The sequence below is a fragment of the Loxodonta africana genome, chromosome 7 (genome assembly GCF_030014295.1).
Source record: "Loxodonta africana isolate mLoxAfr1 chromosome 7, mLoxAfr1.hap2, whole genome shotgun sequence".
Classification (NCBI taxonomy): Eukaryota; Metazoa; Chordata; class Mammalia; order Proboscidea; family Elephantidae; genus Loxodonta; species Loxodonta africana.
The window spans coordinates 23,898,066-23,970,154 of record NC_087348.1 but is presented as its reverse complement, the minus strand read 5'-3'; the positions used below and the strand labels follow the sequence as shown (position 1 = coordinate 23,970,154).

Below are 72,089 nucleotides of genomic sequence, written 5' to 3'. Positions count from 1 at the left end.
TGGAAGATAAAAACATTTAGTTATTGGTTAAAATCATGTCATTCCAAATTAATTGGGCTAACTGGTTTATTTATTAAACGACCTTTGTTAAAATCATGTCATTTCTTAAATAAGTGGGTGAACTAGGTTATTGATTAAAGAGAGTTATGTATTCAAAGAAATTTCCTTCTCACATGCAAACACTTGAGATAGTGTATCAATGGACAGAGCATCAGAGTAGAACATCAGAGTTCTAGCTCTTTGAGCAATTGTGTGAAATTATTTGCTACAATCTTCTCACTTATAGAATGAGGATATTAGTGTTTATCTCTCAAGATTGAGATAGACATTGAAAGAGAAAAATAACTTAATGAAATGTAATCTTTAAAATAATTCAAAATGTAAAATGTGTTGAATCAAGCTGGTCTTGTAGAGTAGCACTTGCTGGTATTGTGATATTTCATGAGTTACTCTCTGAATATTCTGCAGTTCCATCAGTCATTCTTGGGTTTTGCAGAACAGACTTTAGCAAGTAGCTTTTTGGGGAAAGATTCTCTATGACTGAATTAAAAAAGTGTATGACAGCTTATATTTCATTCAAACATCTTTCTTAAATTCAATATATTGTGTTTTCCTTTTTGGATCCATATTTGTATTTTTGACGATCTGTATGTTTTTCTACTCTGTCAAATATTTCTGGTGAAAATATAAGAAATTATTGGAAAGCTTTTAAAAAAAAAGGAGATGAAGACATTCATGATTTGAAAGTATTTTCTTACAATAAAATTTCTTTCAAGTTTTTATACTTGTTTCTGTGTCGATGATTGTAGACTCAGTGAAATAACAGCTAAATAACTATTATCTAGGTATTAAAGTATTGCATAAAAATATTTTTTTAAAATCATTCTTGTAGATATAACATTTAAAATTAAAAAAAAGAAATTGATGAATTGTAGAAAGAATAAATTAACCATTTTCTGAATCATTCCATGGCTAAACAAATAAGAACTAAAAAAGTTACTTGGTTGGAGGAAATATGTTATAAAACTATTTTATTACAATATTTATTTTTACATGTTCTCTCCGTGCTTCATCTTAAGTAACTGCAATTTACTGATTAGGAAATTTGAATCTGTCTTCTTGGTATATAATCTCCTACAAAGAACAACCTATAAACTAGTTAAATTCATAATCTAAATCAAGGTCCAATTTTAACACATTGATAAGGGTCTCTCCATAAGAGATAGAACCATTTAGATTAGAATGATGAATAAATCCAAATATCTACAATATCCTCGTAAAAATGTCAGAATTACCTAGAAAATTGTCAGTATTTAGAGAAAATGTTTCCTTAGGAATTTTATAAAGAATAAAGTTAGAGATAAAAATACTCAAATAATTTGACAGAGAAGACGATATATTTTAGATTGAATTATCTTTACTGGAAATAAAAATTTAAAGACAAAACAGTCTCGAAGTCCTAAACCATTTATTTTAATTATCTTAATATTTTTGAGTGACTGTAGCCCCATAAAATGTTTTTAAATATATCATTTTACTTAAAAAAAAAAAAAAAAAAACTGTTTCAGTGACCTAGTTGAGAAATTCCTAAACACTTTTCTTAGTTTGAGAAATATCACGGGTGGCGCAAGAAGTGAACATGGATATCATCTGAAGGAATATTGAGATAAAAGTATTTACATAAATAAGATAAAAATAGTCAATAAAATCAGATACAAACTTTGATGAATGATAAATGAAATCAGTGTGTTATATTTTTAAAAATATTATTAGGAGTGTAAGGAAAAAGGTGATTTCTAATACAACCCTTGACATCAGTTCAACACTGTGCCTGAATTCACAACGATACAAGTTAAACAACATAAGATTTAGAATCTGAAAATACACGCTTATCACCCAGTGCTTTGATTAGAAGCTGTGTGTGATGTTAGGTTTTCTCTCTAAAATTACTCCTCTTTAAATTGGCAAAAAAGTTTAATGACCAAGCCATTCAGACACAATTTGGATGTGTGTACACACAAACACACACACATGCACAGATGCAGATCAGTTTCCTTTAAATATTTCAATTTTTGGTTACAAATGAAACAGATAAATATAACTGAAATTTTGTCATCAGATGTACTTATTTTCAAAATCAAATTTGAGTCACAAAATTCACATTTTAATGAAAACATTGAAAAATATATGCATCCAGAAATTTAAAGAAAAAAAAAATCAATGTGCACTCAAACATTATTTTGTCAGGATCAAACCAAATGAATCATATTATGATTAAAAAGTGCCCAAAAGGTGGATTTAGCCTTGTTCTTCTGCAATTTTATATTAAAAAAGTACAATTTTTATTAGTAAAGTTTCATAAATATGCAATAAGCTTATTCTTTAGAGAGTAGGAATTTTGTGAATTGTGTGATCTAGTGGTAAGAATAAAAGTTATACAAATTACAACAAGTAGGTTCATCACATTTCAGTGGGCTTAATTTGGTTTTCTATAAAGAAAATGGTAAAAAAAAAAAAAAAGTTAAGCACTTGAGTTAAACTCTGGAAACTAGCTTTTCTGCTATCTGTCAAAAGAAAAGTTATACTGAGCATGACTAAGTCTACATTAGCACATTTGGAAAGGAGCCAAAGTTGTAAAGAAAAAGTTATTATGATTACTGAAAAATATAATAGGCTCAATTTTAAGAAATTAATGTAAAGTCGCTGCCATAAATATCATTTTAAGAGAAAGAAGATAAGTCTTGATATCTTGGGTTCATCACTGAAACACAATACAAAGGAGAGAAATAAAAACAGCTATCATTTTTTTGAGCACTTAGTGTGAGAATGGAATTTTCTGCACATTACTTTATAATATATTTATAAAAAAAAAATATTTATAGCAATGCTTAAAACTAATAAGTCCCAGAATCAAGATTCAGTCCTAGTTCCCTCTGATCCCAAAGTGGAAACCTGGTGGGAAAGTGGTAAAATTTGTTAAAGACCTTGGTCGGCAGTTTGAATCCACCAGCCACTATTTGGAAACCCAATGGGGCAATTCTACTCTGTCCCGTAGGGTCGTATGAGTTTGAATCTACTCAGTGACAATGGATTTGGTTTTATACTGCCTCCTATTACACTACGGCTTAATTCTGTAACTGTCCCTTCCCCCCATAATAAATAAAACCAAACACCATTCTTGTAGTGTTTGGGTATCTTTCAAGTCATCAATAACAGAGAAATATTATGAAGTAATAATCTGATGTGACATCTAGTTGTAAAAGGTAGTAAAATAAGTGTCAATTATTTATTTCCCCCTCATTATTTATATCCAAATATAACCCTGCAGGCAGATGAATAGCTCAAATATTCTAGTTTTCTACTGACATATTAAATTTAGACCTTTCTTCCCATTGTTCTTATTTGAAGTGGATGGCTTTCTTCCATCAGGAAAATTAAACCATACATTCAATTTGGAGTCTATTATTTACCTCTATAAGCATATCTTTCATAATTTCTCTGTTCTTTTCTAGGAAGTATGGGTTTTAAATTATTGGGTAGAAATCTGAAAAAAATCAGGTTTTGACAGATATATAATAATCACTAATGGAATAGGGAAGAAATAAAGTTTTCAATACTGGGGACTTCACAGCCTAGTCTACCTGGATAGTCTAGGTTATGTCTCCTAAATATTCTGCAAATGATCTGATATGCTCTCTTACCTGAAGAATAGCAAGTGCAGGTTAGATACATCATGAACATGTTTTATTTAGATCTTTTATATTCACTTACTCAGCTGTTAATGAAACCCATAGGAGATTCCCAGAGGGGAATATTCCCCAATTATCTTTTGGCTTAAAATAGCAACATAATGATTTACTCAATGGTAAGGAGGTAAATAGTTCTTCAATAATATACCGAGTCTTGACTTTTGTTGACTGAATAAAGTTCTTTCGAGTCTGATTTAAAACGATGGCTTGGGGAAAATTATGTTTTAACATTGGATAATAAATTGTAAGATATTAGACGTAATCTTATATTGTAGCTCTGATGCTGGGTTAGCACTTAGCTTCTCTGAGACCCTCATACTGGCAATACAACCCATTTCGTATTACAAAAAACCAGTAAATAGAGTAAAATATAATAAGTAAAACTGCGATATATCAATTCCAGAATACAGCACAAGGGTTTATAGACAATCATATTCATGATATTTCTACATTGCTGAAATTAAAATGTGTTTGAAGTAAATAAGGCATAGATTTTGAGTTTCTTTAAAGGCATCTCAGTCAAGTGATAAGAAATGCACAAAAATGTCTAGCTTTATAGAGAAAACAAACAAACAAACAAACAAACAAAAACAGTGCTATTGAAGAAGGTATCAAATGTTTAATGACCTGGAGTACCTTATAAGTCATGTATTTTGTGAATCCTGAATGGCAAATTTTAATCTGTAGTTTTCTCAGATGAAATAGTAATAGCACAGACAATAGAGATTACGACATTTATGTAAATCCTTTATAGTGCAAGAGTAAAAAAAAAAAAAAAACAAATACTATAAAAAAGATGAATCCAAGACAAAAAGCAGAAGAAAATTAAAGAAATTTCTTATTAAAAACTCATAATTTCTTTCATTATTGTATCACACACACATTCAAACACACACTAAACCCATGCTCATGTGCACACGCATACTCACATGCGCCCATGAGTAGGACTTAAAAAAAAATAACACTGATAGACAAGCAAGGACCAACAGCATGTCTAATTTTCTACAGTTTCCCAGATGCTTCTACTGGGAAGCCAGGTTGGGAGCAACAGGTCTTGTGAAACTTGAAGTCTGGCATAACTTGAATAACTTTTCATGTATTTATTCAAAAGTCTTTTTGAGACATTACTATGTGGCAAGGAAACAACAAATAAACGATAGCAGACATAATAAGCGCTATGAAAAGAAACAAAGCCAAGACAAGGGATAAAGTAAGGCATTGAGGGGATCAGATATATTTTACAGAGGGTGTGGTATGAACCTCTATGATGAGGTGACACAGGAAACAAAATCTGAATAAAGTGATGCGACATGACATTGAGAATTCTTGTCAATTTTCACATTTAAAGGGTGCATAGAAAATAGAGATTATGGCATTTCAGTAAACTCTCTATTATGAAAGAGCCAAAAAAATTAAAATACTAAAAATAAATTTTTAGTGAGCAGAAGGTAATTAAAGAAATTTCTTATTAGTTAACTCAGAATCTCCCCTAAAGCACTTCCTTAAAAAGTCTCCTACAAACAACAAACAAGCACAAGCAAAGAGGAAAGTGAAAGAACAAAAAGGATGATTTTGACAAACTTAAACCACAAAGGACCTCCATTAACCCCGGCATAAGTATTTTAAGGCATCAAGGCTCCCATGGCAGCAGGTACAGTATAAATGGCAAAGAGAAGTATTAACAAGACCTAGTATTAACCCTGCAAACTTCATAACCAGCCTCAGAAAGGAGAGAGCAATTTACTGTATGGGAATCTCAGCAATATCAACCAGGAAAAATGGGAAAAACCTTCTGGCTTCCACTTGCAGGTTGATGACTACTCCTCTCTCCTCACCTAAACCCACAGCAGAGAATCATAAAAGGGTCTTGGGAGACTCAGATGGTGCTCTGGGTCATTGAAGATCTCAGAAATAAGCATTACGCACTTTCTTCCAAAAAGACAAAGCTTTGCTGGGAGGAAAAATGCCTGAGAGGAGAATTTAAGTTGAGCAGGGAGACTGGGAAGGAAAGTTTCAAATAAGGGAGGGGGCATTCTACAAGACGGAGATTTCAGAAAGGACAGTTACAGCAACATATACTTTCTGAAGGGCAAAGTATCACTTAGGAAGATAAGACCTATAGATCTATGGGACTCAGTACCCGCAAAGCCTCTCTCATGCTATCTTCTTGTTACTGTCTACTCCGTGAAAGTAACTCCTACTCTGAAGAGAAGATTAATTTATGTTTTAGCTCTTTTTAAAGTCAAGGTTATTGATTTTTAATACAAACACAGAAAAAAATCACCACTTATAGGAACCAGGGTTTTTTTTTTTTTTGCTTATAAAAAAAAAATGGACAGTGTTGCAATTGATATGTGGCCAATGATTTGGTTGCATGATCAGGGATTTGGAAGGAACATAATTGAAAAATTGGTAAAAAAGATATCTAGGGAAGAGATATGTGGATATCTCTTCTGAATGAGCAAAAAAATGTGAAGATGTTTTTGTTCCCTGTGAATACTCACCACTGAGTGACCTCAGCAAAGGAGGGTTTTAGAAGTGAAGTTAATAGGATGACCTGTTCTGTGGATACCAGTCAGCTTCTTTCCCCAGCCACTCCTGTCATTTCCCAATGGGCTCATGGACAGTGTGGTCATGGCTGCAGTCATGGAGGTTATGCACAAGTTCAGTGACAAGAACTTTCACTCACCAAAGTCAAACTGCCTAGGGCTACTGCTGAGAGCACAATCTACAAGCAGCAGAAACCAACATTGAGTATCCAATATGATGCCATCCCACTGAGCCAGCTAGCTACCTGATGGCCGATTGATTACACTGGACAGCTCCCATCATGGAAAAGACAATTTTCCTTACTGGACTAGATACACAGTTTGAATATGGGTTTGCTTTTCGTATTTTTTTTTTTTCGTATACACAGTACTTCTGCCAAAAATACTATCCATGGAAGTACATAATCCCTAAACCCACCATGACTAGATTCCACACGACATTGCTTCTGATCTATAGATTAGTATCTGAGATTTCAAAGGCAAGAAAAGACCCTACACAAGTCAAAAATTTGACCTTTGGTTCTAGCCAATATCTGATATTCTAACATTCTATCACATAGAATATTAACAGCTATTTGTATAAAACCTTGTCTCTCATATTATAACTTTCTATCCATTTGTTTATTGTATAAACATGTGTATTAATATTTTATCTCTTGTATTAAGCTTTCAGTGAGCTTATATGTATCACTCATAGAACAAGAAATCTAGGACCTTATAATTCAGATGAGAAATTATTTGTATTGAACAAAGTCTGACATATGTTATACTTTCATATTATTTAATAATACATAGGTTTACAAGATTTTGAGAGAATTAAGCAGGCTATATTCCCAGAAGGAAGAAACTGGATTACAGGAAGTTTAATTTATTAACCAATGACACATAGCTGATTAGCATCAGAGCTAAGGCTATGTCCTGTGTCACTGGATTTATTTTCCAGTCCTATGCCATAAACTTTTCTGCTAAGGGATCAGTTTTCCAGAGGCCCAAGTAATTCATTTAATCATTTTTATCAAGTATTTTGTTGTTACAGAGCCATTCTCTTGTTATTGCAGGAAAAAAAAAAAAAAAAAGCTTGTTATTTTTATGTCCAAAGAGAGTTAGCATTCTCTCTCCTTGGTTAATCCGCTATGGACTAAAAGAAGAGCTCAAGAAACGAGTATAAAAATCCAAACACAATCATGGCATACTTTAATTGAGTGAGAAATTCAGTTCCACAGGTAAGAGGAAAAAATTTTATCACTTACAAAATATTTTAGAAGATTGAACCTTTAATCTCCTACTAGAGTATATGCCTAGTTTTAAAAGTAAATTTGTTTTAGGTGATTCTGGTTAATTCAGACTTGTATGAAAAATTGAATGTTTCCAGAGAAAATAGCAAAGAAAACAGAAAGGACTCCCTACATATTTAGGTCAATAGAGGTTTAAATCAGAAATTTGCTTTGATTTTCTTTATGGATGATAATCAGAATAGGAGTAGAAGAATTAAGGGGCTATATTTAAAAATAATAATAAAAAAAGATTGTGAGAATGGTGCAGAACTGGGTAGTTTTTCATTCTGTTGCACAGCAGGTCACTATGAGTCAGAACCCACTCGATGGCACCTAAAAACAACAAATTTAAAAACCAGAGAAATTATTAAAAGGAGAGAAAATTAGCTTTCAACAAGCATTTGGTTATATGCTACTTTGGTAGTTTATATATCTATATATTAAATAGGCCATGAAATTATTAAATTGTATATATACCACATAAATAATATATATATATGTATAGAAAATGGCTTGTAGAGAAAAATAAGTTTTAAAATAATTTGTATCCCTCAGTGAGAGAATATATATGTGTGTACTAAAAAAATTTTTTTTATCTCTCTCTCTCTATATATATAAAAATTAAGAGGGTTGACTTTAAAAAATAACTCAAATATGTGAGGATGTTATTTTACATTATTTTTAGAGGCTGGTGGTTCCAGAATAATAACATGGCACAGTGGGATTATAGTATGATCAAGCAGAAATACTTTAGACTGTGGAATCAAAGAAATCTGGGATGAATCCTTGCTTTGCTAGTGTAATGGATTGAATTGTGTCCCCCCAAAATGTGTGTCACCTTGGTTAGGCCATGTGTGGTTTGTCTTCCATTTTGTGATTTTCCTATGCGTTATAAATCATAATCCCTGACTGAGGTTAAAAGGATTAGGGTGGGATGTAGCACTCTTGCTCAGGTCATGTCCCTGATCCAATGTAAACAGAGTTTCCCTGGGGTGTGGTCTGCACCACCTTTTGCCTTACAAGACATAAGAGGTAGGGAAAGCAAGCAGAGATTCGGTGACCTCATACCACCAAGAAAGCAGCATCGGGAGCAGAGTGCATCCTTTGGACCTAGGGTCCCTGGCCTGAGAAACTCCTAGACCAGAGGAAGATTGAGGACAAAGACCTTCCTCCAGAGCCAACAGAGACAGAAAGCCTGCCCTTGGAGCCATTGCCCTGAATTCAGACTTTACCCTACTTTACCATGAGGAAATAAATTTCTCTCTGTTAAAGCCATCTACCTGTGGTATTTCTGTTATAGCAGCACGAGATGACTAAGACAGCTAGTAACTATCTGTGTGACCTTAGTCAAGTTTTATATCTAGCTGGACCTCAGTTCTTTCTCTCATCTGTAAAAGAATGCTAAACTATTTAGTTTTCAGGGTGCTATGTAGATTATGTACAGAATGTACACAAAATTCCTAACCCCTTGAATCCACTTAATAATATGTGGTAGCTGCTATCATAGCTTTCTTTCTTCTCAAGCCTAGTGTTTGTAGTGTTTTTCTCATTGACATCTGGTACTTTATGTTTTCTGACTTTGTGACTCTGTGAGAGTTGAGGAACTGATTTCTTTCAGTCTTCCAGATGGAACATGTTTTGTTTAAAAAAAAATTCAGAATCTATGTTTTTGTGTTCCTTGCCACTATAGCCTCTTTAAGTGAAATCAGCTAGTCGTAAACACAAGCAACCATTTGTCATCTTATCGATTCTGACTCATGGCAACGCCATGTGTGTGAGAGTAGAACTGTGTTCTATAAGATTTTCAGTAGCTGATTTTTTCAGAAGTAGATGGCCGGGTCTTTCTTCTGAGGTCCCTCCAAGTGGATACTAATGTCCGAAATTTTGGTTAGCAGCCTAGTATCTTAACCATTTGCACCACTCATGGATGTTGACTTAAACACCAACAGTTCTGACTTCTTAAAAGATTAGCTAACAGAAATGCCTCTTTGAAGAAGCTTGGGGGGAAGTAGGTAAAACTCATACTTTTTCCTCTGTCGAGTCTCGTTTCCCTATAGTGAAGTAGATAATTACTCTAGTAGGACCTGACTTGGTACAAAACATACTTTCATTCTTAAATCACATTCTTGCTCTACAGACAAGATCAGACCATCAAGGGTGTCCAAAAATTAAAACACAAACAGGATCCAGAGAATTTAAGCAAAAGACACTCTTATTTCACTGACACGCCCAAAGGTAGAATGCAGTGATGGAGATACATTTTTACAATCCTTTACAGATTACAAAATATGGAGTCCTGGTGACACAGTAGTTAAGCACTAAGGCAGTTAACCAAACGTTTAGCAGTTTGAATCCACCAGCCACTCCTTGGAAGCTCTATGGGACAGTCATACTCTGTCCTATAGGGTTACTGTGGGTCGGAATCTACTCGATGGCAAAAAGTTTTTTTTTTTTTTTTTTTGGTTTTTTACATCATAGAATATTAGGATTCATTGAGCCTAATTTCAATAAATTGATATTTTAATACCTATTTAGGGTCAAATAACAAACAAGTGTAACAAAAACACTTTAGATTCTGGTTTGGGATTCATTCGTTGCTCAAAGCTTTGACAAAAAAAAATTAATTTTAGAATTCCCTATTTTGTTTAGATAAAATGTGGAAGGCTTAAGTAGTATGTGCTTTTTACATATAATAAAAAAATTGAATTAAAAAAATATATTAATATCTTTCATCAATAAGCGCTCTGTATGAGTACCATGTTCATGTAGTTTGTCAACATATGTATCAATCATTTTGTTGAACTTACCCATTCTTTCATACAAGAAGGAAGAAGGATGGCTTTATTTTCCCAGCTGACAATGGCACTAGGTGCTATTTCTGAGATTTTAATGAAAGTTTTTGAGTCCAAATACAGTGCTTTTAACTTTCTGTCTTGTGTCAGAGCCATCAGTGAAGTGATGGTTAGAATCACAGGCTAGCTGACATTTCTTCTGTTTCTGTTCCCACCAAAAAAAAGTCAAGCTTTATTTTGCAGTTGATTTTGCAATGAATTTCTTTAGTAGACAACCTACTGCCATATTTTTTTTTCAAAATTTGGTTGTTTATTTTTACTTTCCCTTCACTGTGCTTCTTCCAGTCTACCTGATTTCTATTTTATTCCTGTCTCTCACCAGTAAATATTTTTGTTTTTGTTCCATGGATTCTTGAAAGAGAGAGATGGGAAAAGTGCAGAGGTAGAGAGAGAGAGAAAGAGGATGGGGCATTTTTAAAATATAAATGTATTTTTTGTGATGTCCCCAAAATATATGAATATATTTTCATCTATTATTTCATGGCTTTATTAACTACTATCATAACTATTCAAATACAAGTAAAATAGTATAAGATATTCACATGTGTGTTCTCAAAGTTATATATGAACTTCATGGATTTACGTAGAAAAAGGTGCCTGCTAAGAAAACTTGAAAGGTTAGTCTAACTTCGTCTATTTTCTAGTCATATGAGAACATTTTAAAATTAAATAATTTTAATAAGTTTTTTCTCATTTAAATTTAATCCAGTCTTGTGAGATACATGGTGTTGCTCTCATTTTATCCTAGTGGGTGTTAAGGAAAGGCATTCATAAACACTGAAGCTAATTTGAGTACTCTAGGGTTTACTTATATGTATAAAGTGTTTGGATTTAAAAAACCCTCTATTCATTCTTCCTTGTCAATTTTAAAATATGGCAATTTGAGAACCACATAAATTAGCAGGTTTGTTTTTTTGCTTGTTTGCTGTTAACATGAGAAGCTCAGCCAACAAATGTAAGAAGCCATTTATTTTATTTAAACAGGAAATTATATCCAGATGGGCCCAACCAATCACTGCCTCTTCCATCACTGTCTAGGATATTATCACGTCCTTCTAAGAAACAAACATGAAGATGGAACTGAATGCACTCTGTTTCACAGGATATTGCATTTATGAGTTGTCATCTAGTCCTTTCCAACTCAAAGCAATCCTGAGCCTGTCAGAATAGAACTGTGCTCTGTAGGATTTTCAAGACTGATTTTTGGTAGTAGATTATCAGTCCTTTCTTCTGACGTGCCTCTGGATGGAATTGAACCACCAAACTTTGAGTTAGCAGCAAGTACATTTATCATTTGTACCACGCCGAGAGTCCAACTGCGTGTAGGACCCATAAATATCAACTAAAATGTCAGTGTTGCCATCAGGACTGGATGCACACAGGATTCGGTTGAAGAACACCACTGAAGTCACCATGTTTGTATTGCGGGGTTTTACAGACAACTTTGAGCTGGAAGTCTATCTCTTTTTACTATTTCTTGCAATCTATATTTTCACTCTGGTGGGAAATTTAGGACTGGTTTTATTAGTCATGGTAGATTCCCGACTCCACAATCCCATGTACTATTTTCTGAGTGTATTATCATTCTTGGATGCCTGCTATTCTTCAGTTGTCACCCCAAAAATGTTGGTCAATTTTCTGGTAGAGAAGAAAACCATTTCATTCCTTGGATGTGAAACACAGATGCTGCTCTTTGTCACTTTTGGGACCACAGAATCATTTCTCTTGGCAGCAATGGCATGTGATCTCTACGTAGCAATCTATAATCCACTTCTGTATTCAGTTAACTTGTCATCCAGAGTCTATGTGTCACTCATCATTGCTTCTTATGTTGGTGGTATTTCACATGCTACTTTATACACAGTGGCAACTTTTAGCCTCTCCTTCTGTGCATCCAATGAAATTAGACATGTCTTTTGTGAAATCCCTTCCCTCCTTGCTATCTCCTGTTCTGACACTCACATCAACCAGCTTCTACTCTTCTACATGGTGGGTTCTGTTGAAATATTCACCATCCTGATTGTCTTGATCTCTTATGGTTTCATTTTAAGGGTCATTCTGAAGGTGCGTTCTGCTGAAGGGAGGAGAAAAGTATTTTCAGCTTGTGGCTCTCACCTAACTGGAGTGTCAATTTACCATGGAACAATCCTCTTCATGTATGTGAGGCCAAGTTCCAGCTATGCTTTGGACCATGACATGATAGTGTCTGTAATCTACACCATTGTGATTCCCATGCTGAATCCCATTATCTACAGTTTGAGGAACAAAGATGTAAAAGAAGCAATGAAAAAATGTTTGAGAGAAATTGGTTCATAAATAAAGTACATGTTTAGCTTTGTAAAACTGAAAAGAATGTAAGGTGCCAGTCCATAGTTCTAAGGTTTGAATCTAGAGAAGAAAGTGCTTTTAGTTTAAAGTGCATTTATCTCCTAGAATATTTCCAAATGAAGCATTAATCAACCTTCCAAGGCAGAATTTTACAAGTGCAGATACATTGTATCACATACATACTTATGGGATTACGTTCAAATGTACCCATATTAAACATTCAGTGACAGGTTATATTACTACGATTAATATTTAACTTCATCTTTCTCTTACTATAATGATGATGCCCTGAGAACTCTATAGCTTCACTTATTCTCACATTGTTTATAGTAAGTATTCAGCAAACATTTGGAAGTTAATTTTCCATTCTGAAGTCCCTGTGATGGACCTCCCAAAGATTACTAGCCCCTTATGCTGTCATACACTCAGATCCATCTCAGCCTCTGGATATGCCTTCTGCACTGCTTCATTGAACACCATAAACATTGATTCCACTATTAGTTTTTTTTTTTTTTTTCCCATTGTCTAATCACAGAAATTTATCAGACTCTTTCTGAAACTACTGAGAGACCAGATGGTAATATTTAATGAGAGTATACCTAAGGTTCAGTGAAAACAAACATGTAGCTTAGAGAATAACCTACAATTGGCTACTATATGTGTTTGCTCCAAAATCGGAAAAACTATTTCACTATTCAGATATGTTTTAAAAATTCTAGTTCATTTGCTAATTCTGCCTTTGTTCTCTAACTATGAGGAAAAACCCTACATTGGTCATTACGAATGAAACTTTACAACAATGATCATGGCCCAGACAAGGAAAAAAATGTTCTACATCATCCCAACTCTCTCCAGCTTATGCCAATTCCTTATTGAATTATTTGTTTTTATTTCAACGTTTTTTTATCTTACAAGTCATTAAGAGTAAAAAGTATGTTTCTCTTGATAAAACCTATTTTGTTCCTACCAGTGGTGGTTATCTTGTGACCCCACCACAAGGAAATCCTCAAAAACTAACAATCAAAACAATTTTCCTGTAAAAGCCAATTCTTAATTATGAGTTTGAAAAGCACACCAATAAGTTTCAGAGCCTCAATTTCTAATCTCTTCTGATCAAATATGCAAAGAGAACTAATATATTTCTATTGGAAGAAGGGATATTTGACGTCAGAGTGTGGTTTAAATATATACTCAAAATTCCTTTAAAAAAGTACTAATTTTCACAGATGCGGTATAGATATTTTATCTTTTAAAAATTATATAATTTGAAGCCCTAGTAACTAAAAATCTTTTCTGATTATGATTTATTGAGATGGTCTCTCTAGAAGGTAGGAATAGCCTACTTCAAAAGTACTCCTAAATAGGTGACTTTTACAAAACTCAGAATTTTTGCAGCATTCATAGATCATATTTGAAGTTTCTATTATTCAAATCAGGGTCTCAAAGTTGTGAAGGAAAGGATTCAGTCAAGTTTGTCTCCTTTGTTACCAGTCTTCCAAGTGAAAAAAAAAAAAAAAACATAATCTTGTGGGAAAGCAAGAGATGAACTGAAGGAATAAGATTGCACCCAATTGTGCCTAAAAATATTTGGTTAATAATCCAGCCATCAAATTAGACAAGAATTCATATCAAATTAACCTGTGTGGAAATTCCCATACTGTCTCCTATTTTTCTCTTAATAAAGTAGAAACCAAATTTTGAGGTAAAACAGTCTTCAATGATTTTTTATTTGTTCAAGTCAACATGGAAAAATGGCATATTTAAGTCTCAAGTTAAATAGTTTTATTCTTTATAAATTACCTCAAGTATCTTTCCTTCAAGAAATAATTGTTTGACCTTGCTGTCCCCATGGGCCCCTTTTATTTATTCATTTAATATAAGTTAACACATTGGTCAGTATTATAACAATTTTACATAAAATAAATATTAAAATTAATATTCGTTGTTTTGAATATTTAGTTCCTATATAGGTATAAAGGAGCCCTGGTGCTGCAGTGGTTAAAGCCTTTAGCTGCTTAACCAAAAGATCTGAGGTTTGTGGCTACCAAACAGTCTGTAGGAAAAAGATGTAGTAGTCAGCTTCCTTCAAGATTATAGCCATGGAAACCCTATGAGGTGACACTACTCTGTCCTATAGGGTGGCTATGAGTTGGAATTGACTAGACAGCAGTGGGTTTGGTTTTATGTAGATCTAACAGTACGCTGATACTGTAAATTGCATAATGGCAGTCATTGTGTCTGTCCTCACTACTGATCCTCAGGGCATAACATGCTACTTGGAACAATAATAACTATAGATATTTATTAAATGAATGGTAAGTCAATGAGTGAGTGATAGCTAATAGCAATAGTTAGAACTCATATGCAGCTGATTAAGGCACTGAGCAATTATGTAAGTGCCTTTCACATATTAAGTCATGTAATCATCATACCATTTCCTGTAAGTGGTTCTACAATTATCTCTTATGAGGAAACAGAGGTACATAAGTTTGCTCAAAACCACGTAGTTTTTAAGAGTGATAACCATATTCTCATTTAAGCTTCCTGGCTACAGAGGCCTCACTTTTAGACATTTTGGGATGCAGAATAAAAGAACACACCAATCTTTTTCCTTTATCAACTGCATTATTTGGCCTTTACACAATACTTTATGAAGTATTGAAGGCCTTAGTTAAGTCAATGATGAAGGAATGTATGTAAGGAGGGTCGGAGGTGTGGTTTCCATAGGATTTAACTAGTGATTGGTTTGGTTGAAACATGTGGAAGCTGCAGGTCATGAGCCTGAGTGATCATTAAAACAAAGATATTAAAAGAAGAAGATTGTAAAAGTGGAGTAAATTAGATCAATTAGACCTATACTGAAAGGAAGCCAAGCGGCACAGAGGTTAAGCACTAGGCTGCTAAATGAAACTTCAGTGGTTAGAAGCCATAAGCTGCTCTTTGGGAAAAGGATGCAAGGACCTGCTTCTGTAAAGATTTACAGCCTTGGAAACCCCATGGGGCAGTTCTGCTCTGTCCTACAGGGTAGCTATCCGTCAGAATCATCTCCAAGGCAGTAAAGCTTTTTATTTATTTTGGCATACCTATACTGATTCTGATGTTTTATAACATTTTCAAGGAAGAGAACTAAAATTCCAGATAGATATCACTCTGGTTAGAGTAGTGAAGTAGACCAAACAAAGGCACATTACAAGGGATAAAGGAAATAGTTACATCATGATAAAGAGCTGAATTCATCAATAAGACTTAATTTGAAAAGTGTATATGTCTAAAATAAAATTTCAAAACGCATGAAGCAAACATTATTAGAATTGAAATTAGTATATAAATATAGAATTATAATTGGAGATTTACACATTCCTCTCTCAGTAATTGAAAAAATAAACAGAAACATGTATTTTATAATTTGGCGCTGGATGGTAGAAATAGCTATGCAAACAGCATAAAAAAAAATAGTTCTAAATAAACCATCAGTCAAGGAGGACATCACACAGGAAAATACAATATATTCTGAACTGAATGAAAATGAGCCTACAACAATTCTAAATCTCTGGGGAGTCCGTCCCCCTTTTATATCTCAAATGAGACTGACTCAGGATAAAACCTCACCTTGTGGATTGAATTCTGCCTCACTAACATAACTGCCTATAACCCTGCCTCATAACAACATAGAGGTAGGACTTAGAGCTCACAGGAAAATCACATCAGATGACAAAATGATGGACAGTCACACAATACTGGTAACCATAGCCTCGCCAAGTTGGCAAACATTTTTGGGGAACATAATTCAATCCATTACACCATTTGGACCCCCAAAGTTCGTATCCTTGCACATGTAAAACACATTCACCCCCATCATATCACAGCAAAAGTCTTAAAATTCAAAGTCCAAAATCCAAAACTTCCTCTTCATCTGTGAAATCTAGAATACAAGTTATCTGCTTCCAAGTACAACGGTGGAAAGGGCAGAAACTAGACATTTCCATTACAAATGGAAGAAGTGGATGGAAAAGAAGGGATAATATGCACCAAGGAAGTTGACAGAACACATTACATTAGTTGTCAAGGCTTGAAAATAATCATCTATTTTCTGAGACCATTTAGGCAATGACCCTGCCCTCCAGACTGTGGTTGTTGGCCACACTCTGGATTCTGGGTAGAGGCCCATCTGCTCTGGGCTTCAGCTCTGCCTTTCAGGCCCACTGGATGGCAACTGTGCTTGTTTCCTGTGTTTCTTGTCTCTTCAACTTCTGCATCCTGGTTTCTTGGTCTTTTGACTCTTGGGCCTCGCTGCCAGAGTCTGCCCTGCTGGGGAAATTATTCCAAAGCTCTTTAGCTCCACCAATAAGTGCCTGGGGGCACCCTTCTCTGTCTGTAAACTTCTGCCGGAAGACACTCAAATTTCTTGCTCCGTGGGTCAGCTCCAGGCCTGTCTCGTGCTGGTCTCCTGGTTCTGCTCCTACCATCTCTCTGCTGCTGTTAATCTCTGCTGGTGCCCTCTTGCCATCTGTTGTGCCTCCAGTGTGACAGCTCTCCTCACTTCCTTCTGAGTCCCCATCAGAATTGTCTTTGATTTCTGTCCAGAATTCCACCAACAGTCTCTTCAAGGCAATCCAGGCTTTTACTATTAGGCAATTTAAAACTCTTTCATCCTCTACCCATTCACAGATTCAAAACCACTTCCAGATTTTAGTTATCTGTTAGAGCAGCACCCCACTCTACTGGTACCAAATTTGATACACATGTTTATTTATATCAACAGTCATTGTCCACGGATGCAACAGTCAAGAAATCAAACAGTGCATTGCGCTGAGCAAATCTGTGACAAAAGGCCTTTTTAAGTTTTTTTTTTTTTAAACAATATAATATCATCTTACAGTTTTGGAGGACAGAAGTCCACAGTGTGGTGGGTCTTTTTGTGTGTGTGTGTGTGTGCAGAAAATATACCCACCAAAACACTTGCCCATACAACTTCCACATTTTCAATTCAATGACGTTGATTACATTTTTCATATTGTGCAGCCATTATTTCTTTTTCCAAAATACTCCACGACCATTAACATAAACTCAATGTCCCCCATACAAAAACTCCCCATTTTCCCTCCCTCTCACTTCCGGTACCATTAATAATTTTTGGTGTCCATATATATTTACTTTTTTATATAAGTGAGATCATCCAGTATTTGTCCTTTGGTGACTGACTTATTTTACTCAGCATAATGTTTTCAAGGTTCATCCATATTGTGGGATGCATCAGAGCTTCATTTCTTTTGTACAGCTGTATAATATTCTATTGCGTGTATATACCACATTTGTTTATCCGTTCATCTGTTGAGGGACATTTTCATTGTTTCCACCATTTGGGCATTATAAAAAGTACTGCAATCAGCACTGCTGTACAATATTCTGCTTGTATTCCTGCCTTCACTTCTTCTGGGTGCAAACCTAAGATTGGGATTACTGGTCATATGGTAATTCTATGTTCAACTTTTTGAGGAACCGTGAAACTGCTTTACACAATGTTTGCACCATTTTACATTCCCAACAGCAATGAATGCAGGTTTCAAATTCTCCACAACCTCATCAATACTTGTTTCACATTTTTTTCATCATTGCCATTCTAACGGGAGTGAGGTGATATTTCATTATGGTTTTGATTTACATTTCTCTAATGGCTAATGGTATTATTTTCATGTGCTGTTGGTCATTTGAATATCCTCTTTGGTGAATTATCTGATCAAGTCCTTTGTCCGTGTTTTGGGGGGAGGGGTTCATACTGAGACAAATTTTTAAAATGGTAAAAGAATTAACCAATTCCCTTTTTTGTGGTATAAGGCTGTTCAGTTCTTTCAGCACCATTTTTAAAAAAGCATACACTTTCTCCATGGATTTTCTTCAGCATCTTTGGCAAAAATCTGTTGGCCATATATGTGTGTTCTGTTTCATTGATGTAGGCCACTATTTTTTAACCAATACCACACTGTCTTGATTATTTTGGCTTAAGGTAAGTCCTAAAATTAGATTAGGTAAATCTTCAAATGCTATTCTCCTTTTTTGAAATTATTTTTATTATTTTAGTTCTTTTGCTTTTTCTGTATAAATTGTGGAATAAGTTTGTTAAGATCTGCAAAAATATTTTATTTTAATTAAAATTACTTTATATTTATAGGTCAATTTGGTATTGCATTTAGTTAATACATTGATTGATCCCGACTGGGCACCTACCAGTATCAGTGTACCTTCCTTCCTTCCTTTCTGTCTTCCTACCTTCCTTCTTTCCTTTCTTCCCCTCTTTCTTTCAACTCAGATTCCATGACCAACATTTACTATCTACTTAGCATCTTTTTCTATTTAGCCTAGACAACCATGTGTTTTTTACAATGTTTCCAAGAATTCCCTAAGAACATATTAAGTATATTCTTAAATTTCTTAGGTATATCTCTTTATATTTGTATAAAGAATTTTCAAGACAGGAAAAGACCCTGTACAACTCAAAGTTTGACCTTTAACTCTGCAATACTTCTAGTATTCTAGTGTTCTGTCCCATAGAACAATAAAAAAATAAATAAATTAGAGTTGTCTATATATTGTCCCATCTCTCCTGGCCTAAACTCTCAATGACCTTACATCTATCTCTCATACCAATTTGATGCCTAGCACCTTATAACTAAGATGAGGAGTATAGTTATTTTTATTAAGCTATTATAACTTCTAACATGTTATTACTTCATATTATCTCTCTATATGTATTTACAGAATATTAAACAGGTTATACTACCGGGAAAAAGAAACTGGATTTTAGGGAATTTGATTTTTTAACCCAATATTAATAGTTAATTAGCATCAGAGCAAGAACAATGTTCTGCAGCATTAGATTTTCAATCTTATGTTATAAGCTTTTCCATTGAGGCATCTTTTTTAAGAGGCCAACATGATTCATTTTATTATTTTTATCATGCAGTTTATTGTGCCAGAACCATTTGCTTGTTCACTGAAAGGAAAAAAAAAAAAAAATCTGGTTGCTTTCTGTTCTAGAAGAGAGTTAATGTCTTTTCTCCTTGGGAATTCTCTATGGCCTACAAGAAGCCATTAAGAAGCTTATATAAAAATCCATACACATAATAGTCATAGTGAACTTTGAGTGAACAGTTCATTTCCACAGGTAAGAAGAAAAGCTTTTCATCACCTGAAAAATATTTTAGAAATGAGAACCTTGAACCTCACACTAGAATATACAACTTAAAGTTTAAATCTGAAATAAGTGATTCTAGTTAATTCGGTCTTATATTAGAAATTGTATCACACATCTTCCTGAGAACATAACAAAGAAAGCAGAAAGGACTCCTTCCATATTTAGATCAATAGATGTGTAAATCAGAAATTTGTTTTAATTTTCTTGATGGATGATGATCAGAATAGGAACAGTACAGTTATTAAGGTATATTTAAAAATCAAGGAAATTATGAAATGAAGAGCAAATGAGATTTCAACCTGCATTTGAGTATATACTACTTTAGGATCATAATTGCTTCCTCTTGGAGAATTAAATATTAATTTTAATTTTATTTTACTAATGAAGCCATTATAGACTTTTTTTTTTTTTAATTTCATGGTCTGTTTAAACTGGATGAATATAAAAAAAGGAATTTAAATATGTGAAGATATTATTTTTCATTTTTCTAGGGAACGTTGATTTCAGAATTATGGCATGATATAATGGAATTGCAAAATGGTCAAATGGAAATACTTTAGATTATGGAATCAGAGAAATGTGAGCCTGAATTCTCGCTCTACTAGTAACTATCTGCTTGACTTCTAGGTGGCCTCAATTCTCTCATCCGTAAAAGGACACTAAATTAGATAGTTATAAATTTGCTCTGTAGATTACGTATGATAATGTACACAAAATTCCTAACCCCTAGGGTCTGTTTGGAGCCCTGGTAGCAGAATGATTGAGTTTGGCTGCTAACCAAAAGATGAGCAGTTCGAAACCACCATATTCTCCTGGAAACACAATGGGACCATTTTACTCTGTCCTATATATTCCCTATGAGTCAGAATTGACTTGACAGCAGCAGGATGTTTTTTGCCTCTTTTTTTTTTTAGGTTTCGATTCACTTATTAATATATGGTTGCTGGTGTCATAGCTTTTTTCTCAACCTTAGTCTTTGAAATATTGTTCTCATTCACATGTCATAATTTACATTTTCTGAGTGTATAAGAATTGAGGAATTAATCTTATTTTACTCTTCTAGAGGGTTCATGTTTTGTTAAATATTTCAGGGTATTTGATTTTGTCTTTCTAGTCTCTATCTCCTGTTCATGTGAAATCAACTAGTTGTACACACCACCAGTTTTCATTTCCTTTAAGCTTTGTTAACAGAAGTGCCTGTTTGAAGAAACTTGGAAGCAGTAGTTAAAGCCCATACTTTTTCCTCTGCCGAGTTTCCGGTTCCCTGGATCAAAGTAGAGAATTGCTCTCATAGAAGCTGATATGGTATAAAATATCATTTCTTTCTTAACTGATATTCTCGCTCTGCAGGAAATATCAGAGCCATCAAGGGTGCCTGAAAATTATATCAGCAAGAGTATCAGGAGAATTTAGGCAAAACACACTATCGTTTCAGCGACAAGCCCAAGGGCAGCATGTACTAATACAGATGCATTTTTTTCATGATCCTTTACAGCATAGAATCTTAGGGTTCATTGAGTGCAACTCCATCAGAATGGTATTTTAATACACATTTAGTGTCATAAAAGCTCCCTGGTGGTACAGCGGTTAAGCACTTGACTGCTAACCAAAAGGTTGGTTGTTTGAACCCACTAGTTGCCCCATGGGGGAAAGATGAAGCAGTCTGCTTCAGTAAAGATTACAGCCTAGGAAACTCTATGTGGCAGCTTTGCTCTGTCCTATACGGTTGGTGTGAGTTGGAATCAACTCAATGACAACTTTGTGTGTGTGTGTTTGTGAGGGTGCGTGTATGTGCGTTATATAACAAACATGATTAAGGCAGATACTTTAGCTTCTGGTTTGGGGTTCAGTCAGTGTTCAATGTTTTGATAAAAAAGTGATTTTGTAACTCTATTGTGTTTTACACACCTAAAATTTAGAAGTTACATTTAAACTGTGTGCATTTTTCACATATATTCAAAAATTTTATTTAATAAAATATTTTAATGCCTCACATAAACACTCTGCATGAATACCTTGTCCATGTAGTTGAACAACATGTGTCTGAAATATTTTGTCAATCCTACCTATTTTTTGGTACAGATGATATTACTGTTCCAAGCTCACACTGCCACTAGGTGCTATTTCTGAGATTTTAATAGAGGTTTTTCAAGTCCAAATATAACGTTCTTAACTTTCTGTCACTGCTGTTTTATCTCATACTCATGTGTGAAAGAAAGAGGATGGAGGATTTTCTTAACAGAAATGAAATTTTTGTGAATTCCAAAGAATACATTAATGTGTATTTTATTATTTGACAAATATTAATTATATGATGCCTTTATATCAATTATCTTAATAATATAATTATTAAAATACAAGTAGAAGTTATTCTAATAAGGTATTTGTGTAGGTATTCCCAAGAGTTATACACAAATTACCTGAATTTACACAGAACTAGCAATTTAATTTAATTATGTTTTTTATACTAGAGTTCCTTAAGGATCAAATGACCATTTTTTGCTCTGTATCCCAACATTTAGGAAGCCACTTATTCTAGGTATTAGACAAATCTCCCTCATGGATCTGTGAAAACATTTTAGGGAAAACAAAGACATGTACTTTCCTCTCCTTCCAGATTAGCTTGTTCTTTTCTTTTAAAATGACATCTGAATAAGACAAAACTGTAGCAAGTGGCAGAGGATGAATATGAATCATCTGTAGAACACTGAGTGAAGTTCCACTCTACATGTGATAGATTTTTCACTTCTCATTGTTGTTGTTAGTTGCCCTCAAATCAGTTCCAATTAATGGTAACTCCATTTTCAAAAATTACAAAATCTTGTTTGGTGCTGCACTGGCTTCATGACTATGTGTATGGTCCAGTCCACTGCTGTGGCCATCATGTTTTTTGAGTGCCCTAAAAAAAAAAAAATTTCTTTTTTTTTCCAACCTTGGGGAGTTCCGGTAGAGCAAATGTTATGTGCTGAGCTGCTAACCAAAAGGTCAGCAGTTTGAACTCACCAGCTGCTCTGCCAGAGACAGGTGGGAGAGTCGGCTTCCATAAAGATTAGAACACAACAAAACCCAGTGCTGTCAAGTCAATACCGATTCATAGCGACCCTATAGGACAGAGAAGAACTGCCCCATAGAGTTTCCAAGGAGCGCCTGGCAGATTTGAACTGCTGACCCTTTTGTTAACAGCCTTAGCACTTAACCACTACACCCCCAGGGTTTTATAGCCTTGGAAAGCTGTGGGGCAGTTCTGCTCTGTCCAATGAAGTCGTTATGAGTTGGAATCCACTAGAGGGCAACGTGTTTGCTTTGGCTTGGTCCAAACTTGGTGGCTTATCTTTAGAACTATATTGGACAATATTCTGTTAGGATCCAAAGGGTTTTCATCAGCTAATTTTTGTAAGTCGATCTCTGGGCCTTTCTTCCTAGTCTGTCTTAGTCTGGAAGCTCCTCTCAAACCCATCCTCCAAAGGTGATCCTGTTGGTATTTGAAATACTCGTGGCACAGCTTCCAGCATTGTAGCAACAAAGAAGCCACCAAAGTAAGGCCAAGTGACTGATGGATGGTCATTTTCACTCCCTTAAATGCTGGAAAATGCAGATGCCAAATACCTAAGGGATAAAACACATCAGTCTGTGACACAATGAAGAAAAAATGAAAGTCCCGAAATCTCACTCCTAAATAAGGTGAATTCAGTGTTTAATTGTGTTTTAATCAGTGAGGCTTTCAACTGATACACAGGTGCCTCTTGGATACTTTCTTCTACTTTTTGTTGTTGTTGTTTGTTTATGCACTTTTCTTTATTCGTACTCCACTAAATGAGAAACGGTTTCATGGCATAGAGGAAATAAATAAAAAATAACCAAATACTACTTTGTGGAAAAACAGTGATTTTATTCTTTTAGGAAAAGTTATATTAAGCAGCTTCATTAGTAAATTTGGGTGATATTTATATCATACTTATTCCAGGACTCCATAAGAAACAACAACATATTAAAGAAATGGTTTCTTTGGGTCAGAATATATATCTCAAATCCACCCAAGGACTTGCAGGGCCAATGATCATACAAACAGAGAAAAAAACAAATACCAAATGCATTGCAGACGAGTTGATTCCGACTCATAGTGACGCTATAATGACCCTATAGGACAGCGTCGAACTGCCCCGTAGGCTGTAGTATTTGCAGAAGCAGCCTGTCACGTCTTTCTCCTTAGCAGTGGTTGGTGGATTTGAACCGCTGACCTTTAGGTTAACAGACAAGCACTTAACCACTACTCAACAGAGCTTCTTAGGAATAGAGAACCATCTTAAAATTGTCATTAAGTTAAACATTGAAAAACAGTAATAATGATATAATAAGCTGAAAAGGTAAAACAGACAACTTAATAATTTTTTTTTTTAAAAAGAAGAAACATAAAAAAAGTTAATACCCTGTTTTTCTCTGCATACAAGGTGCATTTATCTCCAGAATACCACCTGATACCCTGCTCACCACTGTTCTAAAAATGTCAACGGAATGGGGTAATGAAAAGAGCACATAAAATGATTGGACCATTGAAGGCTGCCTTCTAAGACAACTTGAAATGTAAGTCTAAATTATCCTGTTCTCTACTCGTTTGAGAATATTTTAAAATTAAATCATTTTCACACAGTTTTCCTCATTTCAATTCAATCCAGTCTAGTATGTGGTTAGCGCTGTTGTTCTCATTTGACAAGCGAGGACATTAAGGAAAGGTGCTCATGCACACTGCAGTAAATTCTGGACTAGTGTATCAGTGTGTACTTTCAATTCTATTGTTTCTGGATTTTGAAATTTCTCTATTCATTGGTCTAATTTATGTGGGTCTCAAAAATATAAAATTTTATATAAATTGGCAAATTTTTTGTTTGTTTCTTTTAACATGACAAGTTTAACTAACCAAGAAATGAAACCATTTCTTTCTTATGTTTATCCAGGAAGTTGTATCCACATGAGCCCAACTACGTTGTCACTGCCTATCACCTTTCTAGAGGAGCGAAGTGGTTCAGTGGTAGAATTCTCACCTACTGTGCTGGAATGCCAGGTGAGATTTCCATTTGTCAGTGGAAGCTTACATTTTGCTATGATACTGAATAGATTTCAGTGAAGCTTGCAAATTAAGATGACCCAGGAATTTTTATTTCTATTAGGAACGAAGGCCTGGTGATCAACTTCTGAAAATTAGCCAAAGAAAACTCTGTACATTACAATGCTCTGATCCCTTTGTGCATTTCTCTTGGTGGCAATGGCATATGATTGCAAAGTAGCCATCTACAAACCACTTTGACAACTTCCATCTTTTCTCCCTTTGTCATGATGTTGCTTATTGGTCCAGTCATGAGGATATTTGTTTTTCTTAAGTTGAGGTGTAATCCATACTGAAGGCTGTGGTCCTTGATCACCAGTAAGTGCTTCAAGTCCTCTTCACTTTCAGGAAGCAAGGTTCAGTCCAGTTGAGTTGGAAGCCAATTCAAAAGCAGTTAATGAAAACAACCCATTGCTGCCTAGTATGTTATTACCCCATTCTAAAGGAAAAAAAGATGAGAATGTAATTGAGTCCACTCTGTTTTCACAGGATATCAAGATATCGCCATTTATGACTTTCTAGTATCAACTGAAATGTCAGGGTCTTCATCAGGACTGGATCCCTACAGGTTTCAGTTGAAGAACGTCACTGAAGTCACCATGTTTATATTGCTGGGCTTCACGAATGATTTTGAGCTGCAAGTCTTTCTCTTTGTACTATTTCTAGGAATCTATGTTTTCACTCTGGTGGCAAATTTGGGACTGGTTTTACTAGTCGTGGTAGATTCTCATCTCCACAACCCCATGTACTATTTTCTGAGTGTGTTATCTTTCTTAGATGCCTGCTATTCTTCAGTTGTCACCCCAAAAATGTTAGTCAATTTCCTGGCAGAGAATAAAGCCATTTCATTTACTGCATGTGCAACACAGATGCTGCTCTTTGTTACATTTGGGACCACAGAATGCTTTCTCTTGGCAGCAATGGCATACGATCGCTATGTAGCAATCTACAAGCCACTTTCATATTCAGTTAACATGTCACCCAGAGTCTACGTGCCACTCATCACTACTTCATATGTTGGTGGTTTTTTAAATGCTACTTTACACACCGTAGCAACTTTTAGCCTCTCCTTCTGTGCATCCAATGAAATTAGACATGTCTTTTGTGATATCCCTCCACTCCTTGCTATCTCTTGCTCTGACACTCACATCAACCAGCTTCTGCTCTTCTACTTGGTGGGTTCGCTTGAGTTATGCAATATCCTGATCGTATTGTTCTCTTATGGTTTCATTTTTATGGTCATTCTGAAGATGAAGTCTGCTGAAGGGAGGCAAAAAGTGTTTTCCACTTGTGGCTCTCACCTAACAGGAGTATCCATTTACCATGGAACAATCCTCTTCATGTATGCGAGGCCTAATTCCAGCTATGCTTTGGACCATGACATGATAGTGTCTACATTTTACACCATTGTGATTCCCATGCTGAATCCCATCATCTACAGTTTGAGGAACAAAGATGTAAAAAAAGCAATGAAAAAATTGTTTCAGAGGAATTGGTTCGTAAATAAAGCACATTTTTAGCACATTAGGAAACTGAAAAGAAAGTTGGGTGTCAGTCCATAGTTCTATGGTTTGAACCTAGAGAAGAAAATGTCTTGCTTTTATTTAAAAGGGAATATTTTTCTTGTTCTAGAATTTTTTTTCAAATAATGCATTAATCAACCTTCAAAGGCAGAAGTTTACAAGTGCAGATCGGTTGTATCATCTATATGCCTATAGGATTATTTTCAAATTTACTGACATTAAACTTTCATTGGTGCTTTTATGTGACTATGATTAGTTTTTGTTTAACTTGCTTTTGCTTAGCATAAAGATGATGTCTTGGGAACTCTATGACTCCACACATTCTCACACTGTTTAAAGTAAGTCTTCAGGAAACATTTGGAAGTTCATTTCCCATTCTGGAATCCCTCTGAAGGACTTCTTAAAGATTACTATCCCCTTATTCTTTCACACAGTCACATCCATCTAGGCCTTGTGTATGCCTTCTGCACTGTTAGGTGCAGCACCAGAAACATTGATTCCATTATTATAGTTTTCCTTTGCTGTTGTCCAATCACAAAATTGATTGGACTCATTCTGAAATTCCGGAGAGTCTAGGTGGTAATATTTATTTAGAGTATACCTCAGACTCAGTAAAAACAAATACATAGCTTAGAGAATAATCTACCACTGGCTACTACGTGTGGTTGCTCCAAAAACAGTACCATGATGAATGATGAAGAAATTGACGTTGTGAAGGATTTCATTCTACTTGTGTCAGTAATCAGTGTACAAGGATGCAACAGTAAAGAAATCAGTGTATTGAATTGGGCAAATCTACTGCAAAATGCCATTCTTATGTTTTATTTATTTATCTATTCATTTTGTTAATGACATAGTCTTATCTTACAGTTCAGAGGTCAGGAGTCCAAAGTGCGTCATTTTAGTTTTATTATTATTGTGCTGTTAATATACCCACCAAAGCGTTCACCAATACAAATTCCACATTTACAATTCCAGAACTTTGATTGCACGTTTCAAGTTGTACAACCATTATTGTTCTCTTTTTCCAAAATATTCCACCACCATTAATAGAAATTCAATGCCTCCCATATGAAAAATTCCCCTTTTTCCGTCTATCTCACCTCTGGTGCCACTAAAATTCTTTTTTGCTATTGTTAGATGCCAGAGAGCTGGTTCTGACTCATAGCAACACTATGTACAATAGAACAAAGCAGGACTTGGCAACGTTTTGTTTTGTTGTACATAGGGTTGCTATGAGACAGAACTGACTCAATGATACGGAACAACAACTACAGTGACTAATGATATTATTTTCATGTCCCTTCTGGAAATTTGAATACCCTCTTTGGTGAACTGTCTACGCAAGTCCTTTGCCCCAATTTTTTTTTTTTTTTGGTGGGGGTGATGCACAGGCTTGGTTTCTTTTGGTTGTTAAGTTGCAGGAGTTCTGTATGTATTTTGGATATTAGGCCCTTATCTGATATTAAAAAAAAAAAGTTCCCTAAAATTTTCTCCAAATTTGTAGGTTATCTTTTTTAGTTTGTAGATAAAGACCTTTGATGTACAAAAATATTTAATTTTTATGAGGTCCCGTATATCTATTTAGATTTTGCCGTTCCAGTTTTTTTTTTTTTAATCGTATCTGATGATCTATTGTTAAACGCTATGTCTTAGTTATCTAGTGCTGCTTTAACAGAAATACCACAAGCGGATGCCTTTCACAAAGAGAAGTTTATTCTCTCAGTCTGTTGTTGTTACTTGCCATCGAGTTGATTTTGACTCTTAGTGACTCTATGTACAAAGGATTGAAACACTGCCCCGTCCTGTGTTATCATCACAACATTTGTTAGGTTTAAGCCCCTTGTTGCAGCCACTGTGTCAGTCCATCTCACTGAGAGCCTTCCTCTTTTTGGCTGACCCTCTACTTTACCAAGAATGATAGCCTTATCCAGGGATTGATGCCTTCTGATAACATGTCCAAAGTAGGTGAGATGTAGTCTCACCTTTCTTGCTTCTAAGGAGCATTCTGATTGTACTTCCAAGACAAATTTGTTCTTTCTTTGGCAATTCATGATACATTCAATATTCTTTGCCAGCTCCACAATTTAAAAGCTTCCATTCTTCTTCGGTCTTCCTTAATCATGGTTCATCTTCCTTTGACAACTTCAATCTTTTTTCCTTTTATCATGGTATTGCTTATTTGCCAGTTGTGAGGATTTTTGTTTTCTTTCAGTTGAGGTGTAATCCATGCTGAAGGCTGTGGCCTTTGATCACAAATAAGTGCTTCAAGTCCTCTTCACCTTCAGCAAGGAAGATTTTGTCATCTGCATAACACAGGTTGTTAATGAGACTTCCTCCAAACCTGTTGCCCATTCTTCTTCATGTAAACCAGTTTTTCAGATTATTTGCTTAGGATACAGATGGAATAGGTATACTGAAAGCATATAAACCTGGTGCATACCTTTCCTGACTTTAAACTAAGCAGTATCCCCTTGTTCTGTTTGAATGATTGCCTCTTGACTTACTTACAGGGTCATCATGAGTACAATTAAGTGTTCTATAATTCCCATTCCTCACAATGTTATCCATAATTCATTATGATCCACACAGTCCAATGGCTTTGCAGAGCCAATAAAACACAGGTAAACATCTTTCTGGTATTCTCTGCTTTCAACTTGGATCCATCTGATATCAGCAGTGATACTCCTGGTCCCACATCATCTTCTGAATCCAGTTTGAATTTCTGCTGTCGCCCTGTCTATAAAATGTTGAAGTTACTTTTAATAATTTTCAGTGACATTTTACTTGTGTGTGATACTAATGATATTTTTCGATAATTTCCCAGAGTCTAGAAGGCTAGAAGTTCAACTTCAGGGTGCCAGATCTAGGGGAAGTCTTTCTCTCTCTCGGCTCTGGAGGAAGGTCCTTGCCATCAATCTTCCCTTTGTCTAGGGGCTTCTCTGGGCAGGAACCCTGGCTGCACAGACCACCCTCTCTCCCTGGCATTGCTTTCTTTGTGGTATGAGGTCCACCACTGTCTGCTTGCTTCCCTTTCATCTCTTGTGAGATAAAAGGTGGTGCAAGCCACACACTAGGGAATCTCCCTTTACACTGCATCAGGGATGTGACCTGAGTAAGGGTGTTACAGCCCACCCTAATCCTCTTTAACATAATTTAATCTTGCCTCATTAACCATAGGCAAAGATAAGGATTTACAACATACAGGAATATTACATCAATCACAAAATGGAGGATAACCACACAATACTGGAAATCATGGCCTAACCAAGTTGACACATATTTTTGGTAGACATAGCTTAATCCATGACACTACACTCTTTGGCTCCACGAAATTTATGACCTTGCCACATTGAAAACACATTACCTCGTCATATCATAGCAAATGTCTTAAATCATCTTCAAGTCCAAAATTCAAAAATTCTTCCCCAACTGTAAAATCTATAATACAATTTATTAGCTTCCAAAGTGCAACGGTGGAACAGGTACAAACTAGAGATTTCCATTACAAATGGAAGTAATTGGAGGGAAAGAAGGGATAAGAGACATCAAGCAAGTTAGCAGAACATATTACATTAGCACTCAAGGCTTTGAAAATAATTCTCTGTTCTCTGAAACTGTTTAGGCAATGGCCCTGCCCTCCAGACTCTAAGTATTGACCACACTGTCTGGATTCTTAGTGGAGGCACCTCGATCCTGGGCTTCAGCTCCACCTTCCAGGCCTACTAGGATGGCAACTCTGCTCCCTAGGCTTTAGGTGCACTATTCTCCTAGTCCACCTGAGGGTTGATTCCACCCTTAGTAACACCAGAGGTCATGGTTCCACCCTCTGAGATGCCAGAAGCTTTTGAGACTGGGGCAACTTCGCTTTTTGTGTTCCTTTTCTCTTCAGCTTCTGCTTCCTGTTTCCTTGGCCTCTCAGCCCCTCAGGCCTCACCAAGTGTCTCTGCCCTGCTGTAGCAAGTGTTCCAAAGCTCTGTAGTACCAATGACAAGTGAATGTATGCACCCCACTCCACCAGTAAACTCTGGCTGAGAGGTACTCAGCATTCTTTTTCAGTGGGTCAAAAAGCCTAGTTCCACCAATAAATTCCAAGAGTCAGCCCACTCCTCAAGGAAGCTTCCTGCACTAAGACACTCAGCTCTCTCGCTCCATGGGTGGGCTTCAGCACCATCTTACACTGGCTTTCTGCTTCTGCTGTTGACAATTCTCTGTCACAGCTAGTCTGTGCCATTGCTTCTCGCACTCTGTCTCCATTATAACAGCTCTCCTTCCTTCTGAGTTCTCTATACATTCACAGTTTCAAAACCGCTTCCACATTTTAGGTATCTGTTAGAGCATCACCTCACTCCCTGTAACAAATTCTAACTTAGTTATCTAGTGCTGCTATAACAGAAATACCCCAAGTGAATGGCTTGAACAACCAGAATTTTATGCTTTCACAGTCTAGAAGGTTAAAATCCAAGTTCAGGGTGTCACGTGTAGAGAAAGGCTTTCTCTGTTTTCTCTGAAAGAATATCTTTGCCATCAGTATTCCCCTACTCTAGGAACTTGTCTGCACAAGAACCCCAGCTACAAAGGACGTGCTCTGCTCCCTGCGCTGCTTTCTTGGTGGTTTGAGGTCCTCCACTCTCTGCTCACTTCCTTCCATCTCTTGTAAGATAAAACGTGATGCAGAACACACCCCACGGAAACTCCCTTTACCTTGCATCAGGGATGTGACCCGAGTAAGGGTGTTACATCCCATCCTAATCCTCTTTAACATAAACTAATCTTGCCTCATTAACCACAGACAGAGATTAGGATTTGTAACACATAGGAAAATGACATGAATCACAAAATGGAGGACAACCATACAATGCTGGGATTAATGGCCTAGCCAAGTTGACACATATTTTGGGGGGACACAATTCAATCCATGACACACTGCATCCTAAAGCCTCACTCTCACCTTTTCTCGTAATAATTTTAGTTTTCCCAGATCTCTGATCTATTTTGAATTGATTTTTGTGTGTGGTATAAGGCCTGGATACTGTTTCATTCTTCTGCATGTGGAAATTCAATTTTCCCAGCACCATTTCTTGCAAAGACTCTTCCTTCCCCATTGAATAGTTGACCATAGGTGTGTGGATTTATTCCTGGACTTTCATTTGCATTCCTTTGGTTTATACCTCTATTATTATACCAGTACCAGAGGGTTTTAATTACTGTAATTTTAGTATATTATGATATTAGGACATGTTATCCCTCCTGCTTTAGTCTCGTTCTTCAAGATTGCTTCAGCAATTCCAGGTCCTTTGCCCTTCTATGTAAATTTGAGGATTGTGTTTTTTTCCATTTATGCAAAGAAGGCTGTTGTAATTTCAATGGCAATTGCAAGAAGCTCATTTTAATAATATCAAGTTTTTCAATCCATTAGCAGAGAACTGTCATATCTTATTTAGGTCTTCTTTAATTTCTTTCGGTAATGTTTTATAGCTTTCAGTGTATAAGCCTTTCACTTCCTTGGTTAAATTTATTTCTAGGTTTTTTATTCTTTTAGATGTTGTAAATAGATTTGCTTTCTAAATTTCCTTTGGGGAGAAATGGTTTCTCTGACATGGCTTTCTGGCCCAGCGTTTACAATCCGCTTGTTATGGATTGAATTGTTTCCTCCAAAAGTGTGTGTCAACTTAGCTAGGCCATGAATCCCAGTTTTGTGTGATTGTTCATCAGTTTGTCATCTCATGTGATTTTGCTATATGTTATAAATCCTAATTCTATGATGTTCATGAAGCAGGATTAGAGGCAATTATGTAGATGATGCAGGACTCAATCTACAAGATTAGATTGTATTTTCAGTCAATCTCTTTTGAGATATAAAAGAGAGAAATGAGCAGAGAGACAGGAGGACCTTCTACCACCAAGAAATTAGAGCCTGAAACAGAGCACATTCTTTGCATCCAGAGTTCCTGCACTGAGAAGCTCCTAGACCAGGGAAAGATTGATGACAAGATCCTTCTCCGGCACCTGACAGAGAAGGAAGGCCTGTGCCTGGAACTGGCACCCTGAATTTGGACTACTAGCCTCCTAGACTATGAGGGAATTTGTTTTCTCTTTGTTAAAGCTACCCACTTGTGGTGTGTCCCCACCAATGATGACTTCACCAGGGCCTGGCTGTTCACAAAGTCTGAGCCTCACTGTTCTCAACACATGCTTCCTCCTGAGACTTACGGTATCAGAGTGGAGGTGCACCAGAGGGCCCTTTCTTTATTCTTTGTGCTCAGGCTTCCCTGCCTGTGATGCCTTCACTAGGGCCTGGATGTTCACAAAGTCCGGACTTCACTCACTCTGTACCCGTTTCTGCTGTCCCAAGATGGCCTGAAAAGATCCTATACAACTCAAACTGTTTGATATCTGCCAGATATCTGATATTCTATCACATAGAATATTAAGTTTTCTGTATAAAACCCTGTCTCTCCTGTTATAACTTTCTATCCATGTGTTGACAGTAAAATTATGTCTATTAATATCTCTTGTATTAAATTTTCAATGAGCTTACATGTATGACTCATAGAACTATAAAACTAAGACCTCGTAGTTCAGATGGGAAGTTTTGTTATTTTTATTAAACAGTTACAAATTCTGACATATGTTATGCTTTCATATTCTTTGATAATATACATGTTTACAGAGTTTTGAAAGAGTTAAGCAGGTTATATTCCCAGAAGGAGGGAACTAAATTGCAGGGAATTTAGTTTCTTAACCAATGCTACACAGCTAATTAGCATCAGAACTAGGTCTATATTCGGTATCATTAGATTTATTTTCCAATCCTAAAACATAAACTTTTCCAGCAAAGCATCAGTTTTCAGGAGGCCACAGCAATTCATTTAATCATTTTTATCAAGTAGTTTGTTGTTCCAGAACAGTTCTCTTGTTATTACAGGGAGAAAAAAGTCTTGTTATTTTTCTGTCCCAAAAGAGAGTTAGCATTCTCTCTCCTTGGTGCATCCGCTGTGGACTACAGGAAGAGTTCCAGAAATGGATATAAGAATCCAAACACAATCATAGCGTACTTTAATTGAGTGAAAGGTTCAGTTCCATAGGTAAGAGGAAATATTTACAACACTACAAAATATTTTAGAAGTTTAACCATTAATTTCCAACTAGAGTATATGCCTAGTTTGAAAGTAAATTTGAATTAGGTGATTCTGGTTAATTCAGATTTGTATTAAAAACTGAAGCTTTCCTGAGAACACAGCAAAGAAAACAGAAAAGACTCCATACATATTTATGTCAACAGAGATGTAAATCAGAAGTAATTTCCATTATATATGTATATGTATTTCAATTTCATGGTCTACTTAAGCTGGATTACTTTAAAAAATAATTCAAATATGTGAGGATGTTATTTTGCATTATTTCTCGGGGCTGATGATTCCAGAATAAGAACCTGGCACAGTGGGAATTGCAATATGGTCAAGTGGAAATAGCTTAGACTGGGATCAGAAAAATCTGGGGTGAACCCTTGCTCTGATAGTAACTACTGTGTGACCTTGGTCAAGTGTTGTGTCTAGTTGGGCCTTAGTTCTTTCCCTCGTATATAAAAGAACACCAAATTATTTAGCTATCCTGGTACTATGAAGATTATGTACAGTCATGTGCACAAAATTCCTAGCCCCTTGAATCCACTTATTAATCTGTGGTAGCTGCTATCACGGCTTTCTTTAGCCTCAAGCCTAGTCTTTGTAGTACTGTTCCGATGGGCACCGGGTACTTTATGTTTTCTGATAATGACTCTATTAGAGCTGAGGAGCTGATATATTTTTAGTCTTCAAGATGGAACATGTTTTGTTAAAAAAAAAAAAAAACAGAGAATTCAGAATCTATACTTTTGTTTTCCTAGCCACTATAGTCTCTTAAACTGAAATCAACTAGTCATAAACACAACCAACCATTTGTCATGTAGTCCACTCTGACTCGTGACTGTGTTCCGCAAGGTTTTCAATGGTTGATTTTCAGAAGTAGATTACCAGGCCCTTCTTCTGAGGTGCCCCTGGGTAGGCTCCAACCTCCAAACTTTAGGTTAGCAGCCAAGTGCCTTAATGGTTTGCACCACACATGTGTTCTGTCATAAACATAGTTCTAATTTCCTTAAAGGTTGAAAAAAAGTAACCATAATTCCTGTTTGAAGAATCTTGGGTGAAGTGATTAAACCTCCTACTTTTTCCTCTATTAAGTCTCCGGCTCTCTATAGTGAAGTAGGCAATTGCTCTAACAGATCTTGATTTGGTATAAAACATACTTACATTCATAAACCACATTCTTGCTCTATGGACAAGAACAGACCATCAAGTGTGCCTGAAAATTATGTCATCAAGAGTATTTGGAGAATTTCAGCCAAAAGCACTATTATTTTACTGACAAGTCCAAAATCAGAAGACCGTGACAGAGATGCATTTTTATAATCCTTCACAGAAATATGGAGGCCTGGTAGCATAGTAGTTAAGTGCTCAGGCTGCTAGCCTAAAGGTCAGCAGTTCGAATCCATCAGCTGCTCCTTGGAAACCCTATGAGGCAGTTCTACTTTGTCCTACAGGGTGGCTATGGATCAGAACTGACTCTATGGCAACGGGTTTGTTTCTGTTTTTTGCTTTTTTACAGTCCAGATTATTAGGATTCATTGGGCTTAATTTCAATAAAATGATATTTTAATCTGTATATTAACATTTAACAAACATGTATAACTAAAAGAAAAATATTTTAGCTTGTGGTTTGGGATTCATTCATTGCTCAAAGCTTTGATGAAAAATCCCTGTTTATTTTGTTTTAGATAAATAAAATGTGGAGGGCTTATTTTCATTTATTTATTTTTTAGATAAACAAAAAGCACATGCACTTTTCACATATAATCAAAACTTGAATTTAAAAACTTGTGCTAACTTGTCTCATAAATGAGCACTCTGCATGAATGCCATATTCATGTAGTGAAACAATGTTTATTGAAATCATTTTGCCCATCTTATCTATTCTTTAGCACAAGAAAGAAGAAGGACAGCTTTAATTTTCCTAGCTCACACTGGCACTAGGTGCTGTTTCTGAGATTTTGATAAAAGTTTATCAAGTCCAAATACAATGCTCTTAACTTTCCACCATTGTTGTCTCAGAAACATCAATGAAGTGACGGCTATAATCACAGTGTAACTGACATTTCTTTTGTTTTCATTAGTCAAGTTATATTTTGCAGTGGATTTTGCAATGAATTTCTTTAGTACCCTACCTATTGCCATATTTTTTTTTCCAAAATTTGCTTGCGTTTTTTTAATTTACTTTTACTGAGCTTCTTCCTATCTACCTGATTTCTATTTTATCCTTGACTATCTCCACTAAATATTTTTGTCTGAAAGAGAGAAAAGAGAAAGGGGTAGGAGGGAGAGAAAGAAAAAGAAAATGGGGGATTTTTGAAACAAAAATGTATTTTTTGTAATGCCCCCAAAATATACGGATATGTATTTATTTATTATTTCATGACTTTATTATTTTTTAATATAATATACCATTCAAGCAAAATTACAATACATGATAAGATATTTGAAGATGTGTTCTGATGAATTATAGATAAACTTTGTGGATTTACATAAAAATAGCTACCTTCTAAGACAACTTGAAAGGTATGTCTATTTTCACCTATTTTCTAGTCATCTGAGAACATTTTAAAATTAAGTCATTTTTAATAAGCTTTTCTCCTTTAAATTTCATCCAATCTTGTGAGATACATGCTGTTGCACTCATTTTATCTTAGTTGACATTAAGGAAAGGCATTCATGTATGTTGTAGCTAATTTAAAATGATTAGTGCGTATTTACAAGTCTAAAGATTTTGGATTTAAAATTTCCTCTATTCATTCTTCTTTGCAAATTTTAATGTGGTAATTTGAGAACCACATAAATTGGCATGTTTGGTTATTTACTTGTTTTTAACATGACAAGTTTAGCCAACAAATGTATGAAACCATTTTTCTTTTCTTTATATAGGAAATTGCTTCCACATGGGCTCACTTACTTTGTCACTGCCAGTCCCATCATAACCTAGGATATTATTATGCCCTTCTAGGAAACAGACAAGAAGATGTAATTGGGTGCACTCCATTTCCCAGTATATTGCATGTACAATGTCATCTAGTCAATTCCAACTCAAGGCAATTCCAAATTTATGAGTACTACTATGCTCCTTAAGGTTTCCAATGGCTGATATTTGGCAGTAGATTCTCATTCCTTTCTTCTGAGGTGTCTCTGTGTGGAAATGAACCATCAAACTTTCAATTAGAAGCAAATGCATGAATCATTTGCACCACCCAGCAATTCTGGTTGCATTTAGGAACTATAAATATGAACTGAAATGTCAGTGTTGTCACCAACGCTGGATCCATATAGGTTTCAGATGAAGAACCTCACTGAAGTCACCATGTTTACATTGCTGGGCTTCACGGGTAATTTAGAGCTGCAAGTCTTTCTCCTTTTACTATTTCTTGCAATCTATGTTTTCACTCTGGTGGGAAATTTGAGACTGGTTCTATTAGTCATGGCAGATGCCCGACTCCACCATCCCATGTACTATTTTCTGAGTGTGTTATCTTTCTTAGATGCCTGCTGTTCTTCAGTTGTCACCCCAAAAATGTTAGTCAATTTCCTAGCAGAGAATAAAGCCATTTCATTTACTGCATGTGCAACACAAATGCTGCTCTTTGTCACTTTTGGGACCACAGAATGCTTTCTCTTGGCAGCAATGGCATATGATCGCTATGTAGCAATCTACAACCCACTTCTCTATTCAGTTAACATGTCACCGAGTCTGTGTGTCACTCATCTCTGCGTCATACGTTGGTGGTATTTCACATGCTACTTTACACACAGTGGCAACTTTTAGCCTCTCCTTCTGTGCATCCAATGAAATTAGACATGTCTTTTGTGATATCCCTCCACTTCTTGCTATCTCCTGCTCTGACACTCACATCAACCAACTTCTACTCTTTTACTTTGTGGGATCTATTGAGATATTCACTACCCTGATTGTCTTGACATCTTATGGATTCATTTTTATGGCCATTCTGAAGGTGCGTTCTGCTGAAGGAAGGTGAAAAGTGTTTTCCACTTGTGGCTCTCACCTAACTGGAGTATCAATTTACCATGGAACAATCCTCTTCATGTACTTGAGACCAAGTTCCAGCTATGCTTTGGACCATGACATGATAGTGTCTGTATTCTACACCATTGTGATTCCCATGCTGAATCCCATTATCTACAGTCTGAGGAACAAAGACGTAAAAGAAGCAATGAAGAAATGTTTCAGAGAAATTGGTTCATAAATAAAGCACATTTGTAGCATTGTAAAACTGAAAAGAATGTCGAGTATCAATTCATATTTCTAAAGTTTGAATCTAGGGAAGAAAGTGTCTTGCTTTTATTTTTCGGTGTCTGTATATCCTAGAATATTTCCAAACAAAGCGTTAGTAAAACTTCCAAGGCAGAATTTTATGAGGACAGAAAAACCGTCCCATTTACATGGCTGTAGGACTATTTTCAAATGTACCCATATTAAACATTCAGTGATGGATTATATCCCTGATTACTGTTTGTTTTACTTGACCTTCACTTGCCGGAATGATGATGTCCTGAGAACTCCATGACTTCACATTTCCTCACATCGTTTATAATAAGTCTTCAGCAAACACTTGGACTATGATTTCCCTTTCTGGAATCCCTGTGGAGGGCCTCCCAAAGATTACCAGCTCCTTATGCCCTTACATACTGAGAACCATCTAGGCCTTTGGATATGCTTTCTGCACTGTTTGGCTCAAAATCATGTTGATTCCATTATTACATTTTTGCCATTGTCTAATCACAGAAATTGATGAGACTCATTCCGAAACTACTGAGGGATTACACAGTAAATATTTATTGAGAGTAAACTTAAGGCTCAGTAAAAATGAATATATAGCTAAGAAAATAATCTACAAGTGGCCACTATACGTGATTGTTCCAAACTCTGAAAAATTATTACACCATTGGACAATCTTTCAATGATTCTAATCTATTTTCTCATCCTGCCTTTGTTCTCTAACCATGAGGAACAACCCTGCACTGGTCATCATGAATGATATTTTACAACAATGATCAGGATCCAGAGAATGGAAAAGGCCCTACATCACCTCAAATGTTTCCTGCCTATGCCATCTGCTCTTGAATTATTTGTTTTTATTTCAATATTTGTTTATTTTATGAGTCATTAAGAGTAAAAAGTATGTTTCATTCAATGAAACGCACTTTCTTCCTACCAGCAGAGATTGTCCTGTGGCCCTACCACAATAAAATCATCATAACATAGCAATCAAAACAATGTTCCTGTAAAAACCAATTGTCATGGATTGAACTGTGTCCCCCAAAAATATGTATCGACTTGGTGATGTCGTGATTACCGCTATTGTGTAGTTGTCCTCCATTTTGTGATTGTAATTTTAGGTCAAAGAAGATTAGGGCAGAACAGAAACGTTCTTATTAAGGTTACATCTCTGATCCAATGTAAAGGGAATTTCCCTGGGGTGTGATCTGCAATACCTTTTATATTATAAGAGATAAAAGGAAAGGGAAGCAAGCAGAAACGGAGGACACCTCGCACCACCAGGAGCAGAAACCATCCTTTAGACCTGAGGCTCCTGTGTGGAGAAGCTCCTAGTCCAGGGGAAGATTGATGAGAAGGAGCTTGCTCCAGAGCCAACAGAGACAGAAAACCTTCCCCTGGAGCTGATGGCCTGAATTTGGACCTCTAGCTACTAGACTGTGAGGAAATAAATTTCTCTTTGTTAAAGCCATCCACTTGTGGTATTTCTGTTACAGCAACACTAGATGACTAAGACACCAATGCTAAAGTGTGAGTTTGAAAAACTCCAGTAAATTTAAGAGACTCAATTTCTAATGTCTTCTGGTCAATAATGCAAAGAGAACTAATACTTTTCTATTGGAAGAAGGAAATACCGGACAACAAAGTGTGGTTTACATATATACTCGAAATTCCTTTAAAAGTTCTAATTTTCAGAGATGCAATATAGACATTTTACCTTCTAAAAATTACATAATTTGAAGCCCTAGTAACTTAATATTATTTCTGATTATGATCTATTGAGATGGTCTTTCTAGAAGAAAGGAATATTTTGCTTCAAATGTACTCATGAAAAAGCATGTTTTACAAAGCTCAGTATTTTTGCAGCATTTCCAGAACATTTCTAAATGTTCTATCATTCAAATCGGGCTTTCAAATTCTTGAAGGCAAAGATTCAGTCAACATTGTCTCTTGGTTTATCAGTCTTTCAAATATAAAAAAAATAATAATTTTCTTTTGGGAAAGGAAGAGATGAACTGAAGGAACAAGTTTGCACCCAATTATGCCTAAAAATATTTGGTTAATAATCCAGCCATCAAATTAGACAAGAATTCATGTCAAATTAACCTATATGGAAATTCCACTATATTTTCTTTCTTTCTCCTAATAAAGTAGAAACCAAATTGTGAGGATAAGACAGTCTCCAATGAGTTCTTATTTGTTCAAGTCAACGTGGAAAAATGGTATATTTGTCTCAAAAACTTTTACACTTTATAAATCTCCTCAAATATCTTTCCTTTAAGAAAGATTTGACCTTCCCTGTCCTCTTTGGCATTTTTTTTTTAAATATAAGTTAACACATTGCTCAATATTATAACAAATATTAAATAAAATAGATATAAATGTTTGTTGTTTTGGATATTTGGTTACTATATAAGGGAGCTCTGGTGATATAGAGGTTAAAGCTCTTGGCTGTTAACCAAAAGGTCTGTGGTTTGAACCTACCAGGCACTCCACAGGAGTAAGATGTGGCAGTCTGCTTCCATAAGGATGGTAGCCATGGAAACCTTATGAGGCAACTATACTTTGTTCTACAGGGTCACAATGAGTAGGAATCAGCTAGACAGCAGTGGGTCTGTTTTCACGTAGATCTATCACTATGCTGACAGTGTAAATTGCATAAAGGCAGTCATTGTGTCTTTTCTCACAGTTGTGTCTCTTCTCCCCAGGACATAACATTGTACTTGGAACAATAAGTTTACCTGGAGATATTTATTGAATGAATGGTGAGTCAATGAATGAGTGATAGTTAACAGCAGCAATAGTTAGAACTCATATACAGCTGATTAGGCACTGCACAATTATGTAAGTGCTTTCCGTATATTAAGTCATGTCATCATCATAGCAATTCCAAGAAGTGGTTCTTCTATTATCTCAGATGAGGAAACAGAGGCACATAAATTTGCTGAAGACCACATAGCTCCTAAGAGTGATAACCACATTCTAAGTTAAGCTTCCTAGCTACAGAGGCTTCAATTTTACAGTTTGGTACATAGAATAAAAGAACATACTGATCTTTTTTCTTTATCAACTGCATTATTGGGTCTTCAGACAACACCTTATGAAGTGTTGAAGGCCTTCATTAAGTCATTGACAGAAAATAGAGAAAAAAATGTATGTAAGGAGTATTGGAGATGTGGTTTCCACAGGATTTAACTAGTGATTGGTTGGGTTGAAACATGTCGAAGCTGCAGGTCATGAGCCTAAGTGATCATTAAACCCATACTGAAAGAAAGCCATGTGGCACAGTGGTTAAGTACTTGGCTATTAAATGAAAGGTCATTGATTAGAAGCCAACAACTTCTCTTCGGGAGAAAGATGGAACAGTCTGGTCCTTTAAAGATTTATAGCCTTGGAACCCTATGTGGCAGTTCTACTCTGTCCTACAGGGTAGCTACCAGTTGGAATAGTTTCTGTGGCACTGAGTTTTTTTTTTTTTTACACCTGTACTGATTAGTATACTGTACAATAGAGGGTTAGTGAAAAAGAAGAAAACCCTCAATGAGATGGATTGACACAGTGGCTATAACAGTGGTCTCAAGCATAACAAGGATTGTGAGGGTGACATAGGACCAGGCAGTGTTTCATTTTTTTTTTTTTTTACATAGTGTTGCTATGAATTGGACCAAACTTGATGGCACCTAGCAACAATAATACTGATTTTAAAGTTTCTTAACATTTTCAAGGTAGAGAACTAAAATCACAGATAGATATCACTCTGGCTACACCAGTGAAGTAGGCCAGACAAGGAAACATCACAAGGGATAAAGGGAGCCGTAACATCTTGACAGAGAGCTCAATTTGTCAAGAAGACTTAACAATTTGAAAAGTATATACAGTGAAAATAAAATTTCAGAATATATGGAACAAACATTATCAGAATTGAAAGGAGCAATAAGCAAATACACAGTTATAAATGGAGGTTTGCACATTCCCCTCTCAGGAACTGCTAAAACAAATAGACAGGAATTCAATACTGTTATTTGTTTCATGTGTTTTATGATTTGCCCCTGGATGGTACAAATAGCTAATGCTAACAACAGCATACTTCTAAATAAACCATCAGTCAAGAAGGTATCACAAGGGAAATTACAATATATTTTGAATTGAATGAAATGATCATAGAACAATTCCAAATTTGTGGGAGGTTACATCTGTCTTTCATATATCAAAAGAGATTGACTCAAGATGCAACCTAACCTTATAGATTGAGTCCTGTTTCATTAACATAACTGCTTCTAATCTTGCCTCATTAACAATTTAGAGGCAGGATTTTTGACACACAGAAAAATCATACCAGATGACAAAATGGTGGGCGATCACACAGTACTGGGAATCAGCCAAGTTGACACACATTTTTGGGGAACACAATTCAAACCATAACATTCCACTTTTTGGTCTCCAAGAATTCATATCCTTGCCACAGTAAAAGATATTCACCCCATCATATCACAACAACAGTCTTAAAACAACCCCAAGTCCAAAATCCAAAAATTCTTCTATAACTGTGAAGTCTATAATACAAATTATCTGCTTCCAAGTACAAAGGTAGAATAGACACAAACCAGACATTTCCATTACAAATGGGAGCAACCAAAGGGAAAGAAGGGATAATAGGCACCAAACAAGTCAGCAGAACACATTACATTAGCCCTCAAGTCTTCAAAGTAATCCTCTGTTCCCTGAGACCATTTAGGCAATGGCCCTGTACTCCAGACCAGGTGCTGGCCACACTTTCTAGATTCTGGGTGGAGGCCCCTTGGCCCTGGGCTTCCACTCTGCCTTCCAGGACCACCAGAATGGCAACTCTGCTTGCTTCTTGTGTTTCTTGTCTCTTCAGCTTCTGCTTTCGTGGTTCATTGGCCTTTCGGCCCCTTGGGCCTGGCCAGCCAAATCTGCCCTGCTGGGGCAAGCCTTCCAAAACTTTTCAAATCCACAAGAAGTGCCTGGAGGCACCCCAATTCACTGTAAACATCCACCAGAAGACACTCAGCTTTCTTGCTTCGTGGGTTGGCTCCAGTGCTGTCTCATGCTGGTCCCCTGGTTCTGCTGCTGCCATTTCTCTGCTGCTGTTCTCTGTGCTGCCTCTTGCCATCTGTGCCATCTCCGGTGTAACAGCTCTGCTCACCTTCTTCTGACTCCTCACCAGAATTGGCTTTGATGTCCATAATTCCACCAACAGTCTTTTCAAGGCAATCTCTGCTTTTATTATTAAGCACTTTAAAGCTCTTTTAACTCCCACCCATTAACAGTTTCAAAACCACTTCCACATTTTAGGCATCTGTTAGAGATGTACTGCACTCTTCTGGTACCAAATTTGATACACATGTTTATTTATTCCAATAATCAATGTCCATGGATACAGCAGTCAAGAAACCAAACAGTGTATTGCATTGGGCAAATCTGCTGCAAAAGGCCTTTTTTAAGGGTTTTTTTTTTTAAACAACATAATATTATCTTAACCCTATCTTACAGTTCTTGAATTCAGAAGTCCAAAGTGGAGTGGGTCTTTTTTATTATTATTATTGTGCAGAAAATATACCCACCAAAACAACTTCCACACTTAAAATTCAATGACATTGATTACATTTTTCATATTGTGCAACCATTATTACTTTTTCCAAAATACTTCACCACCATTAACATAAACTCAATGCCCCCCATACAAATACTTCCCCTTTCTCCCTCCTTCTTACCTTTGGCACCATTAATAATCCTTGGTGTCTGTATATTTCTTATTTTATGTAAATACTTCCCCTTTCTCCCTCCTTCTTACCTTTGGCACCATTAATAATCCTTGGTGTTTGTATATTTCTTATTTTATATAAGTGACATCTTCCAGTATTTGTCCTTTTTTCACTGACTTATTTCACTGAGCATAATGTCTTTAAGGCTCATCCATGTCGTGACATGCATCAGAACTTCATTTCTTTTTACAGCTCCATAATATTCTATTCTATGTTTATACCCTGTTTGTTTATCCATTTACCTGTTGATAGGCATATTGGTGGTTTCCACCATTTGACTGTTGTGAAAAGTGCTGCAATGAACATTGGTGTAAAGTTTTCTGTTTCTGTTCCTGCCTTCACTTCTGAGTACATTACCTAAGACTAAGATTACTGAATCATGTGGTAATTCAGTGTTCAACTTTTTGAGGAACTATGAATCAATCTGTTCTCCACAATAGCTCCACCATTTTACATTTCCAACAGCAATGGGTTTAGGTTTCAATTTCTGCACAACCTCACCAATACTAGTTTTATATTTTTTTAATCATTGCCATTCTAATGGGGAGAGGTGTTATTTCATTATGGTTTTGATTTGCGTATTCCCTAATGGTTCATTCGAAACCCTAGTGGCATAATGGATAAGTGCTACGGCTGCTAACCAAGAGGTCGGCAGTTCGAATCCGCCAGGTGCTCCTTGAAAACTCTATGGGGCCACTCTACTCTGTCCTAAAGGGTCGCTATGAGTCGGAATTGACTCGACCGCACTGGGTGTTTTTTTTTTTTTTTTTTTTTTTGGTAATGGCTAATTATATTATTTTCACGTGCTTTTTGGTCATTTGAATATCCTCTTCTGTGAATTGACTGATCAAGTCCTTTGTACATTTTTTGGGGGGAGAAGATTCATATTGAGACAAATTTTAGAAATGGTGAAAGAATTAATCAATTCCCTTTTTTTTACGGCATTAAGTCTGTTCAGTTTTTTTCAGCATCATTTTTTAAAAAGTGTATCCTTTCTCCATAGGTTTCCCTTAGCATTTTTATCAAAAATCAGTTGACCATGTATGTGTGAATATATTTCTGAACATTCTATTCTGTTTCATTGATGTATGTGTCTATTTTTTAGCCTATATACCACATTCTGTTGATTATTTTAACATAAGATAAACCCAAAAATTAGATTATGGGAATCTTCAAATACTATTCTTTTTCAAAATAATTTTTACTGTTTTAGTTCTTTTGCTTTTTTATATAAAATGTGGAGTCAGTTTGTTAAGGGCTACAAAAAATGTTGCATTTTAATTGAAATTGCATTATATCTATAGATCAATTTGGGATTGCATTTAATGAACACATTGATTAATCCCAACTGGGTGGCCCACCAGTATCAAAGTACCATCCTTCCTTCTTTCAATTCAGATTCCATGACCAATATTTACTGTCTACTCAGAATCTCTTCCTATGGGGCCTAGATACCTATGTAGTTTTTACAATGTTTCCAAGAGTTCTTTAAGTAATATTCTTAAGGACTTTCTAAAACTCCTCATGTACTCTTCTATAAATTTGTATACAGGATTACCAAGACAGAAAAAAACCCTCTACAACACAAAAAGTTTGACCTTTAACTCCACCATGCTTTTAATATTCTAATGTTCTGTCCAATAGAATAATATTGTTGCTTGCATATTGTGCCATCTCTCCTACCACAAACTCTCAATGAGCTTATATCTATCCCTCATACCACTTTGATGCCTAGCACATTATAATTAAGGTGTGAATTATATAAATTGGATTTTAGGGAATTTGATTTTATAATCCAATGACCCGTACCTAATTAGCATCAGAGCAAGAACTATGTCCTGTATCATTAGATTTCCAATCCTTTGCCATAAGCTTTTCAACTGAAGAATCATTTTTTTAAAGACCAACGTGATTCATTTAATTATTTTTATCATGTAATTTATTGTGCCATAACCATTCACTTGTTCACTGCCGGGGTGGGGGGGAACTTGTTTCTTTTCTGTTCCAGAAGAGAGTTAGTGTGTTTTCTCCTTGGGAAATCCCCTATGGCCTACAAGACAGCCTTCAGAAGCTGGTATAAAAATCCATACTTATAATAGGCATAGCAAACTTTGAGTAAGCAGTTCAGTTCCACCGGTAAGAGGAAAAGCTTTTCATCACGAAACATTTTAGAAGCTAGAAACTTGAAACTCACATTAGAGTATATGACTTAATATTTAAAGCTGAAATAGGCAATTCTAGTTAATTCAGTCTTGTACTGGAAACTGAATCACACCTCTTCCTGAGAACATAGCAAAGAAAACAGAAAGGACTCTACATATTTTGCTTGATAGAGGTGTAAATCAGAAATGTGCTCGATAATCCAAATAGGAGCAGTATAATTAAGAAGCTATATTTAAAAATCAAGGAAATTATTAAATGGAGAGAAAAATGACACTTCCATCAGCATTTAGGTATATGTTACTTCAGGATTTGCTTTCTTTTGAAAAAATACAAATTAATTTTAAATTTAATTTACTTCAGAAACCATTTTAGTTTTTTTTTTTTTTTTTTAATTAATTGTTGAAGCTGGATGAATTTAAAAAAGAATTAAAATATGTGAGGATATTATTTTGCAATTTCCTAGGGAATGCTGATTCCAGAATTACAACATGATATAGTGGAATTGTAATCTGCTCAAATGGAAATACTTTAGACTATGGAGGTGAGCCCCAATTCTCTTATCTCTAAAAGGACACTAAATTAGATAGTTTTAAGGTTGCTCTGTAGATGACATCTGATAATGTACACAAAATTCCTAAACTCTAGGATCTGCTTAGAGCCCTGGTGACACAGTGATAAAGAGTTTGGCTGCTAACAAAAATGTCAGCAGTTCAAATCCACCAGCAACTCCTGGGAAACCCTATGGTGCAATTCTACTCTGTCCTATAGGTTCGATGCGAGTTGGAATGGACTTGACAGCAACAGGTTTGTTTGTTTGTTTTTAAGGTTTAGATCCAGTTAATAATAGATGGTAGCTGATGTCATAGCTCTCTTCTCAAAATTAGTATTTGTGGTATTGTTCTCATGAACGTCCGAAACGTCACATTTTCTGACTGTATCAGAGCTGAAGAACTAATTTGATTTTATTCTTCTAGATGGTCCATGTTTTCTTAGAAATTTCAGGGTATTTGTTTTTGTCTTTCTAGTCTCTTTCTCCTGTTAATGTGAAATCAGCTAGTTGTAAACATAACCAGTTCTAATTTCCTTAAAGATTAAAAAAAAGATTACTTAACCGAAATGTCTGTTTGAAGAGCCTTGGAAGAAGTAGTTAAACCCCATACTTTTTCTTTTCTCAAGTCTCTGGTTCCCTATAGGGAAGTAGATAATTGCTCTCATAGCAGCTGATATGGTATAAAATATGCCTTCATTCATGAATCAAATTCTTGCTCTACAGATAAGATCAGAGCCAGCAAGGGTACCTGAAAACTGTATCACCAAGAATATCAGGAGAATCTAAGCAAAACACACTATTACTTCAGTGATAAGCTCACAGCCATAATGCAGTAATAGTGGTGAATTTTTATGATCCTTTACAACATTGACTCTTAGGATTCATCTGGTATAATTCCAATAGAACAGTATTTTAATACATGTTTAGTGTTATAAAGCAGCCCTGATGGTGCAGTGGTTAAGTGCTCATCCGCTAACCAAAAGTTTGGCAGTTCAACCCACCAGCCGCTCCATGGGAGAAAGATGCGGTAGTCTGCTTCCATAAAGATTACAGCCTAGGAAAACACAGGGGTCAGTTCTACTCCGTTCTATAGGGTCACAATGAGCTGGAATCAACTCAATGACAAGTTTTGTGTGTGTGTGTGTGTATGTGTGTTTGTGTGTGTCATATAATAAACAAGTATAACTAAAAGAAAAACACTTTAGCTTCTGGTTAGGGGCTCAGTCATTACTCAGTGTTCTGATAAAAAAAGATTTTGTAACTTCCTATTATTTTGTTTTAGACAAATAAAATTTGGAAGTTACATTTAAATTGTGTGCATTTTTCACATATGATCAAAAATTTAATTTAACAAAATATTTTAATACCTCACATAAATAAGCACTCCACGTGAATACCACGTTAATGTAGTTGAACATGATGTGCCTGAAACATTTTGTCAGTCTTACCTATTGCTTGGCATAGAGGATGACATTACTTCTCCACGCTCACACTGTCACTAGGTGCTATTTCTGAGACTTTAACAGATGTTTTTCAAGTCCAAATATAATGTTCTTAACCTTCCATTACTGCTGTTTTATCTCAGGCTCGTATGTGAAGAGACTGCTAGAATTGCAACCTAGCTGACATTTCTCCTGCATATGTTAGTCAAGTCATGTTTTCTAATAGATTCTGTAATGGATTCCTTTAGTAGACTAATCATTTGTCCATTATTCAAACTTTCATTGCATATTGTTATTTCCTTTCACTGTGATTCTTCCTATCTACCTCATTCCCCTTTTGTCTCTGGCTCTCTTCAGTAAAAATTTTGTTTGTCTTCCATGGATTCTGGAAAGGAAAAGAGAGAAGAGAGGAAGGGAAAGGAGAGATAGACAAAAAGAGAGAGAAAGAGGATGGAGGATTTTTTGAACTGAAATGAAATTTTTATGAATTCCAAAGTATACATTAATACAAATTTTATTAATTTTTTGAGGCCTTTGTTATCTTATTAACATAACTATTAAAATACAATTAGAAGGTATTATAATATGATATTAGTGTGTGTATTCCCAAGAGTTATATACAAATTACCAGGATTTACACAGAACTAACAACTTAATTTAATTATGTTTTTTATACTAGACTTCTCTAAAGATCAAATGAGTATTTTTTGCTCTGTAACCCCACATTTATGAAGCCATTTTTTCTTGGTATTAGAAAAATCTCCCACGTGGATCTGTAGGGAGCATTTTAGAGAAACAAAGACATGTACCTTCCCCTCCTTCCGATGGTAATAAAGCTGGTTAGCTTGCTCTCTTCTTTTAAAACTACATCTGAATAAGACAAAACTGTGGCAAGTGGCATGGGATGAATATAAATCAATTGTAAAACACCGAGTGAAGTCCCACCGTACATATGACAGATTTTTCACTTCCTATTGTTGTTTTAAGCTCCGATTAATGGCAGCTCCATTTACTAAAGTACAAAATTTTGCCTGATTTTGCACTGTCTTCATGACTATTGGTATGGTCCAGTCTACTGTTTTGGCCACCATGTATTTTGAGTGTCTTTTTCCAACCTAGGGGAGTCCTGGTGGTGCAACGGTTATGCTCTGGGCTGCCAACCAAATGGTCGGTAGTTTTAACCAACCAGCTTCGCTGCCAGAGAAAGGTGGGTCAGTCAGCTTCCATAAAGGTTACAGCCTTGGAAAACCTATAGGACAGTTCTACTCTGTTATGAGTCAGAATTCACTAGAAGGTAACAGGTTTGGTTTGGTTTGTTCCAAGCTTGATGGCTTATCTTTAGCGGTATATTGGACAGTATTCTGTTAGGATCCCTAGTATTTTCATTGGCTAATTTTTGGAAATAGATCTCTAGGCCTTTCTTCCTAGTCTGTCTTAGTCTGGAAGCTCGCCTCAAAAACCTATCCACCAGGGATGACCCTGCTGGGATTTGAAATACTGATGGCATAGCTTCCAGCATCATAGCAACAAGCAGGCCACAATAGTGTGACAAACTGACAGACGGATGGTGGTTTCACTCCCTTAATCACTGCAAAATACAGATGCCAAACACTTAATGAATCAAACGCATCAGTCTACGACACAATGAAAAAAAAAAAAAGGAAGCCCTGAAATCTCGCTCTTAAATAAGTTAAATCCACTCTTCAATTGTGTTTTAATCAGTGAGGCTTTCAGTTGAGATTCTGGTGCTTCTTTGATTTTTTTTTTTTCTTCTTCTTTTTTTATTTTTCCATGCATTTTTCTTTATTCATACACCTATAATGAGAAGCAGTCTGATGGCATAGACGAAAAAACAAAAACAAACCCATTGCTGTCGAGTAGATTCCGACTCCTAGCGGCCCTATAGGACAGAATAGAAGTGCCCATAGAGTTTCCAAGATTAGCAGCCACACCACTTAACCACAGACCACCAGAGTTTACTGATGTTAGAGAGGAAATAAATACATAAATAAAAAACAAATACCACTTTGTGGCAAAAATAGTGATTTTATTCTTTTTGCAATAGCTTTATTAGTAATTATTGGGCAATATTTGTAATTATTGGGCAATATTTATTTCATGGAAACCTGGGTGGGGTAGTGGTTAAATGCTATGGCTGCTAACCAAAAGGCCAGCAGCTGGAATCTACCAGGCACTTTTTGGAAACTCTATGGGACAGTCCTACTCTGTCCTATAGGGTTTCAATGAGTCAAAATTGACTCGATGGCAACAGTTTTTTTTTTTTTTATTTCATAATTATTCCAAGATTGCATAAGCAACTAGAATATATTAAAGGAACACTTATGGTTTCTTTGAGCAGGCATAATCTCTCAAATTCACACAAGGACTTGCAGGGCTAACGAGCATACAAATAGAGAGAAAAAACAAACAAATACTTTGCAGTTGCATTCATTTGGACACATAGTGACCCTATAGTGACCTTATAGGACAGAATAGAAAAGCCCCATAGGCTGTAATATTTATAGAAGCAGCCGGTCACATCTTTCTCCTGTTGAGTGGCTGGTAGATTCAAATGGCTGACCTTTAGGTTAGCAACAAGCACTTAACCACTTCTCTATCAGGGTTCCTTACAAATAGAAAAACATCTTAAAATTGTCATTAAGTTAAAACTTAAAAAAAAATAACAACGATATGATAAGCTGCAAAGCTAAAAATGGACAAATTAATAATACGTGTTTGAAAAAAAATTAAAAGATAACACCCTATTTTTGTTTGCATACAAGGTGCATTATCTCCAGAATACCACCTGCTGTCCTGCTCACCATTGTTCTGGAAATGTCAGTGGAATGGAGTAATTAAGAGAAAAGAGCACATGAAATAACTGGGCCATTGAAGGCTACCTTCTAAGACAACATGAAATGTAAGTCTAAATTATCCTAGCTGAGAATATCTTAAAATTAAATCGTTTCTGCATAGTTTTCCTCATTTAAATTCAATCCAGTCTTCTAAGTGGTAGGTGATGTTGTTCTCACTTTACAATAGAGGACATTAAGGAAAGGCGCTGATGCACACAGCAGCAAATTCAGGACTAGTGTATTAGTGTGTACTTTCAATTATATTGCTTTTGGATTTTTTTTTTTAATTGTATTTTTTTAGGTGAAAGTTTACCCCTCAAGTTAGTTTCTCATACAAAAATTTATACACACATTGTTATGTGAACCTAGTTGCTATTCGTATAATGTGACAGCACACTTCCCCCTTCCATCCCGAATTTCCTGTGTCCATTCAACCAGCTCCTAGCCCTTTCTGCCTTCTCATCTTACCTCTGGACAGCAACTGCCCATTTCGTCTCGTGTATCTATGATTTTGGATTTTCAAATGGTCTTTGGGAATCACAAAATATTGTATTTTTAAGAACCACTTAAATTGGTAAGTTTTTTTTTCTCTTTTTTGTTTGTTTCTTTTAACATGACAAGTTTAGTTAACAAAGGAATGATCATTTCTTTCTCTTTTTTTATACAGGAAATTGCATCAACATGATTCCAACCATTTTGTCAGTGCCTATCAACTTTCTAGAGGGCAGTCATGGTTCAGTGGTAGAATTTTCACCTTCCGTGAGGGAATGCCAGGTTTGATTCCTATTTGTCAATGCAGGCTTGCGTTCTGCTATGATAACAAATAGGTTTCAGGGAAGCTTCCAAATTAAGATAGACTAGGAAGTAAGGCCGGGTGATCTACTTCTGAGAATCAGTCAGTGGAAACCTTATAGATCACAGTGCTCTGATCCCCTTGTGAGTGGGCTTGCCATGAGTTGTAGGTCAACTCAAAGCAGTTAACGACACATCCCTTCGCTGCTTAGGATGTTATTACCGCCTTTTGAAAAACAAAAATGAAGATGTAATTGGGTGCAGTCTATTCTTCACATAATAACAGGATATTGCATTTAGGAAATGTCAATATTGTTATCAACACTGTATCCATACAAAATTCAGTTGAGGAATATCACTGAAGTCACCGTATTTACTTTGCTGGGGTTTACGTGTGATTTTGAGCTACAAGTGTATCTCTTTTTACTATTTCTTGCAATCTATATTTTTACTCTGGTGGGAAATTTGGAACTGGTTCTATTAGTCGTGGCAGATGCCCGGCTCCACAACACCATGTACTATTTTCTGAGTGTGTTATCTTTCTTAGATGCCTGCTGTTCTTCAGTTGTCACCCCAAAAATGTTAGCCAATTTCCTGGCAGAGAATAAAGCCATTTCATTTACGGGATGTGCAACACAGATGCTGCTCTTTGTCACTTTTGGGGCCTCAGAATCCTTTCTTTTGGCGGCAATGGCATATGATCGCTGTGTAGTAATCTACAACCCACTTCTCTATTCAGTTAACATGTCACGCAGGGTCTATGTGTCACTCATCATTGCTTCTTATGTTTGTGGTATTTCACGTGCTACTTTACACACAGTAGCAACTTTTAGCCTGTCCTTCTGTGCATCCAATGAAATTAGACACATCTTTTGTGATATCCTCCACTCCTTGCTATCTCCTGTTCTGACACTCTCATCAGCCAACTTCTACTCTTCTACTTTGTGGGTTCTATTGAGATGGTCAATATTCTGACTGTCTTGATATCTTATGGATTCATTTTTATGGCCATTCTGAAGGTGCGTTCTGCTGAAGGAAGGCAAAAAGTGTTTTCCACTTGTGGCTCTCACCTAACTGGAGTATCAATTTACCATGGAACAATCCTCTTCACGTACTTGAGACCAAGTTCCAGCTATGCTTTGGACCATGACATGATAGTGTCTGTATTCTACACCATCGTGATTCCCATGCTGAATCCCATCATCTACAGTTTGAGGAACAAAGATGTAAAAGAAGCAATGAAAAAATTGTTTCAGAGAAATTGGTTCCTAAACAAAGTACATTTTTAGCATTGTAAAACTAAAGTCCATATTTCTAAAGTTGAATCTAGAAAAGAAACTGTCTTGTTTTTCTGTTAAAGTGTCTATATGTTCTAGAATATTTCCTAATAAAGCATTAATCAACCTTCCAAGGCAGAATTTTATAAGTTCAGATAAATTGCATCATTTATATGCCTATAGGATTATTTTCTAATTTACCCATATTAAACATTCAATGATGGATGTATATTGGTATGATCAGGATTTGTTTAAGTTGATCTTCACTTACTTATAATGATGATGTCCTGAGAACTCTGTGACTTCACATATTCTCACATTGTTTGTAGTAACTCTTCAGCAAACATTTGGAAGTTGATTTCCCGTTCTGGAACCCCTGGGTAGGACCTGCCAAAGATTACTAGCCCCTTATGCCCCAACAGACTCAGGTCTATCTAGGCCTTTGAATATGTCTTCTGTACCATTTGGCTCAACATCATAAATGTTGACCCCATTATTACAGTTTTCTTTGCTATCGTCCAATCACAAAAATTGATTAGACTCATTCTGCAACTACTGAGGGACTAGGTAGTAGCATTTATTGAGAGTATACTTAAGGCTCAGTAAAAATGAATGTATAGCTTGGAGAATAATCTACTACTGGCTACTCTGTGTGGTTGCTTCAAAATCTGAAAAAAAAAAAAAAAACTATTCAATCATTGTAAATATTTTAATGATTCCAGTTCAATTACTAGCTCTTCCTTTATTCTCTATGAAGAACAACCCTGCATTGGTCAATATGTAAAAAAAAAAAAAAACTTAATGGACCCATGAGCATGGCTCAGGGAATGAAAAAGATTCTACATTACCTCTACTCTCTCCTGATTATGCCGACTCCTCATTTAATTATTTGTTTTTATTTCAATATTTATTTTAAGATTCATTATAAGTGAAAATTATGCTTCATTTAGTAAAATTCATTTTCTTTCTATCAGTGCTCGTTACCTTGTGGCTGTACCATAACAAAATCGTTAGAACCTAGCAAGCAAAACAACGTTCCTACAAAAGACAATTCTTTTTTTTTCTAATTGTGCTTTAGATGAAGGTTTACAGACCAACTAATATACACATAGTTTTGTGACATTAATTTGCAACCCTGCAAGTTGTCAACACTCTCCCCTTCTCAACCTTGGGTTCCCCATTTCCATTCGTTTAGTTTTCCTGTCCCCTCCTGCCTTCTCACCCTTGCCTCTAGGCTGGTGTGCCCATTTAGTCTTATATACTTGGTTGAAGTATATAAGCACATTTTTTTTTTTTTTACTTGTTTGAACTACATGTATTATTATTAGTTTTATGGGCCTATAGGAGCTCTGATGATGCAGTGCTTAAGAACTCAGTTGCTAACCAAAAGGTTGGTAGTTTGAATCAACCAGTCACTCCTTGAAAACCCCATGGGGAAGTTCTACTCTGTCCTGTAGGGTCAGTATGGTTTGCAATGGATTCGACAAATTTTTTGTTTGTTTCAGGGCTAACTTTTGGCTTAAAATGAACCTCAGGAGTGAATTCAGTACTGAGTTAAAAGGGTTTCTGCGAGCCATACTCTTTAGGTTTCTTCAGTCTCTGTCAGACCAGTACATCTGGTCTTTTTTTGTGAGTTAGAATTTGTTCTACATTTTTCTCCAGCTCTGTCCAGGACACTCAATTGCGATCCTTTTCAGCACAGTCAGTGGCAGTAGCTGGACACCATCTAGTTGTACTGGACTCAGTATGTTGGAGGCTGTGGTAGTTGTGGATCCATTTGTCTTTTGGACTAATCTTTCGATTATGTTTTTTCTTCATTTTTCCTTGCACCAGACTGGGTGGAACCAATGGTGTCTCTTAGATGGCTGCTCATAAGCTTTTAAGTGCCAGATACTACTCAGCAAAATATAATGTAGAACTTTTTACTTATAAACTATGTTGTGCCGATTGAGCTAGGTGTCCCCCGAGACCATGGTCCCCAGCCTTCAGCCCAGTAATTTGGTCCTTCAGGGGGTTTCGATGTGTCTATGAACCAACTTTCTATGACTTTGCCTGGCTGAAGTTTTGCTGACTACACCAGTATTGTGTACCATCTTACCCTTCAATTGTCTAGTTAGTGTTTTTCCCTCTCCATCCCTTCCCTGCCTCATAACCATCAAAGATTGTTGCTTTCTGTGTGTAAGTCTTTTCATTAAATTTTATAATAGTGATGTCATACAGTATTTGTCCTTTTGTGATTGACTTATTTTACTCAGCATATTGTCTTCCAGATTCATACATGTTGTCAGATGTTTCTCAAATTCATCATTGTTCTTCATTTTGTGTGTATGTACCATAGTTTGTTTATCCATTCATCTGCTGATGGGCACTTAAGTTGTTTCCATGTTTTTGCTATTGTGAATAATGCTGCAATGAACATGAGTGTACATATGTCTATTTATGTGACAGCTCTTACTTCTCTAGGATATATCCCTAGCAGTGAAATGGAGGGATCATATGGTATTTCTATTTGTAGCTTTTTAAGGAAGTACCTTATTATTTTCCAAAACGATTGTACCATTTGGCATTCCCATCAGCACTGCATAAGAGTTCTCACCTCCCTGGGGCCTCTTCAGCATTTTTTATTTACTATTATTATTATTTTGTGCCAGTAATGCAGCATGAGATGTTATCTCATTGTAGTTTTGATTTGCATTTCTCTAATGGCTAGTGATCGTGAACATTTCCTCTTGCTCTGTTGGCTGCTTTAGTGTTTTTTTTTTTTTTTTTTGGTGAAGTGTCTGCTCATATCCTTTGTCCATGATTTAAATGGATTGTCTTTTTGTCATAGAGGTGTTGGATTTTCCTATAGATTTTTTGGGATTAGGCCTTTTTGGACAGATCATAGCCAATTTCTTTTTTTTCCCCTAGTCTGTGGATTCTCTTTTTACTCTTTTGGTGAAGGCTTTTGATGAGCATAAGTGTTTAAGTTTTAGAAGATCCTAGTTACGTAGCTTATCTTCTGCTATTCCTGTATTGTTAACTATGTTTTGTATCCTATTTATGCCATGTATTAGGGACTCTAGCATTGACCTTACATTTTCTTTCATGATCTTTTTAGTTTGATTTTATATTTAAGTTTTTGATATATTTTAAGTTAGTTGTTTTGTATGGTGTAAGGTATAGGTGCTGTTTCATTTTTTTTGCTGATGAATATCCAGTTTTGCCACCACCATTTGTTAAAAAGACTGTCTTTTCCCTATTCCATGGACACTGGAATGGATTTACATCTGGGTTCTTAGCTCTGTTCCATTGGTAAATGTGTCTGTTGTTGTACCAGTACCAGACTGCTTTGACTACCATAGCTGCATAGTAGGTTCTGAGGTAAGGTAGTGTAAGTCCTCCTACTTCTTCTTCTTCTTCATTTCTGCTTTACTTATCAGGGCCTCTTTCCTTTTCATACAAAGTTAATGATTAGTTTTTCCATCTAGTTAAAGAATGCTGTTGGTATTTGGATCGGGATTGCATTGTATTTGTAGATTTCTTTGCCTAGAATTGGCATTTTTACAATGTTGTGTCTTCCTATTCATGTACTTGGTATGTTTTCCTATTTACATAGGTCTCTTTTGGTTTCTTACAACCATGTTTTCAAGTTTTCTTTGTATAGATCTTTTATATCCTTTGTTAGATTTACTCCTATGTATTTCATTTTTTTCAGACGGTAGCCTGAAAGTGATGGAACATGCAATCAGGATACACTGAAAATTTTTGGTGATAGAAATTTGAAAGTTGGAAACAAAGAAGAATTGGTAGTTGGAATATATGGCCTTGGTTTTAGGAACAATACCAGAGATCGCGTGATAAAATTTTGCAAGACCAACGACTTCATTGCAAATACCTTTTTTCACCAACATAAATGGTGACTATTTACATGGACCTTTATAGAAGAAATACACAGGAATCAAGTCAACTACAACTGTGCAAAAAGATGACAGAAAAGCTCAATATCATCAGTCAGAACAAGGCCAGTTGCAGACTGCAGAACAGACCATTAGTTACTCATATGCAATTTCAAGTTGAGGCTGAAGAAAATCAGAATAAGTCCATGAAAGCCAAAATACAGCCTTGATATATCCCATCTCAATTTAGAAACCATCTCTAGAATAGATTTGATGCCTTGAACACTAATGACCAGACCGAGTTGTGAAATGACATCATGCATGAAGAAAGCAAGAGGTCATTAAAAAGACAGGAAAGAAAGAAAAGACCAAAATGGATGTCAGAAGAGATTCTGAAACTTGATCTTGAACATAGAGAAGCTAAAACAAACAGAAGAAATAATGAAGTAAAAGCACTGAACAGATTTCAAAGTCCAGATCGAGAAGACAAAGTAAAGTATTATAATGACACATTCAAAGACCTGTAGTTAGAAAACCAAAAGGGAAGAACACACTAGACATTTCTCAAGCTGAAAGGACTGAAGAAAAAATTCAAGCCTTGGGTTGCAATGTTGAAGGATTCTACAGGGGGAAATATTAAACGACTCAGGAAGCATCAAAAAAAAGATGGAAAGAATACACAGAGTCATGATACCAAAAAAAATTTGTCAACTTTCATCCATTTCAGGAGGTAGCATATGATCAGGAACTGATGGTACTGAAGGAAGAGGTCCAAGCTACACTGAAGGGAATGGAGAAAAACAAGGCTCCAGGAATTGGCATAATACCAGTTGAGATGTTTCAACAAACTGATGCAGCACTAGAAGTGCTCACTCGCCTATGTCAAGAAATTTGGAAGACAGCTATCTGGTCAACCAACTAGAAGAGGTCCATATTTATGCCTATTCCCAAGAAAGGTGATCCAACTGAATGTGGAAGTTATTGAGCAATATTGTTAATATGACACTCGAGTAAAATTTTGCTAAAGATCATTCAAAAGTGGTTGCGGCACTATACCGACAGGAAACTGCCAGAAATTCAAGCTGAATTCAGAAGAGGATGTGGAACCATGAATATCATTGCTGATGTCAGATGGATCCTGGTGGAAAGCAGAAAATACCAGAAAGATGTTTACCTGTGATGCATTGACTATGCAAAAGCATTGGACTGCATGGCTCATAACAAATTATGGATAACTTTTCTAACTTTGTAAAGAATGGGAATTACAGAATACTTAGTTGTGCTCATGAGGAAGCTGTACATAGATCAAGAGGCAGTCATATGAAGAGAACAATGGGATACTGTGCAGTCTAAAATCAGGGAAAGTTTGGTCAGATTTTGTCTCAGTCATCTAGTGTTGCTGTAACAGAAATACCACAAGTGGATGGCTTTAATAAAGAGAAATTTATTCTCTCAGAGTTTAGTAGGCTAGAAGTACAAAGTCAGGGCATCAGCTCCAGGGGAAGACTTTCTCTTTCAGCTCTGGAGGAAGGTCCTTGTCATCAGTCTTACCCTGACTAGGAGCTTCTTCATGCAGGAACCCCAGGCCCAAAGTAGGTGCTCTGCTCCTGACACTGCTTTCTTGGTGATATGAGGTCTGCTTGCTTCCCTTTCCTTTTATCTCTTGTAAGATAAAAGGAGGTGCAGGCCACATGCCAGGGAAACTCGCTTTACATTGAATCAAGGATGTGACCTCAATACAGGTGTTACAATCCCACCCTAATCTTCTTTAATGTAAAATTACAGTCACAAAATGGAGGACAACCACACAATACTGGGAATCATGGCCTAATTTGATACATATTTTGGGGGGACACAATTCAATCTATGACACTCCATCCTTTCACTCCCTAAAATTCATGTCCTTGCCACACATAAAACATATTCACCCCACCACAACATAGCAAAATTGGCTCCAAGTCCAAAATTCAAAAACTCCTCTTCATCTGTGAAATCTAGAATACAAGTTATCTGCTTCCAAAGTACAATGGCAAATCAGACACAAGCTAGACATTTCCATTATAAATGGGAGAAACTGGAGGGAAAGAAGGCATAACAGGCACGAAGCAACTCAGCAGAACACATTACACTAGCCCTTAGGAGTTAGAAATAATTCTCCGTTCTCTGAGGCCATTAACACAATAGCTCTGCCCTCCACACTCTAGATACTTGCCAGAATTTTGCAAGACCAATGACTTCATTGCAAATACCATTTTTCACGAACATAAATGGTGACTATATACATGGACCTTTACAGAAGAAATACGCAGGAATCAAGTCAACTACAACTGTGCAAAGAGATGATGGAAAAGCTCAATATCATCAGTCAGGACTCTGAGTGGAGTTGCTTGACCCTGGGCTTCAGCTCCTTCTTCAGCATCTCTGCTCCCTCGGCTTCAGGTACAACATTCTCCCAGTTCATCTGAGTAGCAACGCCACCCTTAGAAACATCAGAGGCCAGGGCCCCACCCTTTGAAATCCCAGAGGTGGAGGCCATAACTTTTGAGACTGAGTCACCTTGGCTTGCAGTGTTCCTTGGCTCTCTGCATCTCAGGCCTCACTGCCCTCATCTTCCCAGCTCGAGCAAGTGTTCCAAAGCTCTGTAGCTTCACCAATAAGTGCCTGGAGGCACCCCACCCCACCAGGAAGCCTCCTGCACACAGGAACTCAGCCGTCTTGCTCTGTGGTTTGGAAAGCCTAGCTCCACCAATAAGTGCCCGGAGGCACCCCACTCCACCAGGAAGCCTTGTGCTTGTAGGCACTCAGGTCTCTGGCTCCATGTGTGGGTTGGCTCCAGTGCTGTCTGGTGCTGGTCTCCTGGTTCTGCTGCTGCTGGTTCTTTGCCACTGCCATTTCTCTACTGCTTCATGTTCTCTGCTGCTGCTAGTCCTCTGCTGCTGCAGCTTCTCTATCCATTCACAATATTCAAAACCACCTCCACATTTTAGGTATCTGTTACAGGAGCACCCCACTCTTGGCACCAAATTTCAGTCTTAGTCATCTAGTGCTGTTGTAATAGAAATACCACAAGTGGATGGCTTTAACAAAGAGAAATTTATTCTCTCACAGTCTAGTAGGCTAGAAGTCCAAATTAAGGTCATAAGCTTCAGGGCAAGGCTTTCTCTGCCAACTTTGGAGGAAGGCACTTGTCATCAATCTCCTTCTGGAGTAGGACCTTTTCCATGCAGGAATCCGGGTCCAAAGTACATGCTCTGCTCCTGGCACTGTTTTCTTGGTGATATGAGTTCCCCACTCTCTGCTTGCTTCCCTTTCCTTTATCCCTTGTAGAAAAAGGTGGTGCAGGCCACATTCCTGTGAAACTCCCTTTACATTGGATCAGAGATGTGACAATAATTTTTGAGGAAGTGTGAAATTGTTTTCCACAATGGCTGTGCCATTTTACATTCCCAGCAGCAGTAGGTGAGGGCTCTGATTTCTTTAAAACATTCTTTTTATTTTGAAAAAATTAAACAGGCTATATTACTGGAAGAAAGAAACTGGTTTTCATGGAATTGGGTTTATTAGTCTAGTGACCCATAGCTAATTAGCATCAGAGCAAGGACTATGTCCTGCATCATTAGATTTATTTTCCAATCCTATGTCATAAGCTTTTCAACTGAGGAACCATTTTTTTGGAGGTCAAGGTGATTCACTGAATTATTTTTATCAGGTGGTTTATTCTACCCAAGCTATTCTCTTGTTTACTGTGGGGGTGGGGGGGGTCTTGTTTCTTTTTTTGTTCCAGAAAAAAGTTAGTGTATTTTCTCCTTGGGAAATCCCCTGTGGACTACAAGAAGGCCTTAAGAAGCTGGTATAAAAATCCATACACATAACAGTCATAGCAAACATTGACTGAGTGAGCAGTTTGGTTCCACAGGTAAGAGGGAACCTTTTTCCACACTTACAAAATATTTCAAAAGCTAGATACTTGAATCTCAAACTAATGTACGTGATTTAATATTTAAATCTGAAACAGGTGATTCTAGTTATTTCAGACTTGTATTAAAAATTGAATCCAGTATCTTCCTGAGAAAATAGCAAAGAAAACAGAAAGGGCTCCTTATATACTTAGGTCAATAGATGTGTAAATCAGAAATTTGCTGTAATTTCATCATAGCAGCAGTATAATTAAGAAGCTATATTTAAAAATTAAGGAAATAATGAAATGAAGAGAAAACCAGATTTCAAACAGCACATTAGCCGTATGGTATTTCAGGGTCATAATTGCTTTCACTTGAAGAAATATAAATTAATTAAAAAATTATTTTTTTCTAGAAAACATTGATTTTTTTTTTAATTTCCTGGTCTATTTAAACTGGGTTATTTAAAAAAATAATAATTAAAATATGTGAGGATATTATTCTGCATTTTTTCTAGGGAATGATGACCCCAGAATTATGGCATGGCATAATGGAATTGCAGTATGGTCAATTGGAAATGGTGTAGACTACGGAATCAGAGAAATCTGAGCTGGGATTTTTGTTCCACTAGTCACTATCTGTGTGACTTTGCACAAGTTATATGTCTAAAGGTGGGCCTCAATTCTTTCATCTATAAAAGGACATTAACTTAGATTGTTTTAAGTTTGCTCTGTAGATTACATATGATAATGTACACAAAATTCCTAACCGCTAGGATCCACTTGGAGCCCTGGTGATGCAGTAGTTAAGAGCTCCGCTGCTAACCAAAAGATCAGCAGTTAGAATCCACCAGCCACTTCTTGGGAACCACGAGGGGCAGTTTTATTCTGTCCTTTAGAGTTGCTTTGAGTCAGAATCGACTGGACCACAACAGGGCTTTTTGCTTTTTTCATTTAGTTTCCTTGCTATTTTTAGGTGCTGCAAGTCAGTTCTGACTCATAGTGACCCCATGTAAAACAGAATGAAAAACTGCTGGTCCTGTGCCATCCTCATGATCCTTGTTATGCTTGAGCCCATTGTTGCAGCCTTGTCAGTCCATCTCATTGACGGTCTTCCTCTTTTTCACTGACCCTCTGCTTTACTAAGCATGATGTCCTTCTCCAGCGACTGATCCACTCAATAATATACAGTAGCTACTGTCATAGCTTCTCAACCTTAGTATTTGTGGTATTGTTCTCAGGAACTTCTGATACCTTACATTTTCTGACTGTATGAGACTTGAGGAACTAATTTTATTTTACTCTTCCTGACGGTTCATGTTTTATTAAATATTTCAGGGTATTTGTTTTTGTCTTTCTAGTCTCTATCTCCTGTTAATGTGAAATCAACTAGTTGTAAAAACACTAGTTCTAATTTCCTTACAGCTTAGTAAACAGAAATGTCTGTTTGAAGAAGGTTGAAGAAGCATTTAAACCCCATATTTTTTTCTCTATCAAGTCTCCAGTTCCCTACAGTGATGTAGATAATTACTTTAATGGGAGCTAACATGGTGTGAAATGTAGCTTCCTTTGTAAATCACATTCTTATTCTACAGACAATCTCAGAGCCATGAACGGTGCCTGAAAGTTACATCAGCAAGAGTATCGGGAGAACTTAAAACACACAATTATTTCACTGACAAGACAAAGGCAGAGTGCACTGGCAGAGATGCATTTTTTATGATCCTTTACAGCATAGAACCTTAGGATTCATTGGGTGTAATTTCATTAAAATGGTATTTAAATACATATTTAGTGTCATAAAGGAGACCAGGTGATGCAGTGGTTAAGTGGTAGGCTGCTAACTAAAAGCTGGCATTTTGAACCCACCAGCTGTCAGTGGGAGAAAGAAGCAACAGTCGGCTTCAGTAAAGATTTAAAAGCAAAAAACCAAACCCACTCTCACTGAGTCCATTCCAACTCATAGCGACTCTGTAGGACAGAGTAGAACTGCCCCATAGTGTTTCCAAGGAGCAGCTGGTGAATTTGAACTTCTGACTTTTTGGTTAGCATCCGTGCTCTTAACCACTGCTCCACCAGCCCTCCTCACTAAAGACTGCAGCCTAAGAAACCCTATGGGGCAGTTCTACTCTGTTTTACAGGGTCACTGTGAGTCAGAAATAATTCCATGACAACTTTTATGTGTGTGTGTGTGTTTACTTTGACAAGTATGAATAACTAAAAAAAAACACCTAGCTACTGGCTTCAGGGTCAGTCATTGCTCAGTGTTTTGATGAAAAAAATTGAATTTGTAACTCTGTTTTTTTAAAATAAATAGAATTTGAAAGTTACTTTTAAATTTTATGTATGTTTCACATATAATAAAAAATTTAATTTAGTAAATTATGTTGATACATCACATTAATAAGCACTCCTCATGAATACTTCGTCCATGTGGTTGAACAGGATGTGTCTAAAATATTCTGTCAGTCTTACCTATTGCTTGGTACAGAGGACGAGGTTACCTCTCCAAGCTCACACTGTCACTAGGTGCTACTTCTGAGATTTTAACAGAGGTTTTTCAAGTCCAAATACAATGTCCTTAATCTTCCACCATGGCTGTTTTATCTCAGAAGAGTCTGTTAGAATTGCAACCTAGCCGGCATTTTTCCTGCGTGTGTTAGTCAAGTTATATTTTGTCATAGATTTTGTAATGAATTCCTTTAGTAGAATAATAATTAGCCCATTATTCAAAATTTGTGGGCATATTTTTATTTCCCTTCACTGTGCTTTTTCCTATCTACTACTAGTCCTATAGGGTCGCTATGAGTTGGAATCGAATCGATGGCAATGGTTTTTTTTTTTGGGTTTACTAGTTCCTATTTCTACTCTGTATTATAAGGTCGCTATTAGTCAGAATTGACTCAACGGAAAAGAGTTTGGTTTTGTTTTTCTCTTCAATAAATATATATTTTTTTGTCTTCCATGGATTCTTGAGAGAAGAGAGGAAGGAAAAGAAAGAGATAGACGAGAAGAGAGAGAAAGAGGATTGGGGATGATTTGAACAGAAATGAAATTGCTGTGAATTTTGAAGAACATATTAATACATATTTTTTAAATTATTTGATGCCTTTATTAGTTCTGAATTATATAACTTAAAATACAATTAGAATTTATTATAAGAAGATATTAGTGTGTATATTCCCAAGAGTTATATACAAATTACCTGGATTTAGACAGAACTAGCAATTTAATTTAATTATATCTTTTTATACTAGAGTTCTCTGAAGATCAAGTGACCATTTTTTGCTCTGCGACCCCAGTTTATGAAGCTATTTGTTCTAGGTATTAGAAAAATCCCTCACACGGATCTGTGAGGAGCATTTTAGAGAAAATGAAGACATGTACCTTCCTCTTCTTCCAACGGTAATAAAGCTGATTACCTCATTATCTTCTTTAAAAATGATGTCTGAATAAGAAAAAACTGTAGTAAGTGGCATGAGATGAATATAAATCATTTGTAGAACACTGATTGAAGTCCCACTCTATTCATGACAGATTTTTTACTTCCCGTTTGTTGTTGTTAACTGCCCTCAAATCAGTTCTGATTAACGGCAGCTCCATTTACAAAAATGCATAGTGTCGCCTGGTCCTGTGCTGTCTTCATGACTAGTGACATGCTCCAATCTGTTGTTGTGGCCACTGTGTATTTTGAGTGCCTTTCAACCTAGGGGAGTCCTGATGTGCAATGGTTATGCCCTGGGCTGCTAACCAAAAGGTCAACAGTTTTAACCTACCAGTTACTCTCCCAGAGAAAGATGTGGCAGTCTTCTTCCATAAAGATTACAGCCTTGGAAGCCCTATGGGGGAGCTCTATTCTGTGCTGTGGGGTTCTTATGAGTTGGAATGGATTCATGGCAATGGGTTGGTTTGGTTTGGTCAAAACTTGGTGGCTTATATTTAACACTATATCCGGCAATATTCTGTTATGATCCATGGGGTTTTCATTAGCTAATTTTCAGAAGTAATTCCCCAGGCCTTTCTTCCTAGTCTGCCTTAGTCGGGAAGCTCCTCTCAAACCTGTTCACTTCAGGTGACCCTTCTGGTATTTGAAATACTGGTGGCATAGCTTCCAGAATCATAGCAACACACAAGCCACGGTAATACGACAAATAGACAGATGGGTGATGGTTTTCACTTCCTTAAATGCTGAAAAACAATGGCTCGAACACATCAGTCTATGACACAATGAAGGAAAAATGAAAGTCCTGGAATCTCACTCCTAACTAAGATGAATCCAGTATTTAATGGTGTTTTAGTAGGAGAGGCTTTCAGGTGAGGTGCAGATGCCTCTTTGGGTCTTTTTTCTTTTTTTCCCATGTACTTTTCTTTATTCATACTTTGTTACATTAGAAACAGCCTGATGGCATACAGGAAATAAATAAATAAATAGTACTACTTTGTGGCAATAATAGTGATTTTATTCTTTTAGCAATAACAGCGATACATTTATTAGTAATTATTGGGTGATATTTATTTCATAGTTATTCCAAGGCTCCATAAAAAAAGACTCCATAAGCAACTATAATATATTAAAGAAATGACCATGGTTTTTTTTTTGCAGGGGGACGGGGCAGGAATATGTCTCTAAAATCCACCCAAGGACTTTACAGGACTAATGAGAGAAAAACCAGAAATCAAACCCATTGCAGTCAAGTTGGTTGTCACTTATAGTGACTCTATAGTAGCCTTAGACAGAAAACCTTATAGGTTTTCCAAAGCTGTAATCTTTGCCAAAGCAACCTGCCACATCTTTCTCCTGTGTAGCGGCTGGCGGTTCCAAGTGCTGACCTTTAGGTTAGAAGCCAAGCACTTAACCACTGTTCCACCAGGACTACTTAAGAATAGAGAGACGTTTTAAAATAGCCATTAAGTTAAAACCTGAAAAAAAAAATAATAATGGTACAATAAGCTGCAAAGGAAAAATGGACAACTTAATATGTGTTTGGAAGAGAAACTTAAAAAAAAAAGATAATGTCCTGTTTTCCTTTGCATATAGGATGAATTTGTCTCCAGAATACAGTCTGCTGTCCTGTTCACCACTGTTCTAGAAATGCCAATGGAATGGGGTAATTAAGAGAAAATGGCATATAAAATGGTTGGATCATCAGAAACTGCCTTTCAAAACAACTTGAAAAGTAAGTCTAAATTATCCTATTCTCTAGTATCTGAGAAAATTTTAAAGTTAGATCTTTTTCACAAAGTTTTTCTCGTTTAAATGTAATCCAATCTCGTAAGTGGCTGGTGCTGTTGCTCTCATTTTACAATAGAAGACATTAAGGAAAGGTGTTGATGCACACTGCAGCAAATTCTAGGCTAGTGTCATAGTGTGTACTTTCAATTACATGGTTTTTGGATTTTTAAATTCTTCTATTCATTGGTCTTTGAGAATCATAAGATTTTGCCTTTTTGAGAACCCCTTAAGTTGGCAAGTTTTTTTTGTGTGATTGTTTTTTGTTTGTTTTAACATGACTGGTTTGGCTAACAAAGCAATGAAACCATTTCTTTTACATATAATCAGAAAATTGCATCCACATGGGACCAAATGGAGCCCTGGCGGTGTAGGGGTTAAGAGGTCAGCTGCTAACCAAAAGGTCGCCAGTTCAAATTCACCAGCCGCTCCTTGGAAACCCTGTGCAGCAGTTCTGCCCTGTCTTGTAAGGTTGCTATGACTCAGAATGTACTGGATGGCAAAGGGTTTGGTGTTCTTGGGGCTCAACCACTTTGTCACTGCCTATCCCATCTCTAGGGGGCAGTAGTGGTTCTGTGGTAGAATTCTGCCCTTTCATATGGGAAACCCAGGTTTGATTTCTGGCCAAAGCACCTCAAGTGCAGCCACTGCCCATTTGTCAGTAGAGGCTTGCATTTGCTGTGATGCTGAATAGGCATCAGCAAAAACTTCCAGATTAGGATGGACTGGGAAGTAAGGCTTGGCGATCTACTTCCGGAAATCGGTTAATAGAAACTCCGTGGATCACGGAGGTCTGAACAACATCCCATCACTGCCTATAGGATGTTATTACCCCCTTCAAAAAAAAAAAAAAAAAACAAAGATGAAGATGTAACTGGGTACACTCTGTTTCCACAGGGTATCAGGATATTGCATTTAGGACCCAGACACAGCCACTGAAATGTCGGTGTTGTCAGTAGCAGTAGAGCCATACAGGACTCGGTTGAAGAATGTCACCGAAGTCACCATGTTTACATTGCTGGGCTTCACAGATGACTTTGAGCTTCAAGTCTACCTTTTTTTGCTATTTTTTGCAATTTATATTTTTACCTTACTGGGAAATTTGGGGCTGGTTTTATTAGTCACAGCAGATGCCCGACTTCACAATCCGATGTACTATTTTCTGTGCATGTTATCCATCTTGGATGCCTGCTATTCTTCAGTTGTCACTCCAAAAATGTTGGTCAATTTTCTGACAGACAAAAAAGCCATTTCATTTATTGGATGTGCAACACAGATGCTGCTCTTTGTCACTTTGGGGACCACAGAATGCTTTCTCTTGGCAGCAATGGCATATGATCGCTATGTAGCAATCTACAACCCACTTCTCTATTCAGTTAACATGTCACCCAGAGTCTATGTGCCACTCATCACTGCTTCGTATGTTGGTGGTATTGTGCATGGTACTTTACACACAGTTGCAACTTTTAGCCTCTCCTTCTGTGCATCCAATGAAATTAGACATGTCTTTTGTGATATCCCTCCACTCCTTGCTATCTCCTGTTCTGACACTCACATCAACCAGCTTCTACTCTTCTACTTTGTGGGTTCTATTGAGGTATTCACCATTCTGATTGTCCTGATCTCCTATGGCTTCATTTTGTTGGCCATTTTGAGGATGCACACTCCTGAAGGGAGGCAAAAAGTGTTTTCCACTTGTGGTTCTCACTTAACTGGAGTGTCAGTTTACCATGGAACAATCCTTTTCATGTATATGAGACCAAGTTCCAGCTATGCTTTAAACCATGACATGATAGTGTCTGTATTCTACACCATTGTGATTCCCATGCTGAATCCCATCATCTACAGTTTGAGGAACAAAGATGTAAAAGAAGCGATGAAAAAAGTGTTTGAGAGAAATTGGTTTGTAAAGTACACTTTTAGCATTGAGTAAAACTGAAAAGAATGTTGGATGTTAGTCCCTATTTCTACTCAAAATTATCGAAGAAAATGTCTTGCTTGTAGTTAATAGTGTCCATATGTTCTAGAACATTTTCAAATAAACCATTAATCTTTCAATGCATAATTTTACAAGTACAAATAAATTTTACCTCTATATACCTATGACTGTATTCAAAATGATCCATATTAAACATTTATTGATGAATTAGTATTTGTATAACTGTATTTTCACTTACTATAATGATGATGGAAACCCTGGTGGCGTAGTGGCTAAGTGTAACGGCTGCTAACCAAAGGGTCTGCAATTCAAATCTGCCAGGTGCTCTTCGGAAGCTCTACATCGCAGTTCTACTCTGTCCAACAGGGTTGCTACAAGTCAAAATCAACTCGGCCACAACAGGTTTTGGTATAATGGTGATGCCCTCAAAACTCTATGACGTAACTTACCCTCACAATTTTTATAACAATTACTCAGCACTCTTTTGGAAGTTTAATTCCTCACCCTGCAATCCCTGTGAAGAATCTCCCAAAGGTTACTTTACTTGCCCTCTGTGCCCTCACACATTCAAATCCATGCATCCTCTGAGCATGTCTTTTGCCTTGTTTGGCTCAATAGCATAAACTTTTATTCTGTTATTAAAGGTTTTCATTGACATTGCCCAGTCTCAGGAATTGACTCTATCCATTTTGAAAATATGAAATATATACTGAGACTAAACCAAACCAATAGCTATTGAGCCTACTTCAACTCTTGTGACCCCAAGTCTGTTACAGTAGAATTGTACTCCATAGGTTATTCAATGGCTGAGTTTATGGAAGTAGATCACCAGGCTTTTCTTTTGAGGCATCTCTGGGTGAGCTCAACATCCAAGCTTTTGGTTACCAGCTGGGTGTATTAAACATTTGTACCTTCCAGGAATCCCATGCTAAGACTTTATTGTTGTTATTTGTTAGGCTGCGGTCAAGTCAGCTCCTACTCTTGGTGACCTTATGTATAACAGAATGAAATATTGTCTGATCCTGTGCCATCCTCACAGTCTTTGATCTGTTTGAACCATTGTTGCAGCCACTGTGTCTTGTCTACCTCTTGAAGGTTTTCCCTTGTTTTTGCTGACCCTCTTCTTTACCAAACATGTTGTCCCTTCCTAGTGATTGATCTTTTCTTATGATGTGTCCAACATAAGCAAGACAATGCGTAGCTACCTTAACTTCTAAGGAACATAATGGCTGTACTTCCTTCATTATGGATTTGTCTGTTCTTCAGAATTTCCATGGTATATTCAATATTCCTTGCCAACACCACAATCCAAGTTATTGTAGTGATACTGAGACCAGGTAGTGATATTTATTGAGAGTATACTTATAGCCCAGGAAAAACAAAGCTATAACATAGAGAATAACCAAAGATATAACTTAGAGAATAATCTACAACTGACTACTATGTGTGGTTTCTCCAAGATCTGAAAAACTAGCCCACCTTTGGGAAACCCTTTAGTGATCTTAGTTCAATTTCTGTTGTTGTTGTTAGTTGCCATTGGGTTGATTCTTAGTTCTACCTTTATTCAGTAAATGTGAGGAACAATCTTGCACTGGCCATTGTTCCTCAAAGTTCCTCAAAAGCCCAGAGATCAGAAAATTAAAATAGATCTCACATCATGGCAACTCTGTCCTGCTTATGCCAAGTTCCATTTATTTATTGGTTTTTGTTCCAAGATTTTTTAGTTGAGAGTCACTGAGAATGAAGAGCTCTTTTTCTCTCAATGAAAGTCACTCTCTTCCCATCTGTGGTGCCTAACATGTGACTCAACCACAACAAAGTCATCAGAATATTACAATTAAAACAATGTTCCTTTAAGAGTCAATTCTTAAGTGTAAGTTGAGTTCTGAACTAAGATCAGGTTGTGTCTTAAGCCAATCTCTTTTGAGATTTAAAAGAGAAAAATGAGCAGAGAGACTGGGGACCTCATAACACCAAGAAACAAGAACCAAGAGAATAGTATGTCTTTTGGACCCAGCATCCTTGCGTTGAGAACTACTCGAACCAGAAGACTGATGACAAAGACTTTCCCCCAGAGCCAACAGAGAGAAAAAGCCTTCCCCTAGAAGTGACACCCTGAATCTGGGCTTCTAGCTTCCTAGACTGTGAAAGAATAAATTTTTCTTTGTTAAAGCCATCCACTTGGGGTATTTCTGTTATAGCAGCACTGGATAACTAAGGCGAAATTTGGTACCGAGAGAGTGGGGTGCTGCTCTAACACATACCTAAAATATGGAAGTGGTTTTAAAGCTGTAGATGGTGAAAACCAGCAGCAGTAGAGAACCAGCAGTAACAGAGAACTGGAAGTGGCACAACCACACAAGCGTTTGATGGTGCTGGAGCTGATCCAGGGATCTAGAGTGGTGAGTGCCTTTGCGAATGAGGTTTCCGGGTGGAGTGGGGTGCCTCTAAGAACTTATTGGTGGAGATAGGCTTGCTGATCCATAAAGCAAGAGAGCTGAGTGCCTCCTAGACTAAGTTTATTGGCCAAGTGGGGTGCCTCTAGGTGCTTACTGGTGGATATACAGAGCTTTGGAACACTTGCCCAAGAGCAGCAACTTGGGAGGAGAGGCCCAAAGGGATAAGAGGCAAAGGGACCAGGAAGCAGATGCTGAAAAGAGAAGGAACACAGGAAGCAGAGATACCTCTATCCCAAAGGGTATGACCACGAATTCTGAGGTCTCAAAGGGTGGAGTAGCCACTCAGATGGAGTAGGAGAATGGGGCCTCCCAAAGCCAAGGGACTAGAGTTGCCATTCCAGTGGGCCTGGAAGGCAGAGTTGAAACTCAGGGCCAAGGGGGCTCCACTCAGAATCCAGAAAGTGTGGCCAATACCTAGAGTCTTGAGGGCAGGGTCATTGTGTAAATGGTCTCGGAGAACAGAGGATTATTTTCAAGCCTTAAGAGCTAATGTAATGTGCTCTGCTGACTTTCTTGGTGCCTGTTATCCCTTGTTTCCCTCTAATTTCTCCCATTTGTAATGGAAATGTATAGCTTGTGGCTGTTCCACAATTGTACTTTCGAAACAGATAACTTGTATTCTAGATTTCACAGATAAATAGGAATGTTTGGATTTTGGACTTGGAGTTGATTTAAGGCTTTTCCTATGATATGATGGAGTGAATGCATTTTACATGTGGTGAGGACATGAATTTTGTAGGCCAAAGTGTGGAATGTCATGGATTGAATCATGTCCCCCCAAAATAAGTGTTAACTTGGCTAGTCCATGATTCCTAGTTTTGTGCGATAATCCACCATTTAGCCATCTAATGTGATTTTAAATCCTATCCCTATGATGTTGATGAGATGGAATTAGTGGCAGTTATGTTGATGAGGCAGGACTCAGTCTACAAGATTAGGTTGTGTCTTAAGCCAATCACTTTTGAGATATAAAAGAGTGAAGAGAGCAGAGAAACATGGGAACCTCATACCACCAAGAAACAAGAGCCAGGAGAAAAACGTGTCCTTTGGACTTGGGATCCCTGCACTGAGAAGCTCCTCCACCGAGAAAGACTGATGACAAGTGCCTTTCCCGGAGCCAATAGAGAGAAAAAGCCTTCCCCTGGAGCTGGCACCCTGAAATTGGACTTCCAGCCTCCTAGACTGTGAGAGAATAAATTTCTCTTTGTTAAAGCCATCCACTTGTGGTATTTCTATTATAGCAGCAATGGACAGCAAAGATATTCTCTGAAACACTACTTTTCAATGATGCAATATGGGAAACATTGCATCTTATAAAAATCATGCAATTAGAAGCCACAGCACCTTAAAATATACATTTTGATTATCATCAACTGAGGTGATGTTTTGTAACATTTTCAAAGTGCAGAACTAGAACCCCAAGTAGATATTGCACTGGTGAGAACAGTGAAGTAGACCAGACAAAGGCATATTATAAGGATAAACGCAGTTGTTACATTGTGGGGGGGGGGACCAAAAAACCTCAGTTTATCCCTAAGACCTAAAAATTTGAAACTTGTATACATCTAACAATGGAAGTTCAGAATGCATGCGGAAAACATTGTTAGAATGGAAAGGAGCAATATACAAATACATGACTGTAACTGGAGATTTGCACATTCTTCTCTCAGTAATTGAAAAAATCCATAGATAAAAGAAATCACTGCTGAAATCTGCTTCACGTATTTTATAATTTGTTCCTAGATGGGGCAAATAGTTAATGCTAACAGTGCATTTCTAAATCATCCATGAGTCAAGGAGGCAATTTTAAGGGAAATTACAATATATTTTTATTTGAATGAAAATGAAAATAGAACATTTCTCAATCTGGGGC

The 72,089-nt window shown here is 36.6% G+C and overlaps 3 protein-coding genes and 1 pseudogene across 3 annotated transcripts; all 4 read left to right on the top strand.

Moving 5' to 3' along the window:
• Positions 1-11,736: 11,736 nt before the first annotated feature.
• LOC100671056 (olfactory receptor 5T3-like) lies at positions 11,737-13,139 on the top strand. Its single transcript, XM_010602201.3, has one exon. It carries the CDS (start codon positions 11,772-11,774, stop codon positions 12,738-12,740), a length of 969 nt encoding a protein of 322 aa, XP_010600503.2. The 5' UTR covers positions 11,737-11,771; the 3' UTR covers positions 12,741-13,139.
• Positions 13,140-25,578: 12,439 nt separating this feature from the next.
• LOC100671341 (olfactory receptor 5T1-like) lies at positions 25,579-26,565 on the top strand. The gene has a single exon (XM_003422996.3). The coding sequence runs from the start codon at positions 25,579-25,581 to the stop codon at positions 26,563-26,565; it is 987 nt and encodes a 328-aa protein (XP_003423044.1).
• A 10,281-nt stretch (positions 26,566-36,846) lies between these two features.
• LOC100671624 (olfactory receptor 5T9-like) lies at positions 36,847-38,501 on the top strand (annotated as a pseudogene).
• Positions 38,502-66,691: 28,190 nt separating this feature from the next.
• On the top strand, positions 66,692-67,765 carry LOC135231835 (olfactory receptor 5T9-like). The gene has a single exon (XM_064289032.1). The coding sequence runs from the start codon at positions 66,759-66,761 to the stop codon at positions 67,749-67,751; it is 993 nt and encodes a 330-aa protein (XP_064145102.1). The 5' UTR covers positions 66,692-66,758; the 3' UTR covers positions 67,752-67,765.
• Positions 67,766-72,089: the final 4,324 nt, after the last annotated feature.

What these genes read in the sequence shown, in the direction of transcription:
- LOC135231835 (XM_064289032.1), top strand. Translation starts at nt 66,759, where the DNA reads ATGTCGGTGTTGTCAGTAGCAGTAGAGCCATACAGGACTCGGTTGAAG.
- LOC100671341 (XM_003422996.3), top strand. Translation starts at nt 25,579, where the DNA reads ATGTCAGGGTCTTCATCAGGACTGGATCCCTACAGGTTTCAGTTGAAG.
- LOC100671056 (XM_010602201.3), top strand. Translation starts at nt 11,772, where the DNA reads ATGTCAGTGTTGCCATCAGGACTGGATGCACACAGGATTCGGTTGAAG.